Source organism: Camellia sinensis, chromosome 11 (assembly GCF_055761805.1).
Source record: "Camellia sinensis isolate YWXY chromosome 11, ASM5576180v1, whole genome shotgun sequence".
NCBI lineage: Eukaryota > Viridiplantae > Streptophyta > Magnoliopsida > Ericales > Theaceae > Camellia > Camellia sinensis.
In genome coordinates this window covers 145420658-145481605 of record NC_138971.1, presented here as the reverse complement: position 1 = coordinate 145481605, position 60948 = coordinate 145420658, and the positions used below count along the sequence as shown (strand labels likewise).

The 60948-nt window shown below is 35.4% G+C and overlaps 3 protein-coding genes across 3 annotated transcripts; 2 read left to right on the top strand and 1 right to left on the bottom strand.

Annotated features, from left to right (window-relative positions):
• Window positions 1-14869: 14869 nt before the first annotated feature.
• Window positions 14870-25183, bottom strand: LOC145802741 (uncharacterized). Its single transcript, XM_082895505.1, has 4 exons — window positions 24957-25183; window positions 16595-16706; window positions 15879-16302; window positions 14870-15615 (listed from the first exon to the last, which is right to left on the bottom strand). Exons 1-4 carry the CDS (start codon window positions 25181-25183, stop codon window positions 14870-14872), a joined length of 1509 nt encoding a protein of 502 aa, XP_082751631.1.
• Window positions 25184-32125: 6942 nt separating this feature from the next.
• On the top strand, window positions 32126-36728 carry LOC114321511 (uncharacterized). The gene is made up of 3 exons (XM_028268682.2): window positions 32126-32656; window positions 33652-33837; window positions 36299-36728. Exons 1-3 carry the CDS (start codon window positions 32591-32593, stop codon window positions 36512-36514), a joined length of 468 nt encoding a protein of 155 aa, XP_028124483.2. The 5' UTR covers window positions 32126-32590; the 3' UTR covers window positions 36515-36728.
• A 4061-nt stretch (window positions 36729-40789) lies between these two features.
• SUV2 (protein dimerization) lies at window positions 40790-58422 on the top strand. The gene is made up of 12 exons (XM_082895833.1): window positions 40790-41299; window positions 41391-41429; window positions 44119-44237; window positions 47545-47642; window positions 47758-48107; window positions 51852-51920; window positions 52801-52883; window positions 54397-54738; window positions 54816-54922; window positions 56024-56181; window positions 57048-57244; window positions 57898-58422. The coding sequence occupies exons 1-12, from the start codon at window positions 40976-40978 to the stop codon at window positions 58160-58162; spliced, it is 2151 nt and encodes a 716-aa protein (XP_082751959.1). The 5' UTR covers window positions 40790-40975; the 3' UTR covers window positions 58163-58422.
• The last annotated feature ends 2526 nt before the right edge of the window (window positions 58423-60948 follow it).

The following is a 60948-nucleotide window of genomic DNA, read 5'->3' as shown; positions in this document are numbered from 1 at the left end:
TCATCGATTGCGAGTTTTAAGCCCACTTGAGAGTGGCAAATCACCATGTTTTCTAAGCCCACTTGAGGGTGGCAAAAATCTGCATTTTAGCCTACTTGCGAGTAGCAAACTGCTTTAAAAAACAAACATGAGATATTTTGTTCCAACTTAGACGATCCAGTCTATACTTGTATGTTGTGCGCATCACGTAGCAATTCTAGGCTAATAAACCGAAATAAGAGCACATATGTTTTCAAAAACAAGATATCATGTTTAGTAGTGGCCGATCTTTGATCGGGCGAGCGGGGGTGCTCATTGCATGACCTTCCCCAATCGTACCCAAGTTCCCGAGCCGAGGCAACTTTGGTGATGTCGGACACGTGGCCTTAGGCATGAGTCAGGGTTTCCTAAATCCCCCCAAAATAAAATATTTAGGTAGCGACTCTATATCTGGCAAAGCAGTCTATGTTTGACACTTCTTTCTAAAAATCAGTTTTTCAAAACGATTTGCCGGATTTGGACTCTTTGGTGATTTATCAATCTCGCATTGCACTTTGCAAGATCAGATTAAGAACCGTGACATTGAGTCCGAGCTGTAGTGACCCCAATGAACAAAACGAGATTTTTCCGGGACATTCGGGCGCATCTACAGTACCCAAGTTTCCGAGTCGATGCAACTTTGGTGATGACGGACACGTGGCCTTTGGCACGAGTCAGGGTTTCCTAAATTTTCTTAAAATAAAAAATATTTAGGTGGCGACTCTGTATCTAGCAAAACAGTCCAATTTTAGCATTATTTGATTTAAAATCGATTTTCCAAAACGATGTGCCAGATTTAGACTATTTGGTGTTTATTAGTTTCACATTGCACTTGTAAGATTAGATTTAGAACCGCAAGAGTTCGAACTGTGAGGCCCTTTCTTTTCAAACCTTCCGAAACGGGGCGTGAAAAAGGCGAGCCACAGTCCCCGGATTATGACATGTATGTATGGGCTGCCAGATTGTTCTTAAGAGACAAGCGTCATGAGTGCTTCATGACACTTCCTAGGGATGAAGTTCAGCTAAGGTTTTTGAAATTGGAGATTGAGATGGAGAAGACCACCACAGGTTATCGTGGCTAATATTATTTCTAGATATATGACAGACTTATTATTAATTATGGACTTTTATTATTATTTAAGGTTTATATAAGACCTTTATTAGGACTTGTAACGCCCCGAAAATTGTAATATCATATATTTACATCAACCAACATTCATTATGAGAGAGGATGTGATTCTTCAACCTTTACATCATTAATCATTAAGGTTTATACAAAAATAATTCCACATGCGAATTATACATTCAATGACATCAAACACATGAATTTATAGCATGTAGAACATCAAATCCAAAAATAAATAAAATGCCCTCAAGGGCTTACACATTCCAAGGCTTAAGCCCAGTTACACAAAAATGATCTCTCAGACCCAAACAGTTATAGCTCTTGGCTAACAAAAATATACTACAACAAAAATAAGAGCCGTATGCTCCAACGCATACGTCCATGCCCTAACTTGGCGGGATCACCACGTGCTTTCCTGCACCAAAATCCCATAGGGTGAGCATAAAGCCCAGTAGGAAATTCTTAACAGAGTATATACATTTTATACAAGTCCAAAGGAATGAAATGCATGTGCCATGTTATGCTCTTTTGAAAGAAATTCACATTTCCTCATCTTTAAAAAAAAAATCATGCTCAATGATATCTTGACATTTCCAACAAATTCAAAATTTATCAATTTAACTCAAGGGGCAGTAAATACGACTCAGGTAATCCCTAGGTTGGTGTCTACAAGTAGGCATAACTAGTACTACCAAAACCCCAATTTACAGGTTGCTAACCGGAAGAGAAATGATACCTCCTCCGCGCGTGTTTTCAATCTTTCACCCCGGACACTCAGGCTAACTTAATCAATTTCATCTACACCTCCTATCCGGACTTACCAACGTATTTACCCCAAAGCAATTCCATAAAAAGTTTATTCATAGACTTTCTTTTCTCAATGCAAAGTTTCCAAACTCAGTCCAAAATGTGCAATAGCCAATTGAATAAATATGTGATGCAATAATTATCAATGCCATATAACATCTCTTCATTTTCAAATATCTCAACAATGATTCCATGACAATCACAGTTCCCAATTCTCCTTTCAATGCTATTTCACAAGATAGCCACATATTCAACTAATTCTATCAATTAACAACAACATTTCCATACTTTGTACTTTTCTCAACAATTTAGTCATTTCAAGACTATATTAACATCTTTGAACAACAACCTCCCAAAATCATCACTTCTCATATTTCATGAAACTCATCATTTACATATATATAAACAAGAAATTTTTCCCATATTTTATTCATTTTGGCACACAAAATAATATAACAACAATGTCAACCAAGTGTCTTCAACATTCTTCTAAAAACCCCAATTTCTAATTTTTTCTCACCACACTACACACACAAACCTTTTGAAAGGATTTCTTTAAAAACTTTTCTCCTCAATCAATGTAATTCAAAACTCTCAAGAAAATTATTTCAAGGGACGCAAGGAGCAAATCTCGTCCCAAGCTACCCACATTGTTGAGCCAGCCATTAAGTTTTAACATTAACAAGAGAATTTCGAAAATGAACAAAAAATCTTGCAAAAATATATATATAACTCTAAGAAAGTCTCTACCTCAAGTTTGGAGAAGAAAATTGTCACGACCCAACCCCAGAGGCTTAGGGTTGGAATTGCAACTTACTAACTTATTCTATTCGTAGCAAATTAAACTGCGTAAGCAGAAATAAAAATAATTAAATAGGAAATTACTCCATTTTACTATTTTAATAAGAGAAAATATATTTATAGGGCTTTTATTATTGTATTATTCAGTGATCGGCCCCGAGTAGAAACAAAAGGGAGCAAAAATATATAGAAAAAAAAAAGACAAAATAGTGGTTCCACATCAATCCTTGTGCAGGTTCCATTACGTGAGGTTATGGGTTTCCCCTATATCTCGTCACCTAAAATGGTAACAGGTATAAGCACACAGCAGAGTGAGAAATATTATGCCAAAAGTATAGGAAATACAAAATAACCATGGATAGTTAGTTAAGCCAAAACATTTACATAACTCAATTTGGTAAATAAATCATTTAAGTGACAGAAACTGAAATACAAAAATTATGTAAATAAATAACCATAACCATGGTACAGAACGGAATAGAACAGAGGTCACAGAAATGACAATCAGAACAGAGGTCAGTGGATTTATGACAAACAGAGGACCACGAAGTGGCCAAACAGAGGCCAATGGTTATTTAAGTCTCCCAAGGCATGGGACTCCCGTGGTGGTACTTACAAAACATAATTATTTATAAGGTCACAATCAAATATATACTAAAATTTAAGCAAACATATCCATGGGTTTCATTTTAAACAAATAGAGTTCAGAGAATAACCCACGTAATTGAAATATTATTATAATTTATAAACATAACTTATGTAAAATAAATTATGGTAAGTCAAAACGTAAGTAAAATATATTATGGTGACTCAAGGTATAATATAACTCACCTTAAGATTGAGTCTTACTATTTCCTTTCTATTTTTGTTAACTTCTTACGGCTGCACCCTCGCTTCCTCTCTTTTTCTTTTTTTCTTTTTTTTTTCGTTTTTCTTTTCCCTCCGTCCTAATCGTTTCACAGCCCCACTCCACCTTTATATATACACACAGCCTGGTGATGATATAATGATCCTATTTGGATGACTCATCTTCTCCTAGGTCTTGAGAACCCAAATGACTGATATTCATTTGTCCAACAGTACACGTTCATTATTATTGAGATTAAGAAATCAAATATAATCAGATATTATCATTAATTCAAAGATTTACTATATCATACTATTATTATTATTAGTCTGATATCACTTCTACATATTTTTTTTATTACATTTATTATATTTATTTATTTAACCTATTTATTTATTTACTATCTTTAACTTTAATTTGGCCTAACTGGTATTATAATTCCATATTTTTGTTAATTTGGCCCCAAACAATAATCCCTAATTAATCCCATATTTGATAACCCAGTGCCAAATTAGATTCTGTATTTATTATTATTTATTTAATAATATATTATCACATACACCTACAATTATATATAACTATAAATATTTATGTGGTATTTAATTAAACGTTCAAGGTGTCATAAAAAGAGATGAAACCCCCAAAATCAACGGTGCCAAAACCCAATTTCCACCATACACAATGTAATCCTTAGAGAGTTTTCCAACATTAATCAAGGAACAAGGGTCAAAATGTTTATGGATTTGGAGAAATCAAAGATCCAGTGAGGTTTGATGTAGGAAATGTAGAGAGATGGAGGAGAAAAGGGTTTTTAAACAGAGAGAGATGTATAAAATGATATACATTCAGCCCAAAAAAAGAAGAAAAGCATAATTTTTGGACACAGACTGTCCTGCACGTGCGGAGCGTGCCTCCCTCACGTGCGGCACCAATCCCCGCACATGCGGCGCTCCCAAACCGCACCTCTACTCGCACCTGCATATAATGCAGTGAGCGACCCAGAATTTCCCCTGTTTTCCGCACGTGCTGCCTTATCTCCAGCTCGTACGACCCCATCCCGCACGTGCTGCCCAAGGCCCCACACGTGCGGCTCTGCCCCTTCCAGCCAGGAAACTCTATTGCTCAACATGAGCCACTCTGGACCCAACCTCGCACCTTCTGAAACAAGTGAAACTCAAGATAGAAACAATCAAGAACAAGAATTTTGAGAAACAGATTTCAAAACCAACAAACCCAACATAACTTAAGGAGGAATGGGGCGGCTTTGCATACCCGGTCATCACAAGACTTATTGTTAATAATGTTGGACTTTTACTTGAGGCTTGGAACAGATATTTGTAAGACTTACTTATTTGAATGGTTGAGTAGTAGGTGGCATTTATTTGAATGGTTGTGCTGGAAGTTGCATTTTTTAGTAGGTGGCTTTCATTGTTAGTTGAATGGTTGAGTAGTAGGTGGCATTTATTTGAATGGTTGTGCTGGAAGTGTGATGCTTTAAGTATATATATATATGTAGATGTGTTGGCCTCAGGTGAAGTTCAACTTCGGTGTTTCATCTCTCTTCAAGCAGCTCTTTTGCTGAGACAATAGTTGTGTTTTCAACAATTTTGGCCCCCGGGTATTTTGGTAAACAAATCTCATTGTGTTTTCAATAATTAGTTGTGTTTTTAATAAATGTTATTGTGGGTTTTCCTCATTTTTGTACTAGTAAAAAAGAAGCCTTTAAATGAGTTGGTATTTTGGAGATGAGTAATAATGGTGACGATGAATGAAATGATGATCATGATGATGAAGATGCTGAAGATGAAGGTAACACATCGCAAACCCAACAAAATAATATGCTTTTAACAACGGTGGCAACAGTTGTAGTGACATATGCGACAAATTATTTGATAAAAGAACCATGTAGGACATCTTTTCTAACAGGGTGGCAGCGGATGGTAGAATTACAAGAAGGGAATCGGACCAGAACATTTTAAAATTTTCAAATGGAAAGAGAGGTATTTTATCAATTGAGTGATTTGGTACAATCCAACTATGGCTTTCAAACTGGACAAAAAGTTGGGATTCAGGAGCAGGTTGCAATATTTCTGTATATTGTTGGCGATGACATTTGAAACAGAAATGTCCAAGAAAGATTTCAACATTTCGGAGAGACAATTTCAAAATACTTCAAGAAAGTGTTAAAAAGCTATTAAAATGATGTCTATTGATTGGGTAAGGCCTCAACCGAGAAATGGTGTGCATCCATACATTAAAAGTAACCGTAGATACTATTCTCATTTCAAGGTAATAATTAACTACAAGTGCAACTTGGGTGTTACATATAATTAATGTTGTTAAGATATTTCTAATAATGAATAAATATATTTTTATTCAAAATTTAGTAATATGATTGTATTGGAGCAATTGACGGAACGCACATCAAAGCTAGGAATGTAAAAATGTCTCGAAGCCCGCTCGCGGCCCGGGGTGGACCGGACCCGTTTAGGCCTTGGCCATTATTTTGAAGCCTGGCCCATTGCCCGACCCATTGGCCCGCTTAAAGCCCACTCAAGGCCTGCCCCGCCCAATACCCAGTGTCTTTTTTAGTAGAAAATAATAAAATTTTGATAGAAAAAATTAAAAAAAAAAATAGTGAAGCCCGCCCAAGCCCGAGGGCAGGCCAGGCCCACTGACCTGGCCCGGCCAAGGCCCGAATACCCTTGGGCTTGGGCATGGGCATGGGCATAATTTTTTGGCCCATGGCCCGGCCCTACCCGAATTTTTGCAGGAGCCCACGAAGCCCGACATAGTCCGGCCCGGGCTTGGGCCAGGCAAGGCCAAGCCAGATTTACACCCCTAATTAAAGCATATATATCTCCAGATAAGCAACCTCATTTAATAGGTAGAAAAGGGCATGCGACTCAACACATAATGGCCGCATATGACTTTGATACGTGTTTCATATTTTGCTTGTCAAGATGGGAAAGAAGTGCACACAATACTCAAATCTTCTTAGATACAATTAAGAATCCTAGTTATAATTTTTCAAAATCACAAGGAGGTAACTGTTTTATATTTGATTGCTACAGTAGATGCACCACACCCACATCTTCATGTTTATTTTTATATTTATAGTTGCTTACTTTAATTTCATTTTGAAATTTTAAAATAGATAAGTTTTACTTGGTGGATGCTGGGTAATCCAAACATGAAAGGATATCTTGCACCTTACAAAGGAGAGAGATACCATCTAGCTGAATTTGAACATGGTCAACCCCCCTCAAAATGCACAAGAAAAATTCAACCAAGCACATTCATCAGTTAGAAGTGTAATAGAAATAACGTTTGGAGTTTGGAAAGCAAGATGGCCGATGATAAAGGATATCCCACCAAACTACAAGTGGCCGACCCAAGTCAAACTTGTTTGTGTAATAATGGCAATTCATAATTTCATCTGACAAAGTGAGTTCTACGATATTGCATTTGACTCTTATGATAAATTCACGGATTATGTGCCTAATGATGAGAAAGGATCAAGGTCTCAAGAAGCACGCCATGGAAATCATGTTGAAAGTGATAACAAAGAGATGAAAATAAGGAGACATAATATTTGTATGTCAATTTGCAGACGAAATTAGGAATTATCTAATATGTAGAAAGTTTTATTTTTATTATCTTAATAGTAATTTATTGTATTTTATTGCAATGACATTTTGTTGTTTCCTTGTGAACTCAATATTAAAAAAATAAATAAAAAATGAGGTAATGTAAAAATGTACCAATATAGGTACTAATTATATTAACTTCCATTAATGAAGTAACTTTTTCAAAATTTAAAGTAAAGAAAATGACAAAATTATAATTTTTATGTTTATAAGGGCAAAAATAACAATTATACAGTAAAAAGTTATTTTACAGCTTATTTACCAAACACTACTCTGCTACTTAAATCCATAATTTTACAGCTGCACCAAACAGGTTACCAACTTATGTTTACAACTATAAGTTATAATCTATAATTGCTTTTCCACAGCTCTACCAAACGGGCCAATATCAACTTAACATCCTTAATTTAAAAAAAGTTCCAAGTTACAGCAAATTTAGAATATATTACCATATACAACCCACATGGATAGACCAAAACAAAATATACTGCTAGGACAAAACAAAAGCCGGTACATAACAGACAATTCCAGCACCCAAGCAGAAACCACAATAACCACTAGCCCTGGACGCCATCACAGTAGAGGCATCAGAACAGAGTAGCTTGAAGTGGAAACCTTGACTACAAAAACCAGTCTTAACCAGCCCAACACAGCAGCAACATATAAACAGATTGCAGCAGCAGATCAAACCAATGTAGCAAAAAGCAATAGTAGCTCAAACCAATGCATAACTGAGTAGAGGCATCATCTTTGAATTTTGAAATGGACAAAATCTTGTTTCTAATAACCTGTTTATTACAATTTGTCTAACTATTATAAATTTTGGGTATCATCCCCACAAATACAACATAAAAGAGCAAGTCTACATATCCATGATTTCCATGCAAAGTTAGGCACCGTGAAAGTGCATCCACGATAATACCTAAGCTATAATATTTATGCATCACATAATATATTACCGAAGTCATGTGGCAAACAAAAAAACCATCATAAAATAGATGCCAGATTCAAATATGACCTTCCAATAGCAAAGAAATTTAAGGAGTATTCTCTCTTATCAGAAATTTAAGCTGTGGACATTGAGGAAGGTCTAACAACATCAATTTCAAGCCCCTAAGTAGAGTCCAAGAAAGGTACATGCTTACGTTTTACTTAAGTTTTGCAAAATTTAATGGGCTCACCCACACCCACACCCCCACCTGAAATTTACATAATAATTTTCAAAAGTAAAATAAAATTGAAGGGAAAAAAATGAATTGCAAACACAAGGACAAAAAAGAAACCAAAAAGAAAAAAGTCATGAAAAAAGGGAAAGAAAAATAAGAAGAGAAAAGAAACAAGAAAGGAAGAAACAAAGAACAAACTTACATAGGAATAGTAAAAGGGGGGTTTGATAGAATTGGGTTGTTTTAAGCTATTCAATAGGTTAGTGTTGTAGAATAGGTAAGAGTCAATACCTTTGAAACCTTTGCTGGGACCTCATATTGCTAAATATGCTTATAACTCTTTTTTACTCAAGCAAATGCCCTGACAATTACCCAAATCATTGATTGATTGAATTTTCCATCTAAATATCTATGAAGATGAAAATCCTACTTCAAACATAAGTTGCTGATAATAACTATACCTTCTAGTTGCTGAAAATTCTTTAACTTCAATTGCATCAAGAAGTTATTCTTATTCTTGGTTTTAAATCTAAAGAAAATTACAGCAGTTGACAGAAAAGAATTTGACCAGGAGGTGAATTGAGCTAGATTTTTCATGACATCTGTTGAGATTAATCATTTTGAGATTAAAATTAAATAAATAAAAAGACACTTTACATTGGCATAGTGGGTATATTCAAACATACATAGAAATCCATGCACTGGCAGATATCCACATGAAGAAAATACTGAATAATTATTTCAAGTCAAGTAATTTGTAGCAATAATGCAAAATAAGATAATTACATCAAAGAAAAGAAAAAAGATAATTTGGATGTCCTAAACTCAGACTTGAAAGATATGTAAACTGTTTATGACCAACCAAACTCCCGAATTACCTCAATCATTTGCCCAATAAGATAATTAAATCCAAGAAAAGAAAAAAGATAATTAAGATGTCCTAAACTCTTTTGAAAGATATGTAAACTGCTTATGACCAACCAAACTTCCTAATTACCTCAATCATCTGTCCTCTAAATAAGTTTTCTCACTTATCTGAAACTCTTTCCTACATCATATCTAACCAATGATTAAGGGGGGAGAGAGAGAAAGAGAGAGAGTGTAAAAATAATTACAATGTCAGTTTGTACACAAGATAGAGGATATTTGCACCTATCTCCAATATACATACGAGGTGCAGCACATGGACGTTTGAAAAGAACTGAAATACAAGTTTAAATGCAGAAGTATATTGTGTCATCCTATGACATTGTGAGGGGCATTACTGTCACGCCCCAAAATTCGGACAATTAAATATTAAATTATGACTAAACCCCAATCAATATTTCATCATCAAAATCGTAGGGGTGAAACAAAATCTAAACGTTTTCGTCTCCATAAGGTTTAAGTAAATTTCCATGCTCAAAAGATTACAAGGGATAAAAAAAACTAACAAAATGCCAACCAAACCATCCATCATAATTTCATAACTATCCAATACCTCCAACATTAAAGTAACAATAAATAGTCAAAACAACTTAAATAATGTAAAGTTACAAACCATGCCAAATTATCAAAATACTAAGGTTATAAAAAAAATAATAAATACATAAACTAATATTAACCTTAAGCTCAACAAAGCAAAAGACGTCCAAACTACATGTCCTACAATCATAGTTATTTCTCGTCACCACTGTAGCCCCAACTAATATTGCAAAGGAAGCTCAGCTGCGCTCAAATAAAACGCACCCAAGATGCCAAGAGACAAAGCGGGTTAGTATACAAGTATACTGGCATGAGTACAAATATTTGACACCCACGTGTCCACCGGACACAAACAAAAATACATTTAATTCTTGTTACGACACAAGACAAGTAGTTCCATTCTCATCGAGACGAATAGGTAGTTTCCCGAGATAGGGTGGCATTTAGTTTCTTACCCATACACAACGAAATATAAATTGAGTATAAAATAAAAGAAATAAAAATAAAAATATGGTAGGTCAGCCCTGCATAAAAAGTTAGTAAGACCCACCATTTTGTAAAAAATAAAGTTAGTATAATTTAATCATAAGTAACTTGCTTAAGAAGTATAAAAATGCACCGTTTCATACTTAAATAATTCGAATTGACCAAAACTCAAAAAACAAAAGTTGTAAAAAATCAATTTCCTAAAAGACAAAGCAAACAAATTTAGTAGAAATTGAACAGGTTGAGAGAAAAATTTGATAGAAGAACCTAGACGGAATTCAGCCGAAAAATTTGAAAACGAAAAGAAACTGCCCTAAGATGATTTTTTTCAGAAAAGTTCAAAACACGAAAAGTGTTCAGAATGATGTTTTACTTCAATTTTTGCAAAACCAATAAAAATGAGCTCGTTTCGTGGGTTAAAATAGCATCTAAAATCTGCATTGCTAAAATGAACAAAAGTTATTGTAACCAAAATCATCCAATTACAAGTTTTAATCAATCTTTTTAGTAAAAAATTAAAACACAAAAGTTGTCTAAAATTACGTATACACGCCTCTACCAAAATTTTCTAATTTAATGAGGTCACTTATTATTATTTTTAAATGTACAAATCAATATAATTCAAACTATACCAATAAATTCATATTTAATTCTTTGTACCTTAACTCCACCACTTCGGCCCTTCACTTCTGGCCTACACATAGATCCCATGTGCCTCCCATATACGTAACACTGCTCCGAAGCCAAACTTGCACGGGGATATCGTCCCGAGTTTGACCCACACTTCTCGGATTGTTAGCATATACGTACGCTCGTAAATCAAAGCACTCGTCTACTCTTGAGAACGAGGCAAAAATATATATATATATACACAATTTGTCATCTACTCGTGAGAACAAACATAACAATGCCAAGCCTAAGGCATTCAAATAAATCTCAAAATCCTCACCTATTTTTTATACACTATTTCTCACCAACACTCAAATAAAATAACAATCCATGGAGTCATGATGGAGTGTAAGGAATTTATCTATGGGTTTCCAATTTATTTTAATTTCATATCTCCATGAGTGTGATTACAACCATAATATAAATACATATAAAAACCCTAAAGCTAGCATACACAACTAATCAAAATAAGTAAAATCAATCCATCATCTTCATGTAAATACAATATCAAATCAATATCAAATAAATAAAAACAACAAATTAAACATAAATAAAGGGAAGTGGGTTATGCACTCACAATTATTTTTTTGAAGATCAAAGAAATATTTGAAGAACCAATGGTGCCACCAAAACAAAACCCTAACTTTTTTTTTTCTTTGCTCTGCCTTACCACTCTCTCCAAGTCATCTCTCTCTTTTCTCTTGGCTTGCATTCTATCTCTGGTTTTGGATGAATCTCTCTCTCTCTCTCGATAGCTGCACCCCACAAAGCCTTCTCTTTTCTTTTTTTTCTTTCTTTTTTTATTTCTTTCGTGTCCCTTTAATCTTAGTGAGCCTCTAATGCTACAACCTAATTGACATTATATAATATTATATTTTATTTTATTAAACAACTACAACATATATAAATATACTATATATTTTATCAATATATAAAACACTTTTTTATATATATAAATATTCAGATTAATTATATATAATTAACTATCACATTAAATTAATTCAATACCACATTAAATTCTCATGTAACCACATAGTTAATGAAGTCCAAAAATAAAATAAGGTAATAATAATAATAAATAATGACTTAAGAAAATTAGGGTCGTTAAAATATACACACCTCAAAAGAATCTTGTCCCGAGATTCGATAGGAAAAAGTACTAAATAAAAAGCTCCGGGTGCATACGCCGAACGTTCTCTTCTAAATCCCAAATGATATCGTTCTCATCCTCGCTTCTTTGCACTTTCACCAAGTTCACTTTCTTACACCGCAATTGCTTTACATCCCGGTCTAGAATAGTAACCGATCACACCACATATGTTAGATCGTCACTAATCTCCAATACTTCTGGTGATACTACTTGAGAAGGGTCTTGCACACACTTCAGCAATAAAGATACATAGAACACGTTGTGGATTATAGCTAAAACAGGTGGTAGGGCTAATTTGTAAGCCACATTACCAATCTTCTCAGTGATCTCGTATGGTCTCACAAATCTAGGTGCCTATTTTCCCTTCTTTCCGAATCGCATGATACCCTTCATTGACGAGACCTTTAAAAACACCAAATCTCCAACATTTAACTCAACCCTCTTATGTTTTCCATCAGCGTCACTCTTTTAATGACTCTGTGCAATCTTAATACGTTCCTGAATAATAATCACCTTCTTTATGGTTTCTCTCACCAACTCTGGCCCTAACAACTGTGCATCTCCTACCTCTATCCAACAAGTAGATGATCGACATGACCTTCCATATAAAGCCTCAAAAGGTGTCATCCCGATACTTGAGTGATAGCTATTATTATAAGCAAACTTCACCAATGACAAGTGTTCTTTCCAACTACCACCAAGATCGAGGACACAAGCTCTTAACATATCCTCAAAGATCTGATTTACCCGCTCAGTTTGCCCATCTGTTTGAGGATGATAAGCCGTGCTCAGGTCTAACCTAGCACCCAAAGCATGCTGAAAACTCTGCCAAAACTCTGCCACAAACAATGGATCACAATCCGAAACTATAAAAACTGGTGCGCCATGGAATCGCACCACCTCCCAAATATATAGCCTAACCAGTTTATCCGCAGTTCGGTGAACACTGATAGGAATAAAATGAGTAGACTTGGTGAATCTATCCATTATCACCCAAATAGATTCATTGCCTCGCTTAGACCGCACCAATCCATCCACGAAGTCCATAGAGATGTACTTCCATTTCCAAGTAGGGATCTCGAGAGGTTGCAAAAGTCCAAACGGTCGTTGGTGTTCTGCCTGTTGGCACACATAACATTAAGAAACATACTCTCTCACGTCCTTCTTCATACCTTCCTACCAAAATGTCTTCTTTAGGTCATGATACATCTTAGTCCCACCAGGGTGAATGGCAAATCGGGACCTGTGGGTATCATCAATAATCTCTTTCCTGAATTCAACAATGCTAGATACACACAACCTGCCCCTATCACAATCCCCCATCCAAGTCCACAGACCAATTAGTAGTACAATCATCGATCAAATTCACTACAAGGTCATCGAGCTTGTTGACGAGAAACCCATCTAAATATTATATCTAGCAAACTTTACCTAGTAACGTCGGCTGCACGATCAAACTACAAATGTATGCCCTCTCGACACTCTCTATTGGTTGAACCTCATGTATCAAAACGAACTCCAAGGACTTCTATTCCTAAATCATCAAATGAGCTATAATCCCATGTTGTCGACTAAGTTCATCAGCGACCACATTTCCTTTCCCCGAGTGGTAAAGGATCTCGAAATCATAACTATTGATGAATTTAACCCACCTTTGTTGCCTCATGTTCAACTCTTTTTGAGAAAAAAAGATATTTAAGACTATTATGATCTGTATATAAAGCGCTCCCCAAACAAGTAGTGTTACCGCACTTTCAACACAAAAACAACTGCTGCCAACTCTAAGTCATGAGTAGGGTATCGCCTCTCATGAGGTTTTAACTGTCGAGAAGCGTAAGATACAACCTTCTGATGTTGCATCAGCACACATCCCAACCCAGTTCCACTTGCATCAGTAAACACTACTAACTTTTTCCCTTGTATTGGTATAGTTAACACTGGTGCTGTAGTCAAACGCTGCTTTAACTCTTGGAAAGCTCTCTCACAATCATCTATCCATAAGAACTTTACATTCTTACGGGTCAACTTGGTCATGGGTACTGCAATAGTGGAAAACTTCTCTATAAATCTTCCGTAATAACTAGCTAGTCCTAAGAAACTCCTCACCTCTGAAGGATTTGTAGGCTGCTTCCATTCTTTGACCGCAACAACTTTCTCAAGATCTACCATTATCCCCTGATTGGACATAACATGTCCCAAAAACCGAACTTCTTTCTCTTAAAAGTATCACTTACTGAACTTAGCGTATAACTGTTGCTCTCTCAAAGTCTGTAATACAACTTTCAAGTGTTCTCTGTGTTCTTCCTCATTCTTAGAATATACCAGGATATCATCTATGAAAATAATCATAAACTTATCTAGATACGATTGAAAAATTCTATTCATCAAGTCCATGAAATAAGCAGGAGCATTAGTTAAACCAAAAGGCATTACAGGAAACTCGTACAACCCATACCGAGTCCGAAAAGTAGTAAGCGATATACTTTTCTCTGATACACCCATCTGATGGTAACACATTCTGAGATCAAACTGAGAGAGCATGGCTGCCCTTTTCAACTGATCAAACAAGTCATCAATTCTAGGTAGCGGATACTTATTCTTGATAGTTGCCTTGTTCAGCTCTCTGTAATCTATACACATGCGGAGAGTGCCATTTTTTTTGGAGACAAAGATCACGGGTGCTCCCTAAGGGGAGTTACTTGAACGAATGAACCCTTTCTGAAGCATCTCTTCCAGCTGCTTCTTCATCTTCACAAGCTCTTTAGGCTTCATTTTGTATGCCGCTTTAGAAATCGGTGCAGTTCCCGGCACTAGGTCAATGCAAAATTCTACTACCCGCCGAGGTGGAGGTCCAAGTATTTCCTGAAATACATCCTCAAACTCACGTATCACATCTACCTCACTAATATCCTGCTTAGGGATTTTTACCGAGCACAGAAAACTCGTCATCACTGACGTTTCTCCATCACTAGAAATGTGGGTAAGCCGTGGCATAACGGGAATATCTATATTTACCGTCCTTCCAGTACAATCTAGAGTCACAAAGTGTTTTCGTAGCGAATCCATACCCAAAATAATTACAAACCCCTCAAACCCTAAAACAATTAGGTCCGCATACAAGACTCTACCTGCAAAGTCAATCTCAAAATCTTTACACATCTCATAAAGAGTAATTGCCCCTCCTAAAGGGGTCTCAACACGAATAGGTCTAGATAAGGAGGTAGTTACAAGATGTTTTCTTTCTACAAACTGCCTAGATATGAAAGAATGTAAGGCACCAGTATCAAAAAGTACTCTAATGGGTTCTTGAAAAAGATTAAAAGTACCTTTCACTTTGTCATTTCCTGGCGTCATTGCAAATGCCCTGGCTGGAGCTGCCTGACCTTGTCGCGCCTGTTGTCTCTGAGGCAATCTTTGACTACATGTCCCAACTGCTAACACCCAAAACACTTCCTATTGATCGGTTGAAGTACTACTGCTCTGATAGGTGGGGATCCCTCCAACTGAGGTACGTGAAGACGATAACCCAACTATGACACTTGTTACCATTGTTCTTGATAACCCTGGGGACGCAGACCACCTTGTCTCTGATAGTAGTGCCCTTGGGGTTGGAAATTGCCTTGAGGCCTGAAATTACCCTGAGGTCTGAAATTTCCCTGACTACTCTGTTGTTGTGACCTTTGAAACTACTAACCCCTAAGCCTTTGATCATAGGGTCGGTATCTATTTCCATCACGCTGCTGGAAGTGACTCCCTCTAGAAGTCTCTCCGACCTTGGTTTTCCTTTCTTTAAACTGTTTCTCTTTTTCCTCATACTTCAGTACCAAGTCAAGAACTCTGTCAAACGGTTCAGCATTAAAGAGAATAAGGGACTTAGACAGGTAATAATTTAATCCTTTAATAAACTTCTCATTCTTCTTCTCTTGTGTGTCAACCAAGTAAGGGGTATAACGAGACAACTCATTTAACTTGGTGACATACTCGATCACTGTTCTACCCTCTTGGGCCAGCTTCGAAAATTCATCACTCAATTGAGATCGAATAGTAGCAAGAACAAACTTCCAGTCAAAACGGGTCTTAAAATCTACCCAAGTCAAAGTGGTCAAATCTAGACCCTCCTTTCACGAGTTCCACCAAAATAGGACTGTTACACCAAAATAGGGTTGTTCCCTCAAGTTGATGTGTAGCCAACTCCTGTTTTTGAACCTCAGTGAGCTGCATACGACCAAACACCATCTCACATTTCTGAACTCAAGCGTCAGCTGCAATGGGTCCTCTATCTTCAGAGAATTTTTTACCTCTCAATTAACCAAAGTCTTTGTTTCTCTTCGCAAAGAGATCTCCCTGCTAGCCTTGATTATTATTCTGAACAACCTAAAGTAACTGAGCCATCATCTCCCCCACATTAACCTGCACCGTATTGGTTGCCCCAGTGGCAACCGCTGCGTTAGCAGTTGTTTCTTCCCCTGTGCCATTGGGCTCAGCACTTCTCAAATTATACCTTCCACTCATCACCTTCAAGCTAAACACACAAAAAGAATTTGTTCATAAATACTTAGAATAAATTCAACCACCAACCTAAACCAACTAACCCATGTTTCCACAATCCGAGGATCACCTAAACTCTCACAAGTTTAGGATAACCTAGAGCTCTGATACCAAACTGTCAGGCCCAAAATTTGGATAATTAACTATTAAATTAGGAATAAACCCCAATCAATATTTCATTATCCAAATCCTAGGGGTGAAACAAAATATAAACTTTCTCGTCTCCATAAGGTTTAAGTGAAGTTCCATACTCAAAAGATTACAAGGGATAAAAAAACTAACAAAACGCCAACCAAATCATCCACCATAATTTCATAACTATCCAATACCTCTAACATTAAAGTAATAATAAATTGTCAAAACAACTTAAATAATGTAGAGTTACAAACCATGCCAAATTATCAAAATACTAATGTCATAAAAAAAAATAAATACATAATCTAATATTAACCCTGAGCTCAAGAAAACAAAAGAAGTCTAAACGACATGTCCTACAATTGTAGTTATTTCTCGTTACCACCGTAACCCCAACTAATCCTGCAAAGGAAGCTCGGTTGCGCTCAAATAGAACGCATCCGAGATGCCAAGAGATAAAACGGGTCAGTATACAAGTATACTGGCATGAGTACAAATATTTGACACCCACGTGTCCACCAGACACAAACAAAAATACATTTAATTCTTGTTATGGGACAAGACAAGTAGTTCCATTCGCACCGAGATGAATGGGTAGTTTCTCGAAATACGGTGGCATTTAGTTTCTTACCCGTACACAACGAAATATAAATTGAGTATAAAATAAACAAAATAAAAATATGGTGGGTCAGCCTTGCATAAAAAGTTAGTAAGACCCACCATTCTGTAAAAAATAAAGTTAGTATAATTTAATCATAAGTAACTTGCTTAAGAAGTATAAAAATGCACCGTTCCATGCTTAAATAATTCGAATTGACCAAAACTTAAAGAAGAAAAGTTGTACAAAATCAAATTTCCTAAAAGGCAAAGTAAACAAATTTAGTAGATACTGAACAGGTTGAGAGAAAAACTTGATAAAAGAACCTAAACAGAATTCAATCGAAAAATCTAAAGCTAAAAACGAAAAGAAACTGCCTTAAGATGATTTTTTTTTGAAAAAATTCAAAACTCGAAAAGTGTTCAGAATAATGTTGTACTTTAGTTTACGTAAAACCAATAAAAATCTGCTCATTTCGTAGGTTAAAACAGTATCTAAAATCTACATTACTAAAATGAACAAAAGCTATTGTAACCAAAATCATCCGATTATAAGTTCTAATCAATCTTTTTAGTAAAAAGTTAAAACACAAAAGTTGTCTAGAATTACGTATACATGCCTCTACCAAAATTTTGGAATTTAACGAGGTTGCTTACTAATTTTTTAAGATGTACAAATCAATACAATTCAAACTATACCAATAAGTTCATATTTAATTCTTTGTACCTTAACTCCACCACTTCGGCCCTTCACTTCTAGCCTACACATATATCCCATGTGCCTCCCGTATACCTAACACCACTCCGAAGCCAAACTTGCACGGGGATATCGTTCTGAGTTTGACCTACACTCCCCGGATGGTTAGCATATACGTATGTGCGTAAATCAAAACACTCGTCTACTCTTCAGAACGATGCAGAAATATATATATATATATATATACACAATTTGTCATCTACTCTTGAGAACAAACATAACAATGTCAAGCCTAAGGCATTTAAATAAATCTCAAAATCCTCACCTTTTTTTTATACACTCTTTCTCACCAACACTCAAATAAAACAACAATCCATGGAGTCATGGTGGAATGTAAGGAATTTATCTATGGGTGCCCAATTTATTTTAATTTCATATCTCCATGAGTGTGATTACAACCATAATATAAATACTTATAAAAACCCTAAAGCTGGCATACACAACTAATCAAAATAAGTAAAATCAATCCATCATCTTCATGTAAATACAATATCAAACCAACATCAAATAAATAAAAGTAAATAAATAAAAACAACGAATTAAACGTAAATCAAGGGAAGTGGGTTATGCATTCACAATTATTTTTTTGAAGATCAAAGAAATATTTGAAGAACTAATGGTGTCACCAAAACAAAACCCTAACCTTTTTTCTTTTTTTTTTTCTCTCGTCTACCTTACCACTCTCTCTCCAAGCCAGCTCTCTCTTTTCTCTTGGCTTGCACTCTATCTCTGGTTTTGGATGAATCTCTCTCTTCCTCTCTCTCGACATCCGCACCCCACAAAGCCTTCTCTTTTCTATTTTTTTTTATTTTTTTATTTCTTACGTGGCTGATGCCCCTATCTCCCTTTAATCGTAGTGAGCCTCTAATGCTATAACCTAGTTGACATTATATAATATTATATTTTATTTTATTAAACAACTACAACATATATAAATATACTATATATTTTATCAATATATAAAACGCTTTTTATATATATAAAATATATAAATATATAAATATTCAAATTAATTATATATAATTAACTATCACATAGTTAATGAAGTCCAAAAATAAAATAAGGTAATAATAATAATAATAAATAATAACTTAAGAAAATTAAGATCGCTACAATTATACAGCAACAAAAGCAACAATAGAGCTGCCCTTGTAACATATGTGATAAATAATGCATTACAAAGAGGGGAAAATAAAAGAAAACAAAACACAAATGATCGCTCTTCTATTCCATAATAACATAAATGGCCAAAACAGAACATCATTTCTACTTCATCTCTTTCATTTATTTTTTTGTTTTCACAACATATCCCACCCATAGAAGAAGAATAATAAGAAGAAGAAAATAATGATGAAGAACAAATTTGAATAGAGAAGAGTTAGTGTGGGATATGTTATCAATAAAATCTTCTAATCAAAAATAAAAATCTGAACAAATTGATGACTTGATTCAAGAAAATGTTTCAACTTGCTTCAAACCCAAAAAAGATGGATCAAATCACAGATGATAAACCCAAAAATAATGAAAAAAAAAAAGAAACCAATTTACAAATCATAAACCACAGAAAATGTCACGACCCAACCCCAGGGCCTTAGAGTTGGAATCGCAACTTACTAACTTATTTTATTTGTAGCAAATTAAACTGCGCAAGCGGAAATAAAAATAAATAAACATAAATTTTACTTCATTTTACTATTTAAGAAAAAGAAAATACATCTATAGGGCTCTAGTTTTTTTATTAATCAGTGACTGGTCCTGAGTAGCACAAAAAGGGAGCAAAAATAACAAAAAAGAAAGATAAAAAAAAATGGTTCAATAGCAATCCATGTGCGGGTTCCATTTTGTGAGATTATGAGTTTCCCCTACATCTCGTCACCTGAAAGGACAACAGCTATAAGCACACAGCAGAGTGAGAAATATTATGCCAAGAGTATAGAGAATACAAAATAACCATAGATAGTTAGTTAAGTCAAACCATTTACATAACTCAATTTGGTAAATAAATTATTTAAGTGGCAGAAACTGAAATACCGAAATTATGTAAATAAATAACCATAATCACGGTACAGAACAGAACAGAGGTCACTGAAGTGATAATCAGAACAGAGGTCGATGAATCCATGACAAAAAGAGGACCGTGAAGTGGCCAAACAGAGGGTTATTTAAGTCCCCCAAGGCGTGTGACTCCCGTGATGGTACTTACAAAACATAATTGTTTATAAGGTTATAGTCAAATATTCTTTAAAATATAAACAAACATATCCATGGGTTTTATTTTAACAAATAGGGTTCATAAATTAAACCACGTACCTGAAATGTTTATATAATTTATAATAATTTATAAAACATAACTTGTATAAAATAGGTTATGATAAGTTAAAACATACATAAAATACATTATGATAACTCAAGGTATAATATGACTCACCTTACTATTGACCCTTAACCTTACTCCACTATCACAACTTTTTTTACTATAAGCTCCTTACTCCAGTATTCACGTATCTCTCTCTCGTTTTTCTTTCTTTCTTTCGTTTTTCCTTCCTTCATTCACAAACACTCTTACTTCTTTTATACTACTAACTGAGCCTTGGTTGGGTGACACGTAACCTCTCTATGGAGGGCCATTATTATGCTAATAGATTTGAATTTAAATTATAGATTTGAATCAGAGATTTGAATCTTTTAGAATAAGTATAGATACCTCTTAAATACATATACTTGGGCCATTGTTAAGGCATTGTTTGGGCCGATATTACTAAGAATTTGCTGGGCCAAATAATAGATTACTAATTTTCTTTTCTTTTTATTTATTTATTTATTTGTTTTGGTGTTTAATTTTCCAGTGTTCCTAATATAAATTAAATTACACCTTATCATTTATCATCGTAAAATGAATTATTTTATTTTACTTTACAGATTATTATTATTACTCTTGTTATCAATATTATTATTTATTTACTATTTTTAACTCTAATTTGATTCAACTAGTATTATAATTCCATAAATGTGTTAATTTGGTCTCAAATAATAATCCCTAATTAATCCCATATTGATAACCCAACGCCAAATTGGATTTCTATATTTATTTATTTATTTAATAATATATCATCACATACAACCATAATTATATTTAACTATAAATATTTATGTAGTATTTAATTAAACGTTCAGGATGTCACAGAAAAACAGGGGAAATTTTGGGGTAGAGAAACTCACAGATCAAATCCCATTCACAAATACAAAAAAACATTCCAAATAAATTGATAGCTTGCTTAACAAAAAAAAAAAAATGTACCGATGCAGCAGATGCTCAGCTAAATTTGAAGATCGAAAATCTAAAGATAAGAGAGAGCTTTACTGTTGTACTTGAGCTTCTATTCAGATCGCAAATCTGAAGAAGAGAGAGCTTCGCTTTGCCTCTCCTTCCTGCTACTGCTTCCGTTTCTGCTTCTGCTTCCAAGAATGAGCTAGGGCAACGATGGGTAAACAAGTAAATCACTCTCCTAATACCAACGGACTAATTTTCAATACCAAGTGTTGGGACAGATTGTGAATCCCAATATGCAAGGCCCATCTTAAGTCATTCGGCTTACAAATCCCTTCCCCAAATTTGTAAACAAACATAACATTAAATAAATCTCACCTCTATTCTAATTTCATTCCTCCCTCTATATCCCGAAACAAACGACGCCATAACCAATTGTTCCTTACTCAACCCCGTTATAAATTGGGTTGACAAGAAGTTGTCTACTCTACTCATTTGGATCTAGATGGGTCTTCTCTCTCCGTGCACACATGGGATTGACAACAATTGGCCTACCGTAGTTTCGAAAAAAGAAAAAAGAAAAAGGAAAAAAAAAAAAGAAAGGCCTACTGAGTTTGGAATCCAACTTGAAAAAATCATGGGCTTGTTTGGTTTGTTTTTGGGAGAGTTTTTTTTGAAAAAAATTTGGAAGAGTTGTTTTAGAATTTTTTTTGGTTTGTTTGGTTATATATTTTGAAAGTAATTTTGGAGTTTGGGAGTTTGGGATGATTTGATATTTGTTGTAATTGAGGAGATGTGTGTGAGAGAAAAAGTGATTGAGAAGGAGAGATGAGAGAGAAAAAGTGATTGATTGATGTATAAGAGAGAGGAAGTGATTTTGGAAATTTTTTGAGAAAAATCTCAAACCAAACAATTTTTTGGAAATTTTTTTCTAAAACTCGTCTCTAAAACTCAAACCAAACATATAAAAAAAAAATTAATAAAATTTATTTAAATTGTGTTAAATAAAAAAGTTGAAAAATAAAATAGATACCAGTGGTAAGTGTACGAGCACGAAATAATTCTTCTCATATGATCCTGTTGATCAAGTTTGCACTCCTCTAAACGTCATCGCTTTATTTCCTGAAAACACAAACGTGAGCTAGCCGGCGGGTGTGTGCCGGAAACCCCTCTGATGCCTAAGTCAGCAACTAGACAATAGACAATAAGTTCTGTGTATTCTAGAGTAAGAAATGGGATACCTGTACATAGGTCTGGTCATTAGCTTTTATAGACTCTGCTTGGCACATTCCTAGTAGGATTCCAACTCTCCCTATGAGAGTCCTCCTAGGAATCACACACCCTACTCACTACCAACCAAGTGAGATGGTTTGTACAATCCCAGTAGGACTCTAACTCTTCTTAGCAGAGTCCTCCTAGGAGTCACACTTCTACTCATTACCAACCAAGTGAGATGGTTTTACATAATCCTAGTAGGACTCTACTCTCCTTAGCAGAGTCCTCCTAGGAGTCTCATCACTGCAAGCCAAGTGAGATGGCTGAATCCTTTACCTCGGTTATACATTTCTGATTAAACTGCCTTATCTCGGTCCCCTGCCAATTACCTCCTTTATATAAGCTACTGCAACCACACCGCGCTAAGTTACCTCGGTTACAAACTTAGGTAATGATATAGATAGCTCCCGGCTGAGCTATACCAAGACCGGCCGAGCTATACCAAGCCCGACATCCTCTCTTACCAATACCTCGACTAACCACCAGGCCCACTTATTTAGGTAGCTCGGTCCAAAGTATCTCTGCCCAGCTTTCATACAATATGGGACCGAGCTACTCGAAGTCCATACCTCAGCTCCGTGCACGACATGGACGAGCTGTGATGACCATGCTACAGATTGGCACCCTGCCGAGCTACACCTAGCTCGGCCCATCGCCTTGCCATCATCTCGGTTAGAAGGTAGATAAGTCTCAATCCCAGTAACACATCCAACCGTCCTGGTACCTACCTCGGCCCATTACGGGGTCCAACTCCCAAAGAAGACTCTTCCTAGCTCGGCCCAATTTGTTTACAAATTACCCTCTCAATTGCCCATTAATTTCATCTGCGTAGCATGATTGAGATTATTTTTCCTCCAGCCGAGCTAAGAACACCTCATTCTGCCGAGCTAAAAAGTTTGTTCGGTTTCACAGCTTGTTCAGTCCCAACAAGTCTCGTCAGTTGCTCAGCACGTCTTTCCACTAATTTGGTGCGACGTCATTCCCAAGATACATGGCGTGTCCGTATTACCTTTGTTCTCCTGTTACCACTGTCATGCCAAAAATTTGAATAGCCTTGCTTTTTTGCCTTCAACGTAGATATCCTTCGAGTTTGCAATCGTATGGCGAGTCATTCTTTCTGTGTCTCGTCGAGCAGACTAACTCGGTTTATACTAACCCTGCCAACCTGCTTTGGCCGAGATAACCATCTCGGTCCAGGAAAAAATTTGTTGGTCAAACCTGCCAACCTGTTTTGGCCGAGGTAATCATCATCCCAGCCAAAGAGTTCAAAAATTTGTTGATCAAACCTGCCAACCTGCTTTGGCCAAGGTAACTATCATCCCGGTCAAAGAGTTCAAAAGTTTGTTGGTCAAACTTGCCAACCTGCTTTGGCCGAGGTAACCATCATCCCGGCGAAAGAGTTCCAAAAATTTTGTTGGTTATACCTGCCAACCTGCTTTGGCCAAGGTAACCATCATCCCGGCCAAAGAGTTCAAAAATTTGTTGGTCAAACCTGCCAACTTCCTACAGCCTAGATCCTTATCTTGGCTTAGGAGAAGTGTTGGTTTTTTCAGCCAACCTCTTCAGCCCAGATCCTAATCCTAGCTGAAGAGAGCTCAAAGTTGGTTATTCCGGCCAACTCTGAGCGAAGTGTTTGGTTTTTCCAACCAAACGTCCTGTAGCCTGGATCCTTATCCTCGGCTTAGGAGAAGTGTTGGTTTTTCCAGTCAACCTCTTCAGTCCAGATCCTAATCCTAGCTGAAGAGAGCTCAAAGTTGGTTATTCTGGCCAATTCTGAGCGAAGTGTTTGGTTTTTCTAGCCAAACGTCCTGTAGCCTGGATCCTTATCCTTAGCTTAGGAGAAGTGTTGGTTTTTCCAGCCAACCTCTTTTGTTGCCCCCCAGTTGGGCAAAGACTTTTCAAAAAGAGTTGGTCAAACCTGCCAACCCACTTTGCCCCTAGTTGGGCAAAGATTTTTGCGCGGTCAAGCCTCCTTGTCAACCGTGTTAACTCTGGCCAAAAAGCTTTTTGTCCGGTATCACTGTTGCGCCAAACTCTGCCTTGGTGTGCGCCCTATCTTCCTCTACCCGGATGTGTTGGTGCACTCTCTCCATTAGGGCTTCCATAGTAAGGGGCGACATCATTGTCATTGAATCCCTCAACTCTGTTCACGATATTCTGCTTCAGTCAATTTTACACCATTAAATAGATACTGCTCGTCTTCTATATCATCTCTGAGCTCCTTCAGTTTCTTCAAATACTCTTGCCTTGAAACTTTCCTTATAGCTCCAATGCCATATTTCTCCAAAGCATTAGATCTCTGAACAGCTTCTTCTTCCTCCTTCTGTGTTAATTTTGGCTCAGCTAGCTTCCTTGTTGCTGCTGCATCCCGCTCTTTGGTCACGCAATTGTTCTTCCTCCGACTCAGAACCATCATCATTATCCTGAGAAGTCCATCTTTTAACTCGTCTTTCTTCTTCACTGCTCTTCTTTTTCTTCGAATCTTTCTTCTCTGTCTTCATCTTTTTCAACTTTCTCTGCTTCGAATCCTCCTCTTCTGTCTCTGACTTCTTTTTTCTCCCTGTTGCCTTTTATCTGGCTCTTCATAGACTCTATGTCAGTCGTCATTCTTCTTATTACTTCGTCTTGTTCCCTTACGCGATCTTTGAAAACCTGAGGATCCATCTTCTGCCTCTGTCTATCAGGGCTTTGAGAGCGGTGTGGACTTGAGCCCTGTCTTTCTCTTGCTTCTCTCCGCGGATTCCTTCGCTGGGAATCTACTTCGCGCCTCCCACCCCCTTCTGGTGTTTGCCCATTAATAGCAGATTGCAGCAAGTCTTCATTGTGCGCCATTGCTTTCAACTAGAGAGGAAAACTTGATCAAGAGGTTTTGCTCTTTATGAAATTCCCACAGACGGCGCCAATTGTACGAGCACGAAATAATTCTTCTCTTATGATCCTGTTGATCAAGTTTGCACTCCTCCAAACGTCATCACTTTACTTCCTGAAAACACAAACGTGAGCTAGCCGGCGGGTGTGTGCCGGAACCCCTCCGATGCCTAAGTCAGCAACTAGATAATAGACAATAAGCTCTGTGTATTCTAGAGTAAGAATTGGGATACCTGTACATAGGTCTGGTCATGAGCTTTTATAAACTCTACTTGGCACATTCCTAGTAGGATTCCAACTCTTCCTATGAGAGTCCTCCTAGGAATCACACACCCTACTCACTACCAACCAAGTAGGACTCTAACTCTTCTTAGCAGAGTCCTCCTAGGAGTCACACTTCTACTCACTACCAACCAAGTGAGATGGTTTTGCATAATCCTAGTAGGACTCTACTCTCCTTAGCAGAGTCCTCCTAGGAGTCTCATCACTGCAAGCTAAGTGAGATGGTTGAATCCTTTACCTCGGTTATACATTTCTGACTGAACTGTCTTATCTCGGTCCCCTGCCAATTACCTCCTTTATATAAGCCGCTGCAACCCCACTGCGCTAAGTTACCTTGGTCAGACACTTAGGTAATGATGTAGATGGCGCCCGGCCGAGCTATACCAAGACCGGCTGAGCTATACCAAGCCCGACATCCTCTTTCACCAATACCTCGACTAACCACCAGGCCCACTTATTTAGGTAGCTCGGTCCAAAGTATCTCTGCCCAGCTTTCATACAATATGGGACCGAGCTACTCGAAGTCTATACCTCGGCTCCGTGCTCAACATGGGCGAGCCGTGATGACCATGCTACAGGTTGGCACCCTGCCGAGCTACACCTAGCTCGGCCCATTGCCCTGCCATCATCTCGGTCAGAAGGTAGATAGGTCCCAATCCCAGCAACACATCCAACCGTCCTTGTACCTACCTCGGCCCATTACGGGGTCCAACTCCCAAAGAAGACTCTTCCTAACTCGACCTAATTTGTTTACAAATTACCCTTTCAGTAAGTGACATAATGGGGTTACATGGAGGAGTGGAGGTTATGGTTAAGTGGTGGTTGGGCAAAAGATGGAATGCAACTGATTGGAGAAGGGAGTTATGGTTTGGTGATCGGTAGACTGTAATTGGATGAAAAAGATAGACTGCAGTGGAGAAGCGTCATTGTTGTTGCCGCAAAGTACTGAGGTAAAAAATGACGATGAAATAAAATAAAGTCTCAACAGGCGAGTTTTTTTATGAGAACTTTTTTGATAAATCCATTTTCTAAGAGCTTTATTCCATCCAACCCATAATCTTTTTGACTATTCCATTAGGTCCAATTTGAGATAAGAAGACCAAAATACCCTTTTCATCTACTTATATTCCATTTAATTCACATTATTTTCTTATGTTTCAATAAGTCCTATGGGTGACATAATTACCAAAATACCCTTACTGTGAATATTCACACCGTCAATATAAATGTTTATATCGTCAATGTGTAGGGGCCCGGCTCATGTCGATCCTCGTGGGTGCCCGAAAAAATTTGAGTCGGGCTGGGCCGGCCCACAAGCCAAAAAAATAGGCCCGACCCGGCCCGTTGATAATATGAATATTCACATTGACAAATTAACATTCACATTGATAGGAGTGTAAAATTGGTCTGCGGCCCGTAGGCGGCCCGAAACCAGCCCGTCGCCCGGGGCGGGCCCGGGCCGGCCCATTCACAATATGAATATTCACATTGACATATTAACATTAACATTAACATTGACAAGAGTGTAAAATTGGTCCATGACCCGTGGGCAGCCCGAAGCCCGGGCCCGAGCCCGGGTCGGGGCGGGCCCGAGCCTGGCCCGTTGACAATGTGAATATTCACATTGACATGTTAACATTTACATTGATAGGAGTGTAAAATTAGCCCGCGGCCTGTGGCCGGCCCGAAACCCGCCTACGGCTCGTGGGCGGGCCCGGCCCGACCCGTTGATAATGCAAATATTCACATTGACATGTTAACATTCACATTGATAAGAGTATAAAATTAGCTCGCGCCCCGTGGCTGCCCGAAACTAGCCCATGGCCCGTGGCGGCTCGGGGCGGGCCCGACTCGGCCTATTGACAATGTGAATATTCACATTGACATATTAACATTCACATTGATAAGAGTGTAAAATTGACTCGCGTCCCATGGGTGGCCCGAGGCGAGCCCGGTCCGGCCCGTTAACAATGTGAATATTAACATTGACATATTAACATTCACATTGATAAGAGTGTAAAATTGACTCGTGACCCGTGGGCGGCCCGAAACCCGCCCGCTGCCCAGGGCGGGCCCGGCCCGGCTCGTTGACAATGTGAATATTCACATTGACATATTAACATTAACATTGATAAGAGTGTAAAATTAGCCCGTGACCCATGGGTAGCCCGAAGCCCGGCTCCGGGCCGACGCAGGCCCGGCCCGTTGACAACGTGAATATTCACATTGACATGTTAACATTCACATTGATAAGAGTGTAACATTAGCCCGTGCCCCGTGGCTGCCCGAAACACGCCCACGACCCGTGGGCGGCCCGAGGCGTGCCCGGCCCGGCCTGTTGACAATGTGAATATTCACATTGATAAGAGTGTAAAATTGACTCGCGTCCCATGGGCGGCCCGAAGCCTGTGGGCGGCCCGGGGTGGCCCGAGTTTGGGTCCAGGCCTACCCCGGGCCGCAGGTGAGCTTCGGGCAGCGGACAAGTTTTACACTCCTATCAATGTTAATATTAACATGTCAATGTGAATATTCACATTGTCACGGGTCGGGCCAAGCCCGCCTCGGGCTGTGATCGGGCTTCGGGCCGTTCATGGGCTGCGGGCTAATTTTACACTCCTATCAATGTGAATGTTAACATGTCAATGTGAATATTCATATTGCCAACGGGCCGAGCCCGCCCTGGCCCGAGGTTGGGCTTCGGGCTGCCCACGGGTCACGGGCCAATTGTACACTCTTATCAATGTGAATGTTAACATGTCAATGTGAATATTCACATTGTCAACAGGCCGGGCCGGGCCCGCCCCGGGCCGCCCACGGGCCGTGGACTGGTTTCGGGCAGCCACGGGGCACAGGCTAATTTTATACTCCTATCAATGTGCATGTTAACATACTAATGTGAATATTCACATTGTCACGGGTTGGGCCAAGCCCGCCTCGGGCTGCGGGCCAATTTTACACTCTTATCAATGTGAATGTTAACATGTCAATGTGAATATTCACATTGTCAACGGGCCGGCCCGAGCAGCGGACGGCCTTTTGGCCGTCCATGGGCCGCGGGCCAATTTTTTACTCTTATCAATGTGAATGTTAACATGTCAATGTGAATATTCATATTGTCAACGGGCCGGACCGGGCCCGCTCCGGGCCGCCCATGGGCCGCGAGCGGGTTTCACGCCGCCACGGGATGGGGGCCAATTTTACACTCCTATTAATGTGAATGTTAACATATCAATGTCAATATTCACATTGTCAACGGGCCGGGCCGGGCCGAGTCAGGCCCGCCCTGGGCTGCTGTCTAGTTTTATACTCTTATCAATATGAATGTTAACATGTCAATGTGAACATTCACATTGTCAACAGGCCGGACCGGGCCCGCCACGGGCCGTGGGCGGGTTTCAGGTAGCTACGAGGCGCGGGCTAATTTTACACTCCTATCAATGTGAATGTTAACATGTCAATGTGAATATTCACATTATCAATGGGTCGGGCCGGGCTCGCCCCGGGCTGCGGCGGGCTTTTGGCCGCCCATGGGCCGCGGCCCAATTTTATACTCTTATCAATGTGAATGTTAACATGTCAATGTGAATATTCACATTGTCAACGGGCCGGACCGGGCCCGCCCATGGGCCGCGGGCGGGTTTCGCGCCGCCACGGGACGGGGACCAATTTTACACTCCTATTAATGTGAATTTTAACATGTCAATGTGAATATTCACATTGTCAACGGGCCGGGCCCGCCCTGGCTCGCGGGCGGGTTTCGGGCCGTCCACGGGCCAATTTACATTCCTACAAATGTGAATTTTAAAATATGAATGTTCACATCATTAAATTGTTAATCGTTGAAAAAATATTTATAAGGGTATCAAAATTAAATATAAGGGCATAAGTGTCCAAGAAAATAGTGTAAATCAAGAAAATGGACTTTATGGAATAAAACTATACATACATATACATGGGACTAAATGGGTTAAAAAATTTCTTCATGGACTTCTTGGGGTAAAACACTTCTAAATTGGACTTATTAATAAAAATCCCATTTTTATAAAGGATGCACATAATCAACAGTAATTGTAAGCATAAATAAAGAAATAAAATAATAATTGTATATTTTTAATTTATTTGTAATTACACCAAATTTTAACGGGTAAACTTAAAATGTAATTAAATTATTTGATGATGTTCATAAATTTTATGTTTTATTTTTTTATAGAGAAATATGTTATTAAAAAAAATAGAAAATAAGCTACACATCAATTTTTTCATTTTAAAAACTTGGGGAGAAATTTATAAATTTAAAAATAAATATTTTTTGATTTGATTCATATAAGATATTATAATGAAACTCAATAAATTACGATCATAATAATGAAAATCAAATACATCACATATAATCGAAAACCAAATTAATGCACAGGAATAAGACTCATGCGTCACAGTGACGTGCAAATAAAAAATAAAAAATAAAAATTGACGTGCAAATCCGACTAGTCTCATTGGTTGAACTTAAAAATAAAAAATAAAACTTAAAACAAATAACCTTGTTTGATTTTGATTGATTTTATAAAAATTGAGGTTTTTATTCTTCGTGTTTTTTATTTTGAGTTAATTTTTTTAATATTTTAAGTAATTATTTTATTTTCTAGATGTACATAACTTAGATGGACCTAAAGTAAAATAGTTGTGAAAAATATTTTAAAAATTCAATAAATACAAAAAAAATGAAAAATGTACCAATTTTTTTTAATATTTTTTTATATTTAATGATTTTTTTTTCAAAAATTCATAAATAATATACTTTATAAGTGTATTTAGGTTAGGTGCATATAAAACATATTAATTATTAAAATTTTGACTAAAAATAAAAGAATACAAAAAATATGAAATTCAATTTTTTAAAACAAAATTAAGTGTTTCATTTCAGAAATTTCAGAGCATATTTTTACAAATTTATTAATTTATAGTAGCTGACATTAAAATTTTATAAAATAAGGGACATTTAACATATTTATAGTAGTTGGGTTTTTAAACATTTTTACAGAGAAATTGCAACACAAAGAAATTTTAGCACAAAAAAATTTTGACATAGAAAAATTTTTCTTCATAAAGAAATTTTAGCTATTCAAAGAGAAATTTCACAGACTCACCGTAGAGAAATTCATCAAAAAAAAATTTGTGAAATTATTTGTAATGATCGAAATTTCTCTAAAAATATCATGCAGGGATTTTTTTTTTTTTTTGGGGGTGGATAATGCAAGAATTTTAATTAATAAAAAAAACATATTTTTTTACCAGAAAAAAAAAAAAAACACATTAAAAGTTTGATAGATATTAGGGGTGTTCGCGGATCGGTTTTGTGCGGTTTACGGTTCGGTTTTGACCAGCCCGCATCTATGCGGTTTGGGAAAAAGTCAACCCGCAACCGCCCGCAGTGCGGTTTGCGATTTGTGCGGATAGGGTTTGCAAATGTGCGGACGGTTGCGGGCGGTTTGCGGTTTACACTTTTTTCTTTAAAAATTAATTTTTGAGTTTTTTTTCCCAGCGAATTTAGGCATCAAATTCATTTTATATATTTGTGATAACAATTTTTTGATGAGTTTACAAATAAAAATTGAATATCAATGCATTAAATGAAAGTACCCAAAACAAAGAAACCTCACGCTAGCATTTTTGCCATGAAAAAAATGTATATCAATGCATTAAAGGTTGTACTCAATTAGAATTGCCAGTTCAGTAATCAATAATCAAACTATAAGTTCTATCGACCATTAGAAGGAAAATTTTATTAGGAAAAAGTGGATGAATCACCAATGAAAATCATATAAGAAACCAAGTTTAGGACTTGATAATTTTACGGTATTAAGAAAGTTGAGAAATACTTAAAAATAAGGATCCTAGTGTCATAGAGAATATAATGGTGCTCCTGTAAAAGTTACAAAATTGGTATATAAAAAATAATAATAATAATAATAATTAAAGTGCGGGTGATTTTTGCGGGTTGCGGGTTTAAACCGTGACCCGCCCGCAACCCGCAAATTTGTCATATTTCAAACCGCATCCGCCCGCATTATGTTTGCGAAACCGCCCATTTATATGCCGATTGGACGATTTGAACGGTTCGAATAAACCGTTGCCCACCCCTAATAGATATGTTTTACTAGTTTCATCTAAAATTTATTCTTAAAAAAATAAAATAAAAATAAAAGAGCAAGTGGGGTTCAGTGGACTGCAATACTGCTTTCGTATCTATCTGATCTTTCTTTTTCAAAGAGTCTCTTCTCAAAGCGCACTACAGACAACTTCACATGGTTCTGTGCCTACCTTAACCCATAGGGTTTCTCTGCTTCTCCTCTCTTTATTGATTGTCTCTCTCAACCCTCCTTTTCTTTCCTCCATAGCTTTTCTCTTTTCTTTTTTTATTTTTTTCAAAGCAAGACTCATCAGAGCTCCCAAATCTATACATTATTGACGACAATATATTTACACAGATACATATGGTACGCATCCACTAGCATTTTTTACATCTGCAGTCACAGAATCCAAACAAAACCCATTACGCCAAGCTACCTCATCATCTTCTCCCCCCTAGAAAGAGAGTGAATTGTAAAGGACAGAACCAAGATCAGAGCAAACCCTTTTGAGTGAATTTGTTGGTGGAGTGGTGAAGAGAACCCAAAAAATGGTGGGTATTTTCTCTAGGTTTTCTGTCAGCAGAAATAGCCTCCGTCGAGCCCAAAGTGCAATTGTAAGCTTCTCTCTCTCTCTACATACATTTTGAATTTCTATTTGGGTTTATGCATATTCAATTGATTGCTCTGTTTACTGATCTGGGTGTCTCAAGTTGTTTTTCTTTGTCAATGGAGAGTAATACATGTATATGTATATTTTGTGAGCTAATTTGTTGATTTTAATTGAGCCCATTATAGGAGAAAGTATGTATTTACATATATGTAGTTAATTACTTATGCATGTTCACTAGAATTTCTTTGAGATATCAAAGCTTGGTTTGATCTTTTCATTGGGTCCGAAAGTGGATTTGATTTGTTCTTACATATTTGAGAGTTTCTTACTCAAAACTTTTTATTCTGGGTTCAATAAGGCGAGTTAAGCTGTTTAAATTTTGAAATGAATCAATGATCTTTTTTTATCATTACATTAGGCTTCAGTGGTTACTGATTTGTACAATCGTCTTTCGACTACAAGAACTGAAATAAAAAATTTCAGGCTAAATATATGAAATTGATAGTTTAGGTATGAGATATAAAAATGGTGATAGTTTATGAAATTAACAATAATTAATTATCCAGTTCTTGAACTCAGCTCAACAATGCTTGTTGTCTTGTTGTTATCATTCTTCTATGAACTTCTATCCAAAATGTAGTTTTGATCATGTATGTTATGTCTTGTTGGTTGCTATTCTTTCAGGTGTTTTGTTTTTTATTTCGTACATGTACACACTCGCACCCAAACACAAACACAAATGTCTATCTATGAGGTTATCCGGAGCTTTGCTCAACTAATTCCTCAGGTACATGAAGTACCCGTCCCAAACATACAACGTAATTGGTGGCCACGATCCCCGGAGGTGGCCCCAAAGGGGTCAAGTGCTCCATGTGATTCGAACTCATGACCTATGCTTCCCCAGTCGTTTATTACTGTTTAACTTGCCACTAGGCTAACCCCTTGGGGGAGTTGTTGTATCTACTTCTATTCACTATTTAGTTGTTTTATTTTCTGCAGGATGATAGGGAAGTAATGCCCCCTAATTCAGAGGCTACAGGTGCTGCTACTGTTACTACTGCTGCATTAGCTGCTGCTCATGGTATTGAAGTAGCAATTGAGTTTAAGCCACTTGAACACCCAACTGAGCCTCTCGACAATGATCAACCAATTCAGTGCCCACTTCCTGAACCTTCAATTCTTAATGTAAGCCTGAAAGTCGCCTTCATTACTAAAATCACATATTCACACCTTTATGGGTGTTTTTGTTATAGATGATTCCATCGAAGACACAACATATATGTTGCTTACATCGCGTCTGTACTTTTGTTGTTGTGTGTTTTGGCCTTTGCTTTTGGCTACATAAATGGTGCTAAAGAATTCTCTTATGCTGTTGATGATAGAAAATTACCACTTAGGAAAGTCATTTGGGGGGTGAGGTTACTTGTGGGCATGTATTGTAACTTAGGTGAGTAAATTTTTTAAGTTATCGCAAGCACGTTCATGCATAATGTACAATTTTTTAAGTTTGTTAACATGTGCCCCAAGGGCACTCGTTAAATAGCTATATGATTTCCCCTGTATGATTACATGTTTCAAGTCAGGAATAGTTGACTGCATTTCTCTGCTTATGAGCTAAATTGGTTATTAGTGTGTAAGGCTTGTCATACTCAAACCCTAACCATTTTTTGGTCCAACCTTAAACCGACTTCCAACCTAGTTGTACTCAAAATTTTGAAAGTTTTCTTAGAAAAATAAGAAAGAGATAATTAGAGACGAAATATTGGTACTATTCTTCATGTGGTTTAGTTGATCTTGGTAGCAGGATTTTGATAAAGGATTGACTTGTGCATTTGATAAGTTTAGTCTATAGTTGCAGTGGAAGAAAGGATAATTTTGACATTATTTGCTATAAAATTTGGAAGCATTGGTGACTTAACAGGTTCGATTACTTAATTATTTAATGATACTTCGTTCATACCTTGAGGGAAAATATTGTCTACGTAACTTGGTAGGATAGACTTGGTGGGTTACTTCAGGGATATGGATTTTTTGCAAGATACATTGACAAAGTAAGAAAATGTAACGGAGAACATCTAGATGTTGAGAAATTTGTTCCTCTAGAAGATACATTTACCAACAATTTGCTGCTTAGAGGAAAAATCTTTTTAATTGGCATTGTATGTGCAAAGGGGTTGAGGAGTTATTGAATCACTTGATGATAAATTGTTTGGTTTGAGGAATTTCTAATTTATTTTCTTTGTTTGGCAATCACTTAGTGATGCCTTGGTCTATGGTGAAGGTTATGGAGGGTTGATGGTTTGGAGGCATGTGTTTTTTGTTTTTGTGTGGGGGTGGGGGTGGGGGTGGGGGTGGAGGAGGTACACCTCCTCAAAGAGTGAGTTCTTGGTGGTGGTGCCATTATGCCTTTGGTAGTCTTTGTGGAGGAAGAAACAGTTGTGTTTGAGTTAATGGTGTTCAACATGTTCTCCTCTATTCTTTTTGTTGGGTTAGGTTACATGTCCATTGATGTGCATGAGCTCGCACCCTGAATGCTGTTTATTTCCAATCTTCAACATGGGTGCATCACATGTTACCATGCATCTATGTACCTTAAATTGGTTCCCTTTTGTTTCACTCTGATATTTTTAGCTGGAATTTCAATCTCAATTATCTTCATACTGTTAGCTGCATCACCAACTTGCAACTCAGAGAACTCTATTTAGTGTATTTGGTTTCAATTTTCTAGAATTGAGTTATTTGTTTTTAGTAAATATTTTAAAAATTTTAAGCAATTTTTTTTTTTTTAAGATGCACTTTACTTAGATGTATCTAAAAAATAAATATTTGTAAAAAAATATTTTAAAAAATCATTAAATACACAGGAATAGGAAAAATGTATTGAATTTTCGGTTTTTTTTTTGTATTTTTGGTATTTAGTGAATTTTCTAAAGATTTTTTTTACAAATATTATACATTTTAAGTGTATTTATGTTAGGTGTATCTAAAAATTAAAAAAATTGCTTAAAATATTAAAAAAATTAGTGAAAATAAAAAAAAAATATGGAAAACCAAAAAATTAATTTTCTGAAAATTAAATCTTGAAAATCCAAACCAAAGTCTTTATAGCTACTGGAAAAGACTTGCCAGCCTGAGTTGAATTTTTGTTAGTTACAAAATCATGAACTTTCCTAGTGGTATGATGGTCGTTTTAATTACTGGTTGAATGGCCTGATTCCTGAAATTTTGTAAGATGTCCAGAGATTTCTCGCAAAGAGGGGGTGTGCGGATAAAAAAAAGAAAAAGAAAAAGCTTTTGAGGGAATGTGGGATGTACTTTTGACTCTTTTGTTGATGTGCATATGTTGTTATTTGTGATAGTAATCGATTTGCCAGCAATATTATTGCAATCAAGACTTACCAAATACATTATTGCCATTAAGACAATGTTAGGTGCTGACTTGTATCGCCCGTTATGAACTTACATGACACACGAGTTCAAACATTCTTTGTGACCCTCTTAGAAAATTGCTTCTAACAATTTGCTGCTCACACAGAACTTTGTACCAAATTTTGATACTGCCATTTTGAAACTCTCTCTCTCTCTCTCTCTCTCCTGTTATCTGGTGTTTTATGAAATCATAATATATTATTTTCTCAATCAATAGGATGGACGAATATGGAAGGAGAGAGTATCTGCAGGCATGCAGAGGAGGGCTGACTTGCCAGTTATGCAGGAAGGCAACCCCATAGAATCCAAGACTGTGGGAACAAGACCACGACCCCAATCCAACCGCATGATTCTACCATCTGTCAGTGCACCCGAGCATAACATTCTTAAACTGCTTGAAGAATGCAATGCATCAAGTGTTGACGGTGCATAATTCGAATCTTCTTGTATAAAGTTCTCAAGTTTTTGTTTCTTTGTTTCCCATCTTCCCAATTTCTTTTCTTGTTTGTCCCTTTTTCAATAAGTTGCTTGAAAATATGTTTTTCCAAATGTATTAATGTAAGGCACACCATAGAATGTACATCAACAGATGTTTCAAATGTTTAATTTCGTGAATCTATACTTCTATACTATTATAAATTGCAAAACATTGTGAGGTGATTGATGTTGAAAATTCTAATCCATTTTTCTCAAATTTTATATTTTTTAAATTGTAAAATTACACATGTTAAAACGTCATTTCACTTTTTTTCGTCTTTTCTAATATTATTAGCAAATAAATAAATTTTTTCCACATTTTAAATTATATTCCTTCCAAATGCGAATGCCTAATATGGCAAGCTTTTTAAAATTGTATTTTTAAATTTAAAAATATTGTTATATTTTATTTATTTTTTGTTTTAAACATATATGTTTAAATTATTAGTAGTTTTTTTTTTTTTTTTTTTTTTGTCTTTTCTGATTTTGAATTTTTTACACTTTTTTTAGATCATTCTAAACTATGACATGAACAGTAATTTTATTTGTTTTTTTAATACAAACATATATATATATTTTGCACTTTTCACATATGGTGTATCCTGTTATTTTTAAAGAAAATTAGTTTAAGATCCCTCTTCCATGTTTAGTAATAAAAGAGATTCACAATATTATTTTATAATGTCTAACTCTAAGGTCCCTCAACTCTCTCACCCATATACCATAGAGAAATTTGACTCTCTCAAATCAAACCTCAATTTTTTTTTTCTCTCTCTCTCTCTCTTTCTCTAAACTCCTCCTTTTCTGATCACTACACAACCTCCTCTCCAGCCTACCTTCACTATGCCCAAGATCTTACTATCAAGCGCCTTGCAAAGTTTTGTCGTTTAACCGACATCAAAACCCTCCTCGAATCCCACAAAACGACCCCAAAATCACCCAAGAACCTTGCCTCTCTAGCCTCATTCGATCCTATGGCATCGTCAGAATATTCGATTCGAAACCTTCAATCAAATGGACAATTTCAGAACCCCCAAATCAACGATTTCATTCAACGCTCTTATCTAGAAGATCGGGACTGAAACTTCCTTGCCAACGCCGTTATGTGGGTTTGAAAACCCTTTGAAGAAAATGTTCAACACCAATGTGAGTTTGAAGAAAAACCTTTGTTAGTATGTGAGTTTGGTGAAGATGTTAAGGTCAACACAGTTTGCTGGTATGTGAGTCTGGAAAGAATTTCTCTTCCATTATCTCTTTATTATCTTCTATTTTAATTTTGAAAATTGAAGTTTTTCTTCAATGTAGCTATCTATGGAGTCCTTTTTCTGCATTTTAATCTCTTGAAATGTAGACTGACTTGTAGACATCAATAATTTTTCTTATTCAAACTAGAGAAAATTCAAATTTCTTTGAGTTCAAACCAGAGAAAATTCAACAACACATAGAAAATTACTCAGAGAAATTGAGGTAGTCTTTGGTAGAGTTTTAGAATTATGATTTGAGAATATAATTTTTTTTTGAGTTTGTGAGTTTTGGAGTTATGATTTGAGGGTTATGAGTTTTGAAAATAGTTTTAAATTGAGTTTGAATTGAGTGATGTGACATATGATATTTGATACAAAAACTTACAACTCATAACCAAAAACACAATATAAAATTCTATTCAAAGCTTATAAAAAAAAAATTAAAAAATTCGCAAATATTTTTTTTATAATATAAAAAAACAAGTGAAAAAAAAAAAATGAACATTGTTCCGGTCAACTGGCCAGACGACCGGTTAGCCCAATTTTTTCCCATATTGGAAAGAGTTTTCAAAAGTGAGTGCGAAATTAATTTTTGAAAACGCTAAACAAACACCAAACTCAAAAAGTGAGTGTGGAATTATATTTTGAAAGCTCCACCAAACAAAGACAAGAGAAATTCAGAGAAAATTGAATACTTTTGAATTTTCTTTGATTTGAACCTAAAGAATTTATGGACTTCCCAAAGAATTCAAGCTTGTTGAATTTTATGAGGCTTTCAAGTTTTTTTGTGAGTAACATTTACAATATGATCATCATTAGAAAGAAAGCCGTGAACTTCATATCATTGTTGGTGAAATTTACTAGTTTGGTTAAGTGTTGTGTTGTGATATCCATTGCTTTTGGTGTTTTGAATATCTTATAGTTCAGAGAAAATTGGTCAAAATGAAAATGGTATTTGTTCAATTTTCTCTAGTTTGTTATTGTTTGAATGTTTTACTGTCCAGAGAAAATTGGTCAAAATGAAAACGGTAGTTACTCAAATTTCTCTAGTTTGTTGTTGTCTGAATGCCTTACCATCCAGAGAAAATTGGTCAAAATGAAAAATGGTAGTTGTTCAATTTTCTCTGGTTTGATAAAAAACACAAAGAAAATTATGAGCAAACCAGAGAAAATTGGTCAAAAACACAGAATTATCTGAGAAATTCTCTGGGAAGTCTAGAGAAATTCGGAGAGAAAATCTCTGGAAGGTCCAGAGAAATTCTGTAGGAAGTGCAGATAAAGAATTTATCTGGAGAGAAAATCTCTAGGAAGTCTAGATAAATTCTCTGGGTCGAGTTTTCTTTAGATCGATGTTGAGGGACCTTAGATGTTATGAAAATATTAGGTGTCCTCTATGCTATTAAATCTTAATAATAGGGACCTTAAAAAAAAATCCCCTTATTTTTATTTACTTTTACCTCAATAGTCAATTAAACGAATCAAATGAGAAAGATAATATATTTTTGGCATTAAAAATTAAAAAGTGACTTTTGTTAAAATTAAGGAGTTGTTTGGGGTGTCATAAATAAGTGCAATTTTGTCTTTTTAGACTAAAAAATTGAGGACAAAAATATGTAGGGGTGAGCATGGTCCGGATTGGACCAGATTGGAGTAAAACCAGGACCAATTCGTTATTTACGGTTCCTGAAAAATTGAAATCAATCCAATCCGTTTAAATCATGGAATCAATCCGAACCAACCTATTTAAACACGGATTGGATCGGTTTATGACTACGGATTCACATAATTAAATAACAAAAAAATATATATATAACACTTTAATTTCATAAAAACATAAACACAGCGCTATATTAGTTCCACAATAGCAACATGTCTTTCTATAATAGCGACATACTGTTCTAGAATTTAAACAACCATAAGAAAATTGGTTTCACCATAAATATTTAGACCATTACAAATTAAAATTAAAAACTAACAAACAAAAGTAATAAAAGAATATATTATGCGAGTTTAGGTTTGAGTTTAGGTTTTATATGGAATAAGAGAAGATATTATGGGGGAGGATGTATAATAAAAATATAGACTATTTGTATACGGTCCGGATCGGTTCAAATCCAGAACCGTGGGGTTCAATCCGAAACCAATCCGTGGACTACGGATTTTTAATTCTTCAATCCGGAACCGAACCACGGATTCAAAAAATCAATCCAAACCTATTGGATTGGACTGGACTGGACTGGATCGGATTGCGGATTTCACGGATTCCTTGCTCAGCCCTAAAAATATGGATTTTGGGTTAACTTTTTGACTTTTTATGAAAAAAATATGTATTAAAAAATTATATAAATTAGTGTGCAGGGAAAAATTAGGATTGTGAGTTGTGCACCCGTAATTGTTGACTTTTGGTGAATAGTATTAACTTTTTAATTTTTTGAGAAACTTTTTAGTTTTTTGACTTTTTATGGACTTGCCAAACTTGGCCTAAATAAAAAGAAACATTATTTATTTTTATTTAAAGTGATAATTTGTTAAACCTATTAAAAATAATTTAAAAAAAACATATTTAAATTATGTAAACGGAAAATTTATTAGAAAATTATTTTTCAAGTGTTTGTATCCCAATTAGGCCATAAGATAATTTTATATTCTAATAATTATATTATTTGAACAGTTGATCTAACAAATTCTATGATCTAACAAATTCTAATTCTCTTATTTAAGGTATTTTATGGATATTTATACCTTTACAAATATTTTTTTGAACGGTTGTAATTTGATAATGTGAACATTTATATTTTATAATGTGAATATCCATATTGCCGTGTGAATGTTCACACATGTTAAGATACACATTGAAGATGTGAACATTCACGCAACGAAATATTAACACTGTAAATAAATCAAAATTCATCACAAATAATTTTTTTTAATCAGATTTAAAAAAAAGAAAAAGAAAAAGAAAAAGAAGCTAAAAAGGTTCTTTACAAACGAAGACTCGAAACAATCTCCCACTCCTCGCTTACACTCTCCAACACATTTTCTCAAACACCTCCTCTTCAAACTTGAAGAACCTAACAAACCGGCCCTTTCAAGAATCCAAGCGAAACCAATTCACATCTCACTCTGAATCAAAATTTCCTAATACATTGGTACACGCGTTTCTCTCGAATCCAATGAGCGACGAGGGTTTCGATGATTGGGACGCAGATTTCGTGTTCCAGCTCATCCAAGTTGAAGAACAAGCCTTGTCCTTATCGAACCCTACCCAACTCCACCACCCCCAACCACCACCACCGTCTTCCCATTTTCCACCACCGCCTGCGCCGCCGCCGTACGACAATATCAGCTATTCGCCTCCCCGGGAGTTGTCTCAGAGGGTCAGAGATGGTGGTAGTAAGACGAATGATTTCGATCAGTCTTCTATTGCCATTGGTCGCATCGTCGTCGCTTCGGTTTCGTCTCGTAACCCGAAAGAAGAAGAAATCGAGAGATTGAAGGTTAGGGTTTTATTTTTTTATTTTTTTGATTTTTGAATGAATGATTTTAGAATGCCTCTAATTTGAGTGTTGTCATGAACTGTGTTTTCAGATTGAGCTAGGTCGTGTTTCCAAACAGCTTACCCACCTGGTATGTTTATATGTACATGCAAAGAAACACAGATTTGTTTGTAGTTTCTCTATAAATTGTTGTTATGATCCACCTTGTCTTGACATTTTGTGCTTTGATCACCGTACCCTTTCTTAGTTATACTTTTTGGAAAACATGTAGGATTGTGAATCCCATATGGTATTATTAGGTTGGAGATGGAATATTAATAATTGTTGATATTTGTTTTGCACGAGTTGTTTGAGATTAAATCTATTAAACCCTAAACTTCATAATAACCCTCGCTACGTAAAATGTGACTTTGTTGTTTTTGTACCGTAGGGGCAAAATTATTTTTAGTCATCTAATCTGATCGAATTGGATTATGAATACCACCCCTTGGTAATCATAATTCTCCTTTTTCTATTAACAATACCATGTATTTTTTTATTTTTTTATTTTTATAACAACAAAACATGATTTGTGTGGGGTCCATCGGATTGCTAATCCAATCCTGTGATTTATCTTCATGGTAATCAAACATGGCCTTAGACTAATCCATCCTTTATGATGTAATTGCTTTATATCTCTTCCTTAAATTAAAGGGTATTTTAGTTGATCAAATCATCAAAGATAGATTCATGCATATGTGATGTAGGTGATATTCATGAGGAGTGTGCAATTGTCACTTAGTGAAGGTATTTGACATATCTTTACTTGATTTATAATTGCAACCTGTGGATTTGTAATTGTTATCAGTAAGGTTTTAAAAAGCGGTATTATGTAAGGGTTGCGGCGGTAGACGCTAACCGTTAATACTTGTTTTTGCGGTGTGACGGAAATTCACGTGTATAATGGCCATTGCGGTGCTACGTAACGGCCTTAATGGGCTATTACACTGTTACACATTATGTATAGATTCTTTTCAAAAATAGAAAAAATAAAAAACCTACACAATATTATAAGTCATGAACTCTATATTATATAACAAGTAATAACAAAATAAATAAAAAGAAGAGGTGCAATATGAATTTATGACATATAAAGTCATTAACTATTGAAATAAAATGTAAAAAGTCATTTACAGTGATTTAAAAATATGAAATATATTGGATCATATTTAAAAACTAACAAATATTGATAAAATTCTATTTTAAACTCCAATAAATGTGATTCTAAAATAAAAATAAGCATGTCAAGAAGTTTTTTTTCCTTTCAAATTGTCCGAAAAATAAAAAAATTTACAGTTCCGATTATTACAATTGTTATGCTACGGCTTTTACACCGCCACAACAACTGTTACGGTGACTTCCTTCTACATGATGACATGGGGGATGGAGTTCTTCACTTACACATGTTAAATACAAGAAATAAATGAACAGTTAATGGGCGTATGACTTAGATGGTACTTGTTATAATAATAGGATTAAAAGAAATCTGTTAAACTAACCCTTTTTTTGGTGATGCAACTTGAAGTGTTATGAAAGTACTCTTTCCTTGCGTATAATTACAACCTGTGACGTTAGAATTGTGACTTCATATGATAGAAACTTTGCCATCAACCTTAGATTTGATCCCTACCAGTTCAGATAACATGCTACTATGCTAGATAGGATAATGTGATATGACCGTACCATATCGATTTTGATTATTTTATTCCAACAACTGTAGAAGAATCATTTGATTAAGTGCATAGAATGGCAAAGAAAGTTCTTGATGTGGTAGTTATTGCTTGAATACCTAAAAATATCCTCTTTGGAAGCATAAAGCAAAGTTATGTTATTAGCTTTACTGATCCCTAATGTTAGATGGTTTGGTCATTGACAACAAAAACATGTAGATGCAACAGTTAGGAAGAGTAATATAATCACTGTAAATGGAAATGTTAGAGGGAGGGGAAGAACTGAATTGACATGGTATGTGGTAGTAGTAAGAAAGGATGTGGTTTTTTTAAATTTAACTGAGCATATAATCTTTGACAGAGTAGAATGATGAAAAAAGATTTATGTAGATTAGTTCGACGAGTGCATTCATATCATATTTGTCCCACTTAGAGGATTCCTGTATTGTGGTACATGATTTAGAGGATTCCTTTATTTAAAGGAAATGCTTAGTTTATGGTGCCTTGTGTAGTCGTGCTTGATGTCAACTATTTGGAGGGAGTGCAACCGGAGGATTTTTTATGGAAAGGAGGAACCACTTTCTAAATTGAGAAGCAGAATTTTCTCCCTTTTGCATAGTTGGTTATTGGGTATTGTTGATCTATCCTTGAACCAATTGTTGGACCTTGTAGAGGCTTTTGAGTAAAGATTAATGTACAAGAGCTTTAAGTGTTTTGTTTAGTGTTTCTGTAGTGTATATGGGTGGCACTTCTTGTTTCCTTTGTAATAAAATATTTATTGTAAATAAGTAGGCACTTGATTTTAAGTTCAGTTAGGAGCTTGTACATAATCATGGCTACCTGGATGACCTATTATATCTTATTGGATTACTGCAAAACATGTTTTATGTACAATGCTGTATTGTTCCTTGAAATATGTTTCTTCTCGTGTGGTAATTTCCATGACAGTTTTTTCTAAGAGGATTATATTTATGTACAAACATGACATGTATTGGTTATAATTATAATTTTCAATTGATATGGAAAAAACTAAATTTTATTTCTTTATTCAAAACTAGTCCTGTACCTCAGTGGTTCTGTTTGCAATGATAAATTATTTCACACTTCCAGGAACAAGATTGCTTACAGCTTCGAAAGGAAAGAGACAAGAAAGAGGAGCAGCTTAATTCTATATTTTCACAAGTTGAAGAAAAAGATGTTGAGGTTCAGCGCAGAAAGAGCAAAAACTTGTATGTAGAATTTATTTTGCTTAAGGTTGCCTAGCCTTCTAGTTTTTCTAATCTCATGCCACTTTAAAAGCATATTTAATGCTTTGGATAGCCATGAGGAAAGTTATTTATGTAATTTTTTTTTTCTTTTATTAGATTCACTTGAAAGTAGTAAACAAAAAGATCAAATTATCTTACATGAGAAACCAAAAGACTCTATTGACCCCAAAATCCTATTTTACATATTTTTTTTTATTTAGCTGGATGGGGTTACATATGGGATTCAAACATGTCATGACACCCCTTAGTGAAAATTACTTTAAAATGTGTAACTAATTCTTTATTAAATGGATTATCCGTGTCAACTTTGGGTAACATGTGTTTCACACTAATCCAACTTGTTTAGTTTTTTGTTAGGTTGTCATGTTTCTTTTGGGTTCGTGTTGAGAACTAGCTAACCATAACCCTGTAACTCCGTGCTAGGTTTGTGATGATTTGAAAATTCCCACCGTTAACAACACACCACGGATAAACTGGCACAACAATTTCTAAAACAATGAAGAACATGACACATGAGTGACATGCACAACGCATTTAACTTTATATATTTACTATATGATGTATATCTGAGTATTTTATTAAAAAATGAAACATTACATTAATTTCCGAAAACTAAAGGTGGAGGAATTAATAATTTAATGTGTATAAATTTACGTTAATTTTCTTTTATCATTGGACCCCAAGTTATTTTATTCAACCATGTAATGTGTTTCATATGTGTCTATGAGATATACATACATGTGTCTTCTAAGTATTTGAAGTGTGTCTGGGTCTAAATAAATTAAATAAAAATAATAGGACATGTTCGGACGTGTGTCCGACAATTGGGGAAGAGTTCAACGAGTGTCTTGTCTGACATAGACACAAAACCTTCTTAAAAGTGTTTGTGCTTCTTAGTTGCTCTCTCTCTCTCTCCCTCCCTCTCTCTCTCTCTCTCTCTGGTGGTGTGAGGTAGGGCTGTACACAGATCGAGTCGGACCGGATTTGGTACTAGCCCGTCACTCGAACCAATTTTGTAGAAAATTTCATCAACCAATTTCGGCCGTACTAGTAGTCGAAACTGTACTATTTGAAACCGACACGGTCAGTTGGATTTCGGTTGGAACCGTTAGGCCAAAAACGATGAGCTTTGCTCTCTTTCTTCAAACCCAAAGTTGGATGGATTTGGGAGAAGAGTTTGAGAAAAAGAAAAATAAAACAAAGAAAACTATAAAGATGTTCAGATTTGAGAGAAACATAGGAAAAAACACAAATAGATCGATACATATTCCTATAAATCTTCACATAGATTTATTTAAGAGAAGAGTTGAGATTAAAAGAGAGAGAGAGAGAGAGAGAGAGAGAGAGAGAGAGAGAGAACAATATATAGATTTGAATAAAAATGTATCTAAACATAGATTTGGGCATTATCGTCACCTTCATCACAAATCTGAGCAAATCAAAGCATTATCATCATCATCATCACCATCAATGTTGAATAGCACCATTGTCACCATGGATTACAAATTTCACACAATCGCCACCGAGAGTGGGAGTTTAAAAAGGCAAAAGGGTTTATGGGAAGGGAGACCAGAGAGTGAGAGAACTCTGAGAGGTAGATGAGAAGGTGAAAGGTGAGACCATGAGAGAGATGAGAGAGACTGAAAGGGAGAGAGATGAGCGTTTGAGTAGAAAGAGGTGAGGTGAGGTGAGGTGATAAGGCTGTCTTGGAAAAGATGAATATAATTATATAATCGGTGGAACTGTGACGTGGCATACTTAACATTAGATATATACATCAGTTCGGTTGGTTTTGAAAAATTTCCTTTGGCACACCTGTCACTCGACCGAAAATGAACGGATTTGCAGAATAATGCCTGCTTCCGACCGTCGAAATTTCAAAATTGTAGCAAGCTCTGTTCGGTCGGTGTGAGTTGGGTTTTTCAGATGAACCGGTTATCTGTACAGCCCTAGTGTGAGGTGTGCCCGTAGGCATCTTATTACTATTCAATTATGATGTTCATGTAGTTTTTGTTGCATGTGGTTTTATAAAGTATTTGACACATGGCCCCCCATTTAATTGATTTGATTGGTCACCACTTCTAATCATGATTTTTTTAAGCATCTAGAAAATTGGTCTTTATATGCTTTCTTAGTATGATCTTAGTTAAGTGAAGCAGACGACAAAAATAAATCCATTTTTTCCCGTTATATCTACACAAACAAATAATATGTTGAAAAACACATTGTCAATTGGCAAACTGGTCCGTTATGGGGTATCATTTGTTCACCACAACTTGGCTTGTGCTTTCTCAATATTGTGTGGATTTTGTTAAGGGGTAGGGAGACACACAAATGAATGCAGGTATCTATGCATGAAGCAAGAGGCTGGGAAAATGGCTAGAGCCTAGAGGTTGGTAAGCAGACAGGCTTTAGAGTCTCTATAGGAGAGTATCTAATGAAAAATAAAACGTATGGTGTGGTGAAACGTTACTTCATATATATATATGCTGTTTTGGGAAACCCATTGTGAAGATGGATAGTTTTTTTCTGGCTTAGGTGATTCCCTTGCTATTTAGAGAGTTAAATATAAGATGGCTTCAAAATCATGGATTAATGGTTTCAATTTTTCAGAGAACCATCTTTTTTACAGCTGTGTTACAGATTAGGAGGGGAATAGTAGAAATTTTGAGAAGAGTGTAATCTAGTTGAAGACTGAATCATCAACTTTAGTTGCATATTGGTGCTGTTGCATCCCCATACTCAAGGGGCTACTACATGAGGCTATTACTGATAGTGGCCATCCCTCTGAAATCAGTCCTACTTTTTATGTGGAATATTCGTTGAATATCATAATGTTATAATGATTTTTTTCCCCTTACATAAGTCAAATTTGTTTACTGAATTAGTGTAGTGCTTGTTATTTCATCAAATCCTTTAGAACTTAGTGAACTCAGCACCTTTTTTTTTTTTGTAATGGTGTGGATTCTGATGCAGATTCTAATGATTATCATGAAGTTGTTGGAAAAATCATCTTGGACTTGCATTTTATTAATCTCATTTAAGATGAGGCTTGGATCATTATGAGTCATGCCTAGAATCATAAGAACTAGGTTGGTTTATTGGCAGCCTTAAGGCCAACTATGCTATATGATTCTTATTATCTAGCGCTATGCGTCTGTTCTCATCACCAGAGTCCAGACACCAATTTGGCTCTCATACGTAATACTTTGTAAATATCAATAGCATGTGTGGGGAAAGTTGTGCATGACACTGGCTATGATGGCAGGGAATATGGAGTTCATACTCATGACCATCCTGGAATTTCTTTAGGATTTCGAAATGGTGACTCTTCAAATGATCACGTTGGCTCTCGGATTAATGTAGGTGGGCATTCAGTTCAATATTTGCTAAAATGCTGAAATTACTGATTTTCCAGTTTTCTTGTGTTTCTCTTTTTCAGTTCTTCTGACATCCTTGCCCTTTGCTTTTGGTGTGCTAGTTACTTCAACTTGTAAAGCAATAGGAGTTCAGACGGACAAGTCTGGGGAATCTACCATTTTATCAAATAAAAATGATTTGTCAACTTCTCAATGTCGTCAAAACAAGTTGTTGTCTGTTTGGGAATCATCAAGTGGCCAAGGATCACCAAGAAATCTGGTTTCAAAGTTGTTGGTGGCTTGTGAAACAGATTTTCATGTCCTTTTTGGTTGTTTTAACTTATCTTCCAAAGGAACGCTGAACTCTCTAGCAGATGCAAGATCTTCTGATGTGAGTTTGCAGGACCACAAGCCACCTACTTTGTCTGCTGAAGCAGAGAAAGTATCTCATCTGTACTCTATGTTAACAAAGGTATCTATTTCAGCATGCTATTACATTTAACATAATATATTGCTGCAGACTGTGTTGCCTTCCTTTTTTGGTAAAAGTATGTTACCATCTTTAGCACATCAACCAAATTTCAATTATTAAATATCAAGCTTTTGTCATTATATCTATAACTCATGATAATTTTATTGCATGAATCTTCTTCTATTACTACAACATAATTAATTAACTACATATGAAACAACTTGCTTGTGGTTGAGTTGCAATTTGTATAAAGTTTTACGGGCATAGATTGGTACATATCAGTCAATTTTTGTATGATGACATATGAAAGCTCCATTGGTGGAGGAGAAGGCAGAGCTTTGTATAGGCATGACAAATCAAGATAAACGAAGTGTTAAACCTACAACTTGTGCTACAACTCTAGCAAGGATCCCCATAGTAATTACATTTCCAATTGATCTTCACTCTTCCTCTATGTTACACAGACTCGGGTACGGGTATCGGGTGCGTATCTAGGGATCGGACACTTCAAAATTAAAAATTAAGGATACGTGGATATGTATCCAAATTTGGATACGGGTATGGGGATACGTTAAATAGTTTTTAAAAAATATATATATATATATTTATTATATGAAGTTGAGTTATATTATATAAATAACAAATAAAAATCTATGAAGATGAGATATATTATATATATATATATATTATAAATATTTTTATTTTAATATACATTAATTATTTAATTAATTTATTATATTTTTTAAACAATGTGTTCTAATTAATTTTTTTTTTATTTTATTTTACATACATTTATTTATTTTTTATTAATATATATAAGTATATATTATCTTATAAATATATTATATGTTATATAATAATTATTATATAATATATAATAATAATAGTTATTATTATAGTTATTAACTATTATTATTATTATTATTATATATTATTATAGTTATTATAATAATAGGTAGATATACGAATAGAAGACAGAGATATGATCGAGAGAGAGATTGAGAACAGTACGGGAGGGAAAGACAGATCGAGAGAGAGAGAGAGAAGAGGAGATCGGGAGAAGAGGAGAGATCGAGAGAAGAGGAGATCGAGAGACGAAAGATCAGGAGACGAGATCAAGAGTGAAGGATCGATTGGGGTGAGATCGAAGCCTGCGACTAGAGAGAAGTCGGCGACCAGGTTCTTGCTCTCTCCTCTTTCCTTTCTTCTGTATTTAGGGCTATTTCGTTGCTTCTGTATTTAGGGCAAAACATAGCCGTATCCATTTGTGATGAGCCGTATCCCGGCCGTATCCCGCACCCGTACCCGTGTCGTGTCGTGTCGACACGGGTACCTCCGAAATTTCAAAGAGTCCGTGTAACATAGAGTCTTCCTAGAAATTGGGGCCTACAATTCAAGTATGCATATGTTCTTCTATGACACTTCTTCAAAATACATCATGGCAGCAATGAGTGCCTCTTTAAATAGGCCTAATGCATTGTTTGTTATCCAAAATGGGGTCAGATTCTGTTTTGATGAGACAATGAAGTCCAAATTTTGGTTTGTGCTCTTGATTACATGTAGATCGAGTTGTGCCCTCACTTTGTACATTGGGACTGCTTTTCCTTCTAATGGATCGCTGCTATTTTTTTTATTTGTTTATTTATTGAAATGCGTTTGTTTAGAGTATGCCCAATTTATTCCCGATTTGATGGGGGTCTAAGAGGGGTAGATTGGTGCATACCTCACCTTTGGCATTATTTGCACAGAATGTTTACCCTCAAGGTCCTACCCACAACCTCAAGGTTAGTAGTGAGTGAGTTTTAACCACTGTCTTGAAATGCTTTTGTTTCCTAATAAAAATGAAAATTGGAAAAGGTCATTCCCAATGCACAAGGCTCCCGCTTACAATAGTGTTTAAAAAGGAAGTAGCTTGAAATTACCATCCTTGTAGGAAATAAAAAATTTGGTCAATCAATTTCTCATGCATCATATGCTTGATACATCTGTTTGGAATCATCTGATTCTTGTTGATGAAAAGGGCCACCTAAAAGCACTTAGGCTGCAATTTACAAAAAAGCCAACGGCATAGGAGATCTTCAAACATCTTATTTTGAGCAAACATTATCTTTCATGTGAAACCAGCTGTCACACAAAGATTTTACAGTGAACATTATTACAATCCCATTTCCAATTCATTGTTATGGCATTTCATTGAGACTTTGTATTGTGAGTTGCTTTCTAGCCACCTAGCTTCCACTTATGAGGTCTTAAAATAGAAAGACTGAGGGAAGCACGTACCCACCGAGGCCTGGCGGCTATGAAGCATGGGTACTTCGAAAAACATGCCAATGCCGTACCCGTACAGGGTACTTACCGGTGTATGGTACGTCATATGGTACTTACCGGGTACACGAAACACGTACCTAAATTTTTTTCTTCCTAATTTTTGACGTACCTACTATATATTTAAGCCGTACCGTACCTCAATTGAAACAATATTTTCTTCTACTATAGAGATAAAACTCTTTTCACTTGATTTCTTTTTTATTTTTAGTTTTATGCTTAGCATGTTTTTAAAATTAAACTATGGTTTGTAAAATATATTGACATTTAATTTTGATTTATACTTTTACTTTTGGCATTAAATGTTAATTATAAGTTGAATCTTAACAAATTAAACCATTTAATTAATTTTTGCATTAGTATAAATTTAAAAATAAATATTTTTTTACAAGCGTACAAAGCTGTACCCGTACCCGTACCCGTACCCGTACCCTACTTTTTTTGGATTTTACCGTATCGACGTACCTATATCGTATTAGTACCAATACTCGTACCCGTACTCGTATTTCATAGCCTGGTGGTTAGGGAAAGTAATATTCCACGTGATCCCCATAGACACGTGGCATTACCCTTTTGGCTACTTGGTCACTTGTGAGTCAAGGAAAAACCCCTATAAATATAGCACATTTTCCACAGCTCGAGAGAGCGATTTTGGGAAAGGGGAGACCCTACCACTTCGATTACTGCCACAATTCTTTCCTAATTCACTTGCCGTACTCTCACCCAGTGACTCAATTCTCATCATCTCTAGTTTATTGTTCACATTACTTGCCTCTCCAGTGATACAAACCCTAATATTTTTGGACCTCCTACATTTTTTAATATCGTTCTATGTTGAGATTCATTTCTTGCATGAAGTAACCTATGGTGTTTGGTAGATATTAAGTGCCTTTTTTAATTTATTTGCGAGTGCAGCTTCTTATGTAAAATGCTGTTGAAGCAGAGTGATTGACTTTCTTGTCCTGGAGTTAGATACATGCCTCCAGTCTCACAATTATAGCGCCGTTTGGTAGAGCTGTGGAAAAGTGATTATAACTTATAGCCTAACAGCTTATAGTTTATAGCTGTGAACATAAGCTGATTTTTGACTTATAAATTAAGCTTCTCCTTTCCCACTCAAAGAATAAGTTGATTTTTGACTTACAAAAAGTTATAAGCTGTATTGTTAAGCTGAACCAAACACATCAAAATAGCTTAAATTAAGCTAAAAGCTGAAATAAGCCCTACCAAACAGGGCCTATGTATCTGATTATATAGATAGCCACTCATTCCTCTATCAAATTCAGGCTTGCGGAAGTCGTGTCACTGTATAGTTAACCATATTCGATTGTGCTGTTAGTACCCTTATGCCTATGTGGACATGCATCATAGTTCTCTGAGCTTCCTTCTTGTGTTTGATTGCTTCTTATTTCATTGCAGATTGACTCTGGGATGGTAAAGTTGGATGCTTTGTTTGAAGCTTTAGTTGATCTTTGCAGTCTTGAAAATGTGAGTTACAAAACCTGAGTTTTTTGGGTTTACTATAGGTCTGAATTCAGTTGTTTAACAAACTTCCACCAGTATATTGTTTAAAAAGTACTACTTTATTTTGGAGCAACAAGGTGTTGGCTTAGTTTATATGCATGTTCGTCCTTGGCTGGTAAGACTTTGTGTCCAGCAAGTGACACGAGTTTAGCAAAATTTTAAGATAATGTATAACTACAGAAGTAAGAACTGCTGGTTCTTGAACAGCAAGTAATTCCATAGAATTGACTTGGGGAGATCAGATGATGGATTGGATCCTCTTCTTCTTAAGGAATTACTTGTACAGCCACATTTTCAGAGGGCACTGACCATTATAGTTTGAAGCAGTTGGTGATTAAGGTTGGTTGGAGCAGTCTCAACTCGGAAATTAAATCTACGGTTGATTTCCAAAAAAATGAGTTTTTTTGTGAATCTTTTAACTTTAGCATTATTGTTATGATAACTTATTTGGTTTAGCTTGAATCATGGAAACTTAAAGTTTAGGAAGTGTGTGTTTGTCATGTATGGGCATAAACTTGTTATGTACAAACCAAACATGCATATATCCATATTTACATATGTTAAAACACATACAAACACATATGAGGTGAGGCATATCCTATCCAACAGCCACATGTATGGAATTAGTAATGTTGCTTTGTTATAAAATATTATTTTGTGAGCAATGTGGTTAAATCTTAATCTTCTGTGCTATATAGGTTCTAACTTTTATTTTTTATATTTTTTTAATATGAAATATCTGTAGTGAGCTTGTTTTTCTGATTCAAATCAACTGACTTCAAAATTAGAAGAAATTTATAATCTTGAAAAAATCGAAATTTAAAATAATTATTTTTTTGTACAGGATGTTATTATGTATAGATCTCTGCGGGTACTGCGAATGGTTGTGAGTCACACATTCGGTTTGGAAATGGAATCTCATAGAAGGTATGCCTTTCTCATGGCTTATATGTGCTCTGTTTGTTGCTTAACATGTCTTTCATTTCCCTTGAAAATTTCTCTCATCTAAAGAATGGAATGTGCATTTCATAAGTGCTCTCCTGTTAAGTCTGGTTCAGATTGAACATATTTTACATGGACTTTTCTAATCTGTGTGAAATACCCAAGTTAGATACATGATACTTGGGTAAAGGCACATGTCTATTTGGTCATGCGTCTAGCAATCATTTGTGGGAATTACTTTTCTAACATGGTTGCTTTAAAGTGTGTGATTTGCCCATTGCTTGATGCTCTATATTACATGAAACCTGATTTGATCTTAGAAATGCAAGAAGAATATTGAGAAATAAAAACATTTGGATGTATACCAGTGTCCTTGGACTGGGGAACTAGGCAGATGCAAGTGGACAAATCAAGCACATACCTGAATCTGAGTCAATGCAACAGAGGATTTAACCTCAATTGGTCATCTGTAACCAGACCAATGGACTATTCTTGTTATCCAATGTTGCCCTTTCTAATAAAAGCTAATGTAAAGAATGGTTAACATGGGATCATTGTAAATATTCTGTGCCAGGATACTATGTAGGGGCGCTCAAGAAAGGGAACAGGCCGCTAATTGTCCTACTAATAAAACCTTATCTTGGCCACTTTTTTGGTTTCTCAGCAGTGTTTTCTTGAACCAAACATTCATCTTTTATTGTACAATTATATAGTTTTTGTTGTGAATGACTAGATTTCTTTGCCATCTTCCTCAAATCAATTCTTTAGCTAGGTTTTCTTTTTAAGTCATAACATTTTATGTTGTCATTCATGTCCAGTTCTATATTTTTTTGTCATGTTACATAGCTTGATATCCTTGTTTTAGCTTACTTCACTATTATATCAAGGAAAGACTAGAGGCAATAACTAATTTTGGTGAAGCTGTGTGTCATGCCCATTTTTCTATTAATTGAGAGGGCAAATATGTAAAATAAATACAAACCAAGAGGATAATTATGTAAAATTACTACTAATTTAAATGATAATTATATAAAACAAACCCACATAAATAGCATGCAAAGTGGGTTAATAGAGTAAAAGTAGGAATAAATAGGCTAGGGGGAGAAGAAATAGGGTTAAAGTTACTTAATATAAAAGTAGATAATAAATATATAAAACGAAATCCCAAAATTCAGTAAACTTAAAAAAAACTCCACATACTTTTGAGAGTTGGCAATTGACAAATAATAGTGTATGAAGTGGGTTAGTGGAAAACAATAAGTAAAATAAAAGGAGAATTAGGAATAAGATTAATTAATACAAAATAAATATTAAAGACCCTTGGTACCTTTTTTTATGTTAGTTAGTCTCACGGTCCTGTGGAACTACTTGGTACCTTTTGTTATGTTATCTTGTACTTTTTACAGCTTCATGCCCTTCTGGGCAATATTCCTGAACTGTTGTCTTAGTTCACATGCTTATGAACTTTGATTTGATTTGTCCAGTATACTGTACTCAGGGATAATGTCATAGTTGAAGGACCTTCATTGGACAACACTGAGGATATTTATGGATTCAAATGTGCTGAAACTGGAACTCTGTTCTCTGCGGATGTTGATGAGATGTCTGATTCAGGCCTTATTACATTTAGAAGGAGTTTATTGAATGCAGAAAGTTTATGTAAAAAGGAACAAAGAAATCATGGATCTGCTGTGCTGACATCTTGTTTAGATTGGTTTTCTGTCTTTGAACTGATGCGTCAAATAGCCATGAGGAGTACTGAAGAATGTGTAAGATTGGAAGCTGTTTCTATTATGAATATGATTCTCATGAGAAGTAATGCTTACTTGGATAGGGGGAAGTAAGTTGACTACTTTGCATTATGTCTCATGTCTTGTGGAATGTTTTATATTCTTAATGCAACTCTGTTTTGTATAGATTTGCAAGAATTTTGGTGTTTCAAAGTATTTCACATTTGTTAAGGAAAGAATCTGGTTTGAGCGTGCAAAAGCAAGTTGTGCATCTTCTATACCTGCTACTAAATTGTAAGTTCCCCTTTTCTTTCACCTTCGATTTTAATGAACTACTCACTTAATTTTGGGTTTGTGCCAGTTGTTCTAGTTACTAGCTTCCTAAAGTTTCAAGGTTGTCTCTCTGGCTTATTTTTATTCTCACACATGCCTTCTAATCTTTTAGCTTCTTTTTTGATAAATAAATAAATTGTCACCTTAAATTTTTGTTAAGTTAGCTTTCTCTTATCTTGGAAAGGAGTTTTTAACATCTCATAGAATTATATATATTTTACTTCTTGGGACTCCTCTTTGTCCCTGATTCGTGCTTGATACTTATGGATCAGGTATATTAACCCAATGGATTTTGCTTGTTTCTAATGATACCGTTTAATGATATTTGCTTTGGCTCATCTTTGTTCTTTGTGAACTATCTGAACCTGGCTGGAGTGTTATTTTTATAATGGTTTTGAATTTTTTCATAGCAGTGAAGAAAAGCCTGATGGAGTTTTTTTTAAGCTTAATAAAACTTTAAGACAGCAGAATTTGTCACATTGGTTTGTGTTATACCCAGCAGTACTTTCTTTCTGTAATAATAAAAGTTGTTGAAGAAGAAACAATGAAAAAGCTTGCTACTTAACAAAAAAAGAAAAAAGAAAAAGAAAAAGCTTGCATTGACTTGAATAATAGCATAAATGCATGCAATATCTCACCTTTCTTCTCTATTCAGATCTAAGGCATTCACAGGGTAATAGGTGGTGAGTGTATTGTGGTGGTGACGATGGTGACTGAACCACCAGATATATGACAGAATGCTATATGATGAAATGCTGATGGGGTCTTACCTAGGCATCCGACCAAATGAATTTTATACTCCTTTTTCGCGTTGGTGGATTCTATGTAGAAAGAATTTTAGATATATTGTGTGACTTCAAGAAAAGGGGAAAATAACTTACTATATTGATGCTATAATCTTGTAGTTCTATGCATTCGTACTGTATGGACGTTATAATCTTATAGTTCTCTGCATTTCATGTTGTCCTCTCTCTGTCTCTCTGAATTTCAAACTTCTAGAGTTGAGGTGTAACTACTTGTTCATAGTTTTATTAACAGTTGATGTTGCACTGATGAATGCAGGTCCAAAACTAATGGCCATGTTCTGCTCGGGCTGTAAAGAGGAGGTGGAGAATGCTGGAGCTCCTAATGATGCAAAAAATGCTTCTTCTGTTCAAGGATTCGGTGCTATCCTCGAGGGGTTGGCAGACTGTGTAGCTTGTGGTGGAAATGGTATACAGGTAAGCTGGTGTCCAAAAGAATGATCAAATCAGTCATCGGTATTTTTATTTTTGATTGGCAAAAGTCAGATGTCAGTCATCGGTTTGATATATATATATATATATAAGTTTTTTCTGCTTTACATCATGCAAGTGCATTGGTGTGTTTATGATTAACACATTCTTAGTGGAAGGTTATCAAGGAACTACCTATCTATTAAATTATTCGAACAATATATGAAATGCAATCTGTCATTTAATTTTTAGATACGGAGCATTTTCCAGTTTCTATGTTTCACTATTAATTTTATTTAGGGAATGCTGACTCTAATTATGAGCTCATGTGCTGCTTATTGGGGCTAAATTATGAAATCCTGTAGAGAGGAGACTCTAATCTCTTAATCGGAGGCTGATCAAAATAAATAAATAAATAATCTCTTAATCGGAGTGAAGGGCTAGGAAGCATGGTCATACCTCCTCGGGTGGTCTAGTGTTGGTGTTCAACATATGGACATTGGCATGTTGTGGGTGGACACTTGTTGCTCACACATCCTAATGTGTCCTGTTATTATCTTTCTTTCTTTTCTTTTCTTTTGAAATATATATTTTTTAAACTGGACATACTTTGGATTTTCATGGTACATGCATGCTATCTTCAGAGGTGATCTTCTGCTAGCTATTTAACAACATTTTGTCACATCCTGTACATGTTTATAGACATGATTTCTATCCATGCAGTGTTTGCAATTAAAGTTACTTGAAACTGGTCAAAATCAATTGATTGTATTTCTGTGTGCCTGTTGCTTATTTTCACGACATTTGCTTGAATATCACTTGATATACACAATTTCATCTATCTCACCACCTTAACCGTGTCAATCTTTCAGGAACTGAAACTTCGCAGGAATGCTGTTATTCTGGTGGCTTTCTTAGTGTCTTCAGGGAAACCTGGTTTTGAAATTCTGTTGGGTCATAGGCTTCCAAAAAGGACAAACTTTCTTGCACTGATTTTGCAAATGCTGATGTCAGAAATGGACATAGAAGTAGAAAACTCTTCTCAGCCATCTGAAATTTTTAGAGAAAGGTATGGTGATTGCTTATGATATTTCAGATGTCCTATTGTTTCTTACATATTGGATATCTCATGTATACATGCATCTATACTTATTTGATCGATCTTGCATAGATTCATTTTTTATTTTTATTTTTTTATTCCTTCTTCCAAAATAAGGGAGCTACCTCATTTTTACTTACTGCTTTTGGAATGCTGGTCATGTTTTCTTTTTGAATAATGCTATTTGTACCAATTTGTGTACCAATTGATGATATGACATAATTTAAGAGGTTTTTGGTATTTGTAATTTGTATAATGAATGGGGTCAATAATAATGTCGTAACTAGTGTTGGTATACTAGTTAGTATACTAATTGGTGCATGTTGTACTACCGTTCCTTTTTACATGATCATTTTGCTTGATCAAAGCTGATGGGAACATTCAAATGCTTCGTAGTTGTTATCGTGTACTTATAAGATGCATGATTTTTTCTCGTAGTTAATATTGCTGGACTTCCTGTAAGTTCTTGCAGCTTAAGATACAACATTGAAATGTTTGTTAACATAAAGCACAAACTCCTATGAGATAATTCATTTTTTCACCCGATTGTATTTCTGATTCCATTTCTGCGGTTTTAGATATCTGCCACTTGTATTTGATGGTTGATTTTTTTTCCCCTGCAGAACTTTGCTAATTCGAGAAGCACTTATCCTTTTGAATCGACTCGTATCCAATCCTCAATACTCTACTCCCGTTTTGCGAGTATTAACAAATAGTAGAGATGTGGCTTGCTTGACTGTTGATATTGCGAACAGGTTATCCTGTAAAGGCAAGTGGTTCTGGCAGTCGGACAGCATGACTAGGCAGATGAGGGAATCTGAAATCGTGGATTTGGCTCGAGTATTTAAAAAAAGGGTTTTCACATTTTTAGGAGAGAGTATATTGTGAAGTTCGTGTCATCATTCAGACCATCTTCCTACATAATACTGATCGATTTTAGCTTTGTAAAAATGGAAGCTAAATTAGATCAAAGTCAAAAAAATGACACAGTTTCTCTGAAAAAAATTGAAGAGGAAGTGACTGAGCTTTTGCTGTGTGCATGGGCGGAGCTATGCATGAAGTAGTGAGTTCAATTGAACCCATTGAACTTTGAATATTTTTGTAGAATTATGTAATATTATATATAATTTTTAAGAGGTTTTCATAAATTGACAATAGTAAAATTGTTCAAAAAAATAGATTTATCACCAAAAAAAAAAAATGTTTTTAAAAAAAATCCATTTTTAGTTTTTTGAATTTAATTTTTTGAAAATTGAGTTTTTTTGTTTTTTGTTTTTTTTTGTGTTTTTAGTTAATATTTTTAAAATTTTAAACAATTTACTTTTTTAAATGTCTAAGTAGTAAAATATTTGTGAAAAAATATTTAAAAAAATTAATAAATACATAAAAATAAGAAAAATGTACTGAATTTTAGTATATATATTTTTATATTTTTGGTATTTAGTGAATTTTTTTAAGATTTTTTTTCACAAATATTAGTGTATTTATGTTAGGTGTGTCAAAATTAAAAAAATTGTTTAAAATATTGAAAAAATTCATTGAAAACCAAAAAAATATGAAAAATTAAAATTGAATTTGTTAAAATGTTTTTCTTGGAAATCAAAATCAAATTGTTTTTATGTTTATCATATTTTTATACCAATTTTGTTGAGTATACACAACTATTAATGATTGAAATATGAATGTGAAGGAGGCTTACACTTTGTTTGTTTGGTGCGGAAAATATATTTTTAGAAATGTCTTCTATATTTTTTAATGTTTGGTACAATGGAAAATAAAATTTAACGAAAAATATTTTTCATGCTCAATAGAAAGCAAGTTTATATGGATAGAAAATGTTTTTTACTTTTACGAGGCGGAAAATATTTTTTAAATTAAAATTTTATCAATATCACAACACCACCATAGTTATTCTCACTTTCACAATCATTGTCGCCATAACAGTAGCCATCGGCCCACTACCTCTATCCTCGTTTCATCACCACCAACAAACGTAAAAAATTAGAAAATATTTTTTGAAGAAAGGTTTTTGTAGAAAATGTTTTTCATTAGAAAATATTTTTTGTCCAAACAAATAGAGCTATACAAGGATATTATTATAACAGCTATTGTATATGTCACACATTAAATATTATGTAAAAATATGATGAACGTAGCCTTTTTTGACATAATAACTATCACAATATCATTTTTGTAATAATAATATAAAAAAAATTCATGCATAATTTTGGCATAAAATAATGTAATTTAATATGAACCTTTTATCTTAGAATAGGAGTTGAGTTACCATAACATTTATAAATATGACTTTTAGGTAATTAATTCTAATTTATTTGACGTTTATTTGGCCAAAACAAATGAAATTTTATTAAGCTACAAATTATTTGTAATTCTTTTGTCTTAATGATAACTTTTGAGCCCTCCACATATTTGCACAACAAAAATGTTATGTGACAACTTATTTAAGCAATCAGATTCAATTCTTTCACAAATTATCAAAAAATGTGCTAAACAAATTTACAACTTACTTTAATTTTTTTAAGTTTTAAGTTAATAATTTAAAAACCTATAAAACTAACTTACAATTGATATCAAATGACAACACATAATGGCCAAAGAAAAGATGCTTATTTAAAAATAGTAAAATTGACTTTGCTAACACAAGATGGCTAAAGAAATATGTAAATTTTTATTTTTATATTTTATTTTTTTGCAAAAGGTAGCTTAGAAAACAAACAAACCAGGAAAAAATAAAAGAACAAATTACACCTAGACCTTGTATTTTAACCCTTTACATTTTGGTCACCGTAATTTTAATTGATAAGTTTGGCAACTCTTAAAAAATCTAAAACGTCAAAAAGTCACTATCTTATTTAAATCACATCATCTTATTTAAGTCACATCACCTCTCTAACACATCACTTCAAACCCAACCCAAACCCAACCCATATTTCATAAAAAGTCAAAAAAGTGCACTTATAGTCTTCCCAAACTTGGCCTTAATTTTGATGATAAATTTATGACTTTATTTCAATTGAAAAAGCTAGAACCAACAATGATACGTCCTAAAACTAGAACTCTAATTGAGCTCTAGTGAGGTAGAAAATTAAAAACAAAAAAAAAAAAGAGATGTGATTGAGATCCCCTCAATCACCAACCCCCACCACCCCCTACACACACGTGGGGGTTGGTGATTGGAGGAGGAAAAAAAAAAATCTGGCCAATCAATCCAAGAGGGGGTCGTGGGGATGGGGGGAAAGGGGTCCGGATCATTTTTGAAAGAATAATGCTTGGGACCCCCTTTTGGGGGTCACCCCTCACCCCCTTTGCCACGTGGTGGGTGGTGATTGGAGGAGCAGGAAAAAAAAGAAAAAGAAAAAGAAAAAGAAAATATAACCAATGAGAAAGAGAGGGGGTCAAAGGGAGTGAGGGGAAAAGGGGGGATGAATCATTGTTGTTTTTGAAAACAAAAACAAAACAAAACCAAAGCATCACATTAGATAGACCCCACATATACATTATAGCTATTAGAGCTTGTAAATTAGAGTTTCAAAACATTTTCCATATCATAAATCAACAATTGATTGAGACTCCTTTCTTTAGAAACTCCCACAACCCTCTTTGAATCTCAACCATTAATGTATGTGTGAACCCCACACATACATGAGTGGATA

Bases quoted from the DNA above. Each gene is read 5' to 3' on its own strand.
- LOC145802741 (XM_082895505.1), bottom strand. From the start codon at position 25,183: ATGATGATGGTTCTGAGTCGGAGGAAGAACAATTGCGTGACCAAAGAG. The intron at 16,303-16,594 runs GTTAATGTGGGG...AACTCGTGAAAG, and splicing joins GGGCAACCAATACGGTGCAG to GAGGGTCTAGATTTGACCAC. The intron at 15,616-15,878 runs GTTAGTAGTTTC...GGGTGTTAGCAG, and splicing joins CTATGATCAAAGGCTTAGGG to TTGGGACATGTAGTCAAAGA.
- SUV2 (XM_082895833.1), top strand. From the start codon at position 40,976: ATGAGCGACGAGGGTTTCGATGATTGGGACGCAGATTTCGTGTTCCAG. The intron at 47,643-47,757 runs GTGGGCATTCAG...TTGGTGTGCTAG, and splicing joins TGGCTCTCGGATTAATGTAG to TTACTTCAACTTGTAAAGCA. The intron at 57,245-57,897 runs GTATGGTGATTG...TTTCCCCTGCAG, and splicing joins TCTGAAATTTTTAGAGAAAG to AACTTTGCTAATTCGAGAAG.
- LOC114321511 (XM_028268682.2), top strand. From the start codon at position 32,591: ATGGTGGGTATTTTCTCTAGGTTTTCTGTCAGCAGAAATAGCCTCCGT. The intron at 32,657-33,651 runs GTAAGCTTCTCT...TATTTTCTGCAG, and splicing joins GTCGAGCCCAAAGTGCAATT to GATGATAGGGAAGTAATGCC. The intron at 33,838-36,298 runs GTAAGCCTGAAA...CTCAATCAATAG, and splicing joins CTGAACCTTCAATTCTTAAT to GATGGACGAATATGGAAGGA.